Here is a 72,089-nt window from a genome sequence, read left to right on the forward strand (position 1 = left end):
AAATCCTGGCTGTGTTCCTCTGAGCTACTCTTCTATACCTGCATTCATGCACTCTCCTAGTTCAACCTTATGGAATTGCTGATACCACAGGCTTCTCCTCATGCCTGAATCTGATTATTAACAGATTATATTCTAACTTTTACTTTGATATTTCTTTTGATACCAACCACAGATAACTTCTCTGCTAGAAAAAAATATTGCAGGCTACAAGCATCCCATAAATGTTTTTGTTTTGCCTTATTATTTTTCTGTTGTTTTTTGGTTGCCATTCATTTACTCATTTACATTGCACCTTGGGAATCCAATCCCAGGCATGACACTTTCCAAAGATAGTCATTAACCCTGAGTCCTCTTTCAATTCCTGGGAAATTAGCATTTTAAGTTAATAGTACTCAATGTTTCCCTACAGAGATAAGCTGATGATAGACAATTAGATACATACTGAATTTGTTTATTTAACTTAAAGATGAAACAGATTTTGTTAATTCCCACATTAGTAATTAAAGAATTGGCCCAGTGACTAGAGAGGATGAGGCTGGAGAATACGTAGATGGCATGTTTAAAGTGATCCAGGGAAGCAATGCCAGAACCCATCTCAAAATAAAACAAAACAGGGCTGGGGATATGGCTCAAGTGGTAGCATGTTCCCTGGCATGCGTGAGGCCCAGGTTCGATCCTCAGCACCTCATACCAACAAAGATATTGTGTCCGCCGAGAACTAAAAAATAAATATTAAAAAAAGAATTCTCTCTCTCTCTCTCTCTCTCTCTCTCTCTCTCTCTCTCTCTCTCAAAAAAAAAAATAAATAAAACAAAACAGGCAAAGACTGTGAAGAATCATGCATTTATGTCCAATCATAGACATGAAATAAATCATTTCATTCTCTTATTTCTTATGTCTCTCCTTTGTGCTGCTTTTATTTTCTGGAGAAACTCAACTTTTCTCTATTCCTTCTATGACTTTCTATTCCTCTCCTCATGGTCCCGACTATTCACTCAGGGCTGCCTGGTATACCTATACTTGTGTGAACCTACAGCCTCTTCTTCTGGAATCACTGTAACATTGGCTACCACAATTATCCATGTTTATTTTTGGAAGGTCAGAATCATGCACAAAATTTATCTTCGAAGATTTAACTTGTGTCCACTTGAGTACGTTGTGATATTTCTTGTCACATCAAAATATTAAAACCTCCATTAGAAAAAAAAGTTCATATGTTACTAGCATACTGTAAATATTTTTTTGGCCTGACTTTATTTTTGGTTGCTGTTCATTCACTCACACATTTACATTACATTTCTCAGAATCATGTCCTAGGCAACACACATGCCAGGTAATGTTCTAACACTGAACTCCATTCCCAGCCCTGGAGGTGAGCCAAGGAAAGACAGCATGAGGCACACAGAATTTCTCTTGCTTAAAGAGGGAGCCTAGATTCCTTTGCTACCCATGTATTATATAAAATAAACTCTGCTCAGTGACAGGGATGTTAAGGATTAAGAATGGGAGCATGCTATGTGCATTGTGATTTGGGGCAACCTTGTGAACATTTAATGAAAATATTCCAGGAAAAATGGCAACACAAAAAGCTCTACTTTTCCTTCTCTGTTTTTTTTCCATGAATATTCAATCCTCTGTCTATTTTTATCCAAGGCGTCCCTGTTGTGTCCCCCAAGCTAGCCTCCTACACATATACTCTGGAGGTCCTCAGCAATAGCTCCTGCAACCACTAGAATAACATGCTATTATACAATTTAATTTCTATTTGTGAAAGGTCTGCTTTTCTTCTAAATTGTTTTTCTTGACCATAAATGATACTTCTTTTCAAAATTTGATTTCTGTCATCTTAATTTCCTTTTGATATTTATTCTGACACCATTATTTAAATTTTTTAAAAATTTCTATAAGACAGCAGAATGCATTACAATTCTTATTACACATATAGAGCACAATTTTTCATGTGTCTGGTTGTATACAAAGTTTATCCACACCAATTTGTGTCTTCATGCATGTACTTTGGTTAAAAATGGGGCACCAACCATTTTGAAACACTTTACAATGTTTTCACAGGTTAATAGTATCTCAAATCAATTGGTGTTTTAACCTTCTCCCATCCATTCACTTTCCATATTTCTCTATCCTGATGCCTTTCTTCATGCAATAAAAATCAAACCTTAACTCTTATCACTAACCTTAAACCTCTATCCCATGCCATAAACCCTAACTTAACCCTATCCCTAACCATATTGCTAATCCTAACACCAAAGCCAACCATTAACCTTAATCCTCTAACTCTAACGCCTAAGTCTAACCCTAAACCTTAAGTCTAATTCTCACCATAAACCTCTAACCATTTTAGTAACCTAACCCCAACCCTTTTCCCAACAGCAAAGCCCCAATCCAACCCCTAACCCCAACCCCTAACCCCAATCTTAATATAAACTCTAACACTACCTACCTGAATATGGCAGAGTTCCCACTTGAACTTATGGAAGCAGCAAGTGCCCAGGTGGCTTACAACTTCTAACGTGGACACAAATGAGACATTCCATGACCCTCTTCTTTGAATCATTTGATGTAGTGGCTCACAGCAGCCAGAAAACTATTTAGTACTATCAATTCACCATAAAGCATATCTTTCAAACATATTTTAAATAATATATTTGAGCAAGCATATGACCACACACACAGGGAAAGGTAAGTGGTAAAGGGCCTGTAGCTGTTATGCCCTCCCCAGGCAGCATCCTACCAGCACCTTCAACAACAGAGAGTCCTAAAACTCTATTTTTGTATGCTTCGTTAAGTACCCATGATTCATTAAATCATTGATCATTTGTTACCAGTTTAGCCTTCAGTTCCTCTGTTCTCCTTATATATGTGGGAGGGCTCAAGTTCAAACTCTGTAATGATTGTTTTTTTTTTCCCACTGAACATGGTCATCCTGTGTTGCCCAGGAGCCCTAGACCATTAATCACCTCACTGGTATCAGACAGACACATTGCTTCATAGATTGAAGAATGAGGAGCTAAGAGACAGGAAACTGAAGCAGAGACCAAGAATGTATTTCTTGGCACAACAAGCCACAAAGTAGCTTCAAATTGACAAAGAACTTGAATATACACTTTTTACTAGTAAACATGAAAGATGATTAACAGGATATTGTATTAGTGTCATTGTAGACATGCAAGTTAAAACTGCACTGAAATTTACTCACTTTTACTACTACTAATAATAATAATAATAAATAATAAAATAAAAGTATTTAAAAATAACAAGTGATTTTGGGCAACCTTGTGAATATTTCATAAAAATATTGCAAGAAAAAAGGCAATCCAAAAAATAAGCTCTACTTTTCCTTCTCTGTTTCTTCCATGAATTTTCAATCCTCTATTTTTATCCATGGAGTTCTTGTTGTGTCCCCCAAGCTAGCCTCCTACACATATACTCCAGAGGTCCTCAGCACCAGCTCCTGCAACCACTGGGGCAATATGCTATTACACAATTTAATTTCTAATTGTGGAAGGTCTGATTTTTTTCTAAGATGAGCTCTACTTTTCCTACTGATTTTCTTCCAAGATAAGCTCTACATTTGGCTAAGGATGAAGAGAAATCAGCATTCTTTTATATATCTGTAACAATAAATAATGTGAAGCTTGTGTGTGGAATAGTTTGCTATTTCCTCAAAAAGTAAAAATAGAATTATCATACTACTCAACAACTCCATTTCTATGTATTTAACCCCAAAGAAATGAAAGGAGGTATTAAAAGAAAAGTACATGTGTATACTTTCCATCTGTTAAAGTCATGAGAATGAGGGACAGGCTCAAACGGAGTTTTAGGAAAAGAATTTTATGTATGAGTAAAAAAGGAGTGCTTTTTTTCCCCAGTTGGGCAGGTAGTGAAAGTGAGGATTGATTGCCATGGAGAAGCTTGCTGATGTCCTGATTTGGAGGTTATGTGATGGTCACCTGAGAGTATCCATTCCTACATTGAGTAAAATACATTGCAGTGTTTTACATGGAGATACAAACCTGGCATAGCAATGACTAGTGGGGAATGTGAGTGAAAGGATACAGAGCATTTTGCACCACCAATGCAGGGTTCCTGTAAGTTTAGCACTATGAGAAAGTCAACTGCTTATTAAAAACCACCATGTCAATAGTACGCCAGAAAAACAGACATCAGACTTTATTAGGGAAGTTGACCCTTATAAATCCAGCTCAGCCAAATCTCAGAAATACCATTGCAAGAAAATTTTTCATTACAAGCCACTGTGTGTGTGTGTGTGTGTGTGTGTTACATTAATATTAGAGGCTAAATGTTGGATGTTATATTAGTATAAGAAGATCACTTAGTGATTATTATAGTGATATAAAACCAAAGTGTTCATAGTAGATTAGCATTAAAGACCACAGTCGTCTGGATATCACTGTGAAGGCAGTAAGGGTCCATGGTAAGTAAATATATTACTATTAGAGGCCATCTATTTACACTGTAAGCATACTTTGGGAAACAATGTGAATATCACATTAGTATTAAACAGCACAATGTGTATACTGTAATAATATCAATGACAAAAGGTCATGTATGCTTGTAATACCATAAGCTCATAAGGCTGAGGCAGGAGGATGGCAAGTTCAACGCCAGCCTCAGCAACTAAGTGAGGCCTTAAGCAACTAAGAGACACCCTGTCTCAAAAATAAATAAATAAATAAAAAGGGCCGGCATGTAGCTTAATGGTTAAGTGCCCCTGGATTCAATATCTAGTACAAAAAAAAAAAATCGATCAACTATTATATTAGGACTAGATGCCTCTGTGAGGACATTGTATGTGTCATGAATGGCAGAGGATTCAATGAGGATATTATCTGCATTACAGGCCTTAGTGAGAATATTATATAGGTCAGAGGTTGAGAATATTATATGAGTGTCAGAGGTCTGAGTGAGTATATTATATATGTATGTCATTATATACATATATATATGTGTGTCATAAGCTGCAGTGAGAATATATATACACCTTTATATAAATTATATATTTATATAATGTATGCAAATATATATTTATGCAAATATATTATATATATGCGTATATGTGTGTGTGTGTTTGTTTGTGTGTGTGTGTATATGTGTTTGTGTGTGTTCTGGAGATTGAACCAAGGAGTACTTTACCACTGAGATACATCCTCAGCTCTTTTAATATTTTCATTTTGAGACATTGCTTCACCAAATTTTTGAGGCTGGATTCAAACTTGCAATCTTCCTGATTCATGCTCCCGATTCATTGTGATTACAAGTCTATGCCAGTGTATTCAAGTTATTGAGAATATTATTGAGTGTCAAAGTCTTCAATAGGTCATTATGAGTTTGATGGCTCAATGAGTATATTATATCACTCAGAGGACTCAATTAAGGTATTATTTTTGCCAGAGGCCTCAGTGAGATTGTTATATGAAGATCCAGCGAACTCAATGAGGATAATATATGATATGTCAAGATCATTGTATTGCCATGAGAAACTAATAAAAAAATATATGTGTTATAGTCTTAACTGATGACATTATATGAGTATCAGAGATTTCAGTGAGAATATTATGAGTGTCAAGAGAACTTGGTGATGTGGATGTGTAACTGATGTGATTCTGCAATCTGTATACGGGGTAAAAATCAAATGTATGAAATATGATATGTCAAGAGCTTTGTAATGTTTTGAACAACCAATAATAAAAAATAAATAAATAAATAAAAAAGAGAACTTGGTGAGGTTATTATATATTTCAGAGGCCTAAAACATGAAGGCCTATCACATGAATGTCAAAGGGTTTTTGTGGATATATATATGTCTCATCCACCTCATTAAAAATATTACATTTGGGGCTGGGGTTGTGGTTAAGCAGTAGAGCATTGCCTAGTACATGTGAAGCCCTGGATTCAATCCTTAGCACCACATAAAAATACACAAAAAATAATGGTACAATACCTTTGTGTCCAACTACAACTAAAAAATAAAAAATTAAAGAATATTACATAAGTGTCAGATAACTCAGTGAGCACATTATATGTATTAGACTCATCACTGATCATATTATGTTTGTCAGAATCTCAGTGGTGATATTATATGAGTGTCAGAGGCCTCAATGAAGTCAATATATATTTTAGTCTATTTAGTTAACATATTATATCTGTAAGAGGACTCACTGAGGATATTATATGTCCCCTTATATGTGTCAGAGGACTAAGTGATGATATCAATTTTAAAGATATCAGCATGGATATCAAATGTGTCAGATAACTCAGTGTGAAAATGTCAGAGGCATCAGTAACAATATTATATGTGTAAAAAAAAAGAATATTATGTGTGCCACAGGTCTTTTCAGAGCCTCAGTGAGTATACTGTATCTGGTAAAGGCTACAATGAAGATACTATATTAGTGTGACAGGACTCGATGTGGATATTACATGAGATATAAAACTGAGAGAGGATGTTATATGTGTTAGAGGACTCAGTGAGCACATTATATGTGTCAGAAACCTCAGTGAGAAGATTGTATTCTTTAGAGGTTGTAGTGTGGATAGTGCATTAAACAGAGGCCTCAGTGAGATCATTATATGGGTTAGAGGCCTCATGTGAACATGATATTTGTTATAAACCTCAGTGAAGTTATCATATTAGTGCCACAGGCATCAGAGAGGACATTATAGGTAAGGGCCTTAAATTGCATATTATATGTCAGAGCACTGAGTGAGGACATTATAGATGACATAGGCCTCATTACATGAGTGTCAGAGGAATCAATGAAAATGTTATATGAGTGTTACAGACCTCAATGAGTATATTCTGTAAAATGCCTCAGTGAGGCATTACATCTTTTACATAGATGGAGCTTCACTGAGGACATTATATGAATATCAGAGAACTCAATTAGAATTTTATATAAATGTGAAAGCCCTGAGAATATTATGTATATCAGAAGTTTCAGTCCTCACTGAAGCCCTTATTGTTTGTTAGAGACTTCAGTAAGCATAGTAAATGTGTTAGAGTCTACAGGACTCTATGTGTCAGAATTCAGAGCAAAGCTATTACCTGAGTGTGAGTAGTATATGTATTATAGCCCTCAATCACACTGTTATATGACTATGAACAACCTTATATGAGAAAAATATCTGAGTGGAAGAGGCCTTGTTGAAGGCATTGCTTGTGTTTGAGATCTCAGTATGTTCAATCTATGGCTCAAAGGTCTCAGGAAAGAAATCCTATGTGTCAAAGGCCTCACAGAAGATAAAACAGGAATGCCAGACTTATGAGTGAGAACATTAATTGTGTTAGAGTCCTCAGGGAAGAAGGTATACTAATGTCACATACTTCAGTGAGGGTATTACTGTGTTGAAGGACTTGGCATTTGTGCTGCTTGGGTGAAAGTCCCAAGTGGAGCTACAGTCTGTGTCAGAGACCTCAAGGAGACACTTAAAAGTGTCAGAGGATCTCAGGGATTTAGAGGCCTCAGGGAGTATATTATATATGTCAGAGTCTTCAGAAAGATATTACATGAGCCCAAAATCTCATTGAGGCTATTAACTGAGTCAGAGGACTCAACACTGGTACTTCATTGTTGTTAGAAGTCTCAGCAGAGGTTAGATTGCTTTTTAGAGGGGTAAGAGAAAATATGTTTTCCTGAGGCCACTGTGATGATACCATGAGTCAGAGGCTTCAGTGTGGGTAGAACATATAAGAACCTGAGTGAAGATTTCATAAACCTCAGGGGGATTATGATGGAGTATCTCAGAACTCAGTGAATAAAATCTATTAGTGTCAGCAGCCACATGAGGAAATTTTATGCATTGAAATCTTCTATGAGTATATTATATGGGTTTCAGAACTCTCTGAGAAAATATCATGATTCTAAATGCTGTGAGTGTGGATATTTTAGAGCATCTTTAGGAAGTTGCTTACAGGTGTCTGTATAATCAATGAAATAAAATATGAATATCAGAGGCCGAAGTGTGTATAGGATGCAAAGTCAGAGGAGGACCTATTGTGAATATCCTATCAGGGATAAGACCACCAGAAGGGTTCTATTTGAGTAGTCACCATCAGAACAGGGATATTGCATGGGTCATAGTCATTAGTGTGCCAATGGTAAGAGTAAGAGGCCTTTGCAAATACAGTATATGTCTTCGATATTTGATGTGGAAAGTTAATTCCAGAGTGAGGCTATTAGTTGAGTTTCAGCAAGTTTCAGCAAGAATCACATATGTGACCCAGAAATCAATAATAAAATATTATCCAGCTACAGGCCTCATTGAGGATGCGTCAGGGGCTTCATTGAGATTAATCAATGATTGCCACAGGACTCAGCTAGGGTATTGTCTCTGAGTTCTCAGTGAGTTGAATACATATGTCCAAGAACTCAATGTATATAATATGTTTCAGATCCCTCAATCACACTATTACATGACTATGAACATCCTCAGTGAGGAAAATATCTGACTGCAAGTGGCTTAGCTGGAGGCATTGAATGTGTTTGAGATCCTAGGATGTTTAATCTATGCCTCAAAGATCTCAGGGAGGAAATCCTGTATAAGAAGTCTCACATAGGATGTGACAGGAGTGCCAGGCTACTCAGTGAGAACTTTATGAGTGTTAGAGTCCTCAGGGAAGAGGCTACATCAGTGTCACACCCCTCACTGGGGATATAATTGTGTCAAAGGCCTGAGCATTTGTACTGCTTGGGTGAGAGTCCTGCATGGAGAGTGTCTGTGTCATAGACCTCAAGGAGACACTTAAAATGTCAGAGGAGTCTGTGTTGACAGAAAGATACTGTCTGAGCCCTCCATGATTTTTAAATATGACTAGAGAATCAGGATCTCTGCCAGTGAGGCTCTTAGTTGTGTCTGAGCTCTCATTGAGATATTAACTGAGGGACAGACAGAAGGTAGAGGGAGAATATTATCTACATACAGCAAGCCTTTGTGAATATGTGATGTAAGAGTCAGAGGCAACTGGGAGGAGAGGACATGAGTGTCAGAGCCCTGAGTGAGTTTATTATACATGTGACAGAAGAATTTATGGACTCAGTGAGATGATCAAGGAATTTCAGAGCCCTCAATAAGTACACAATATTGAGTGTCAGAGGAGGACTCATTGAGGATATTTCCTGAGTGTTGGGGACCTCCATGAGAATGTTCCATGAGTGCTGAAGGCCTGAATGAGGATATATATGTGCTGTAATAGGAAGAGACCTGTGCTAGCCTATTATATGTGACAGTGCCTTCATATGGACATTTAGTGTCAGAGTCCAGAGGGAGGCTATCACCTGAGTGTCTGAATCCTCATTGAGACTGATACATTTTTCAGAAGATGTCCTGAAAATATTTGGTCAAAGTCAGAGGCCTTAATAAGGATGTGATAGGTATCAAAGTCTTCATTGAGATTATTTTGCTATTACTATTGGTCTCAACCAGGGTATTTTCTCTTAAGAGGCCTCAGAGAGTTGAGTATATGTGTTAGAGACTAGGGGTAGAGAATGTAGGTATCATAGCCTCACTCACTCTGTTATGTGAGTATGAAGGTCCTTAGTGAAGAAAATTTTCTGACTAGGAGAGGTTTATTGAGAATAGTTTCCTCAGTAAGTATACTTTAGAGATGAAATTTCTAGTAAGTTTTTTTTAAATTTTTTTTTAGTTATACAGGACACACTAACTTTATTTTGTTTATTTATTTTTATGTGATGCTAAGGATCGAACCCAGGGTCTCACACGTGTAAGGCGAGCACTCTATCACTGAGCCACAACCCTAGCCCTCCAGTGAAGAACTTCTATGTGTCAGATGTCTCATTGAGAATAAGGGTAGGAGTGCCAAGGTACCCAGTGAGGGACACTGTATGTGATGGAGTTTTCAGGGTTGAAAGAACATCAGTGTGAAAGGCCTCAGTGAGATTATGAAATGAGTATCAGAGGCCTTAATGACTACATATTACATGGAAGAGGCTTTACTGAGAAGACGATTTTTCTCAGACTGGTCAGTGAGGAAAATATGGGCTCAAATGACTCAGTCCCTCATCTACAAAGGTTGGAGCCCTCTGTGGGGATTTCATATGTGTCAGAGACCTCAATGAGACACATGCATGTGTCAGAGGACTCATTGTACATACTATGTAACCTTTGGAGGTCTCAGTTATATTTTGAATATCTATCAGAGCATTAATCTGTGCAGACAACAGGTATCCCAGAGCACTTGGTAAGATAGTACTTCAGTGTTAGAGGTCTCATGGAGGTCATTATCTGAGCTTTAGAAGCCTAAGCGTGGATATTATATTCATTTCATTGTCCTGCATGAGAATGATATCCACTGCAGAGTCCTCAGGCAGTATGTTACCAGTGTGAGTGGACTCAGTGCTATATGATGTGAATGTGAGAGGCCTCATGGAGGAATCATGGGAGTTTCAGAAGAGGATACATTGAGGATATGATATGAGTATCAGATACCTGCTTCAGGCTATTATAAAAGTGTCCCAGGCCACAATCATTATATCTTATGTGTCAGAAACTTCAGTGATAACACTGTATTTGACATAGGTCTCTGTGAGAATATTGTAGGTGGACGAGGCTTCTCATAGATATTAAGTGTCAGAGTCTAGAGCCAGGGTGTTACCAGACTGCCTGAGGCCTCAGTAACAATGTGAACATGACCAAGGTCACAGTTTAGATATATTATTGATGTCAGAGGCCTCTGTGATGATGTGATATGTGTCCAAGGCTTCAGTGAGAATGTGATGTGTTTGTCACAGACCTCACATTGGATATTATACTTCATAGAGGCTGCAGTAAATTTACTATACCTGTCAGAGGCCTCAGGTTTCACTTATGGAAAGACACCTCCATAAGTATATGATGGCTGTCAAAAAGATTCTAAGTGGAAGAGACCTCTGTTATTCAATTACATGTGTCAGATGTCTCCAATACTACATCATTAATACTAGGGGCCTCAGTAAGCCTCTTATAGGTCCTGTAGGTTGCAATGTAGATACTGTATGTGTCAAGTCCTCAGGGAGTTAGAGGCCTAAAGGAGTATATTATATCTGCCAGAGGTTTAAGGTAGGATATTAAATGCTCCTGACTCTTCAGTGAGGCTATTAACTGAGTCAGTGGATTCAGCATTGATACTTCATTGCTGTCAGAGGCCTCAGTGAGGACACTATTAGGGTCACAGACGTCATTGAGTCAGAAGTCTTAGTGACAATGGAGGATATGTCAGAGGTCTGAGAATATCACATGCGTCTGAATCTTCAGAGATAATATTTTGTGTGTCAGAGGCCTCAGCAAGTATATGGGCTACAGGCCTCAGTGTTGATATTACATGAGCATCAAAAGCCTGAGGGAGGAGGCATTGAATGTGCCCTGAGGGAGGACATTTAAAATGTATGTGAGGCCTAGCTGAGGATAGTTTGCTTGTTGAAGGGCTAAGGGAAAATATTGTTTGTCAGAGGCCCCAGGGCAGATACCAGGTGTTAGAGGCCTTAGTGTGGGTAGGTGTGAGAACCCTGAATGAAGATTTCAAATATTTCAGAAGCCTCAGTGAGACTACAATGTTATTATCACAGGACTCAGTGAATATACTAGGTTAGTGTCAGAGGACAAGAAAGGACTTTCTATACATCAGAATCCTCTAGGAGTTTATTATATGGATTTCAAAGACCTCAGGAAAGATATCATATAATTCTTGGAGCTCACGTCTCTATAAATAAGTTGTGTAACTGTCAGAGGAACAAGGGAGGAGAGGATATGAGTGATAGAGATCAGAGTGAAGATATTGTACACTTAAGAATCCTCAATAAATAGAATAGGAGTGTTTATGGACTCAGTGAGATAATCAAGAAATGCCAGAGACCTCAGTGAGTATCTGATGTGTCAGAGAAGGACTCACTAAGGATATTACATGAGTGTCAGAGACCTCCATAAGAATGTTTCTTAAGTGCCATAGGCCTGAGTCATGACATATATGTGCTGTAATAAGAAGAGGACTCTGTTAGCATATTATATGTGAAAGTTCTTTGAGGATCAAAAGCCTGAGTGAGAATAACACATTTGTTAGGGGACATACTGAAGATATTCTGTCAAGGTCAGAGGCCCCATTGAGGATGTGATATGTGTCAGACTTCACTGAGTTTATTTTGTTATTACCACATGCCTCAATTAGGATTGTTAAATATTTGTGTCAGAGGCCTCAGGGTAGATAGTATAAGTGTCAGAATCCTCACTTACTATTTTATATGACTGTGAGGTGAAGAAAACTTCTGAATATTAGAGGCCTTCCTGAGGATTTTGTCCTCAGTGAATATATTTTAGGGCTCAGAGTTCTCAGGGAGGAAATTCTATGTGTCAGAGGCCTCCTTGAGAATAATGATGGCAGTGCCAGGGTACCCAGTGAGGACATTGTATGTGATGAAGTTTTCAGGGTAGAGAGAATATCAGTGTGAAAGGCCTCAGTGAGATTATGAAATGAACACCACAGGCCCTCGTGATGATCTAATATGTGTAAGAAGCCTCATTGAGAATAGAATCTCTCTCAGAGGTCAGTGAGGAAAATACAGGCTCAAATGACTCATTCCATACTGTACATAGGATGGAATCCTCAGTGGGGATTTTATATGTGTCAGAGACCTCAATGAGACATATATGTCTCTGAGGACTCATTGTACCTCATGTTACCTACAGAGGCCTCAGTACTTTTGGTTGACTCTCAGAGGGTCTAAATCTGTGTGGACTTCTGGTGCCCCAGAGCACTCAGTGTGATATTCCTTGAGTGTCAGAAGCCTTGATTAGGATATTTCTGAATGACAGAAGCCTCAGGGTGGATATTATATTGATTTCACTGTCCTGTATGAGGATTATATCCATTTCAGAGTCCTCAGTAAGAATACCATTAGTGTTTTGGGGCTCAAATGAGATAGGGTGTGAAAGTCAGAGGCCTCAGGGAGGATTCATGTTGGCTTTAGAGGAAGACTCACTGAGGATGTGATTTGAGTGTTAGAAACCTTTCTGAGGCTATTATAGAGGCTTCATATAGATATTAAGTGTCAGAGTCCAGTGCCAGGGTATTACCAGAGTATCTGAGGCTTCACAAACCCATACCCTTGAATGGGATCAAGGTCACAGTACAGATATCCTGTTCATGGCAGTGGCCTCAATGAGGATATGTGGAAGATTCTTCAGTGACAATATAATGTGTTGGTTACAGGCTTCACTTTTGACATCATATTTTGTAGAGTCGGCAGTAAACTTACTATACTTGTCAGAGGCCTCAGTTTTCTCCTATAGAAAGGGACCTCTGTGAGTACATGATGGCAGTACCAGAGGCATCAAGAAGACATTCCAAGTGCAAGAGACCTCTGTTATCCAATTATACATCTCAGATGTCTCTAATACTTTATTGTTAGTATTAGAGACCTCAGTATGACTCTTATAGATACTGTAGGTGTCAATGTAGATATTAAATATTTCAAAGACCTCAGGAAGTTAGAGGCCTCGGGGAGTATATTATGCCTCTCAGATGGTTCAGGGAGTATTTTAAATGCACCAGCCACCTCAGCAAGGCTATTCCTGAGTCAGATGTCTCAGTACCAGTACTTCATTATTGTCAACAGCCTCAGTGAGGATACCATTAGGGTCACATGCCTCAGTAAGAATACTAAATGCATTTGAATCCTTAGTGACAATGGGACTTGTTTCAAAGGACTTATGATATCATATGTTTTAGAGTCTTCTCTGAGAATATTATAGTTGTCAAAAGAGTCAGTAAGTAATATATTATATGTCAGAGCCCTCAGTGAAGACAGTGTCTTTTTAAATAGTTTCATGTGTTTAGTGAGAGCTCTGAATAAAAATATTATTGTGTTTCAGAGGCCTCAATGTGGTTTTTCTTATTTGTCACAGGCTCTCATGGATATTTTATGACTGACACAGGCCTCAGTAATGATATTGAGCATGTTAGAAACCTCTGTGAGGACATGATATGTCAAAGCCCTCATTGATTATATGTGTATAGAGGACTCAATGAAAATATTATAGGTGTCAAAGAGTTTAGTTTTTATGTGAGTTTTAGAGATCTTATTGAGAATATTTTTTTGTATGACATAGACTTCCACAAGGATTTCATATACATGTCAAATGCCTCAATGAAGATATTATATTTTTCCTAGTTCTCTGTGAGGATATCTTATGAGTTTGAAGGTTTGACATGTTATTTTCTAGGGGTCTCCATGTGTATGTGATATCAACCAGTGGTATCATTAATGATATTTATTGATAACAAACTCATATTATTTCAGTGCATACTATATATGTTAGAGTCTTCATAAGGATATTATATTGTATTTAAAGCCTCAGTGAAATGTTTTATAAGTGTAAAAGGCCTAATTGAGGGTATTATACTATTCTTTCCTGTTAAAACAAAACGGGAAACGAATGGTCAAAGCTATTCCCAAATGCTTCAAGCAGGAATGAAGTAAGCAGCAAAGTACTATAGAGTTGGATAACAAACAAAATCTTGGAGTAAATATCCAGATGCTCATTTATTTACAAATAAATGACTAAGCAGATAAACAAAAGAGGCTAAATACAAACCTCTTATCCGGAATTTCAAGTAATTGAGGTGGACATTTGGCCCTCAAGGAGTTAGGCCTAACTTCCCACTCCTTAAGAGGGGGCTCTGGATAGTGACTTAGTCCAAAACAATATATATAATGTGTACATGTAGAGAAACATAACTTCACAGTGAGAAATCTGGTAAACATTACATCAGTCCGGTGAGCACCTTGAGGATATGAAATGAAGAACAGCACTTCATCTGTAATCTGCTTTCCCCATTCCATAACCTGTCTACATATGAGAAAAACATCAACTGAAAATCTAAAAAGTACCTGACAGGTACTCCTCAACTGTCAGGTCCTCCTCAACCATCAAGGGCATCAAGAAATTAAGGTCAGAGAAACTGTCGCCACGAAGAAAAGCCTATGGAGACAGGATGACTGTCTTGCGGGATCTTAGATGGGATCCTGGAACTGAAAGAGGCTGTACTGAGAATCCAAAGGAAACACAGACATTAGTTAATAAGAGCATATCAGTATCTGTTTATCATGAAAAATCATGTGTGAAGTTAACACATCTGAGATAGCTCACGTAAGTCATAAGAGAAAAAAACTGGGTAGAAGTCACATAGTAGATCTCTGCATTTTTTTGCAATTTCTGTGTAAACATAAAACTTCTCTAAACTAAAATCTTAAGATATGGCTATATTTTTCAAATACCTGCTCATTTAATTACTCAGAATGTCAATTACTAATAATTGACATTCTTAACTAGTTCTGCATTTTGTTAAGAGCATTTATAACAAAAATGTGTCAAACTAACATAATGTAAGATAAATACTTATTTTATATGTTTTATGTTAAAGTAATAATATGTTTAAACTTATCATTATTTATTTTGCTATTGCTAGGTTATGGATTTTCTCTCTAAAAATTTCAAAACTTTAGAGAAAAAATCTACATTTTAGAGACACTATTTCAAGTCATGGTTGAACTTTTTCAAAAGAGTCATGATAAAAAATATGTTACAAGAGCAGATTGATTCATTGTGAATGAATCATTGATCCCAAGGAATTCTTATCTTTCGTTTGTTTCTATGTATACCCTTCAACAGTAATAGCATCAAATATTTGCCACTAGGAAAAATATTTAAACGAAAAATGTAAACAGAATTTGTGACAATAACTTATGATGCTTTCTAAAAAAAGAAAAATTGAAAAGAATATCAGAGTCAGTTTCCTCCATGATGTTCTTCAGAAGTGGTAAAACTAGAGAAACTTCAATGGAAGCATGGTTTATGAGTGATCTTAGATATTCTCGTGTTTTACGGGGAAATTATATTTTAGAAATCATAAAAAATATTGGCTGCCCAAACTCTTGAATGTTTTCAAATGTAGTTGAATTTCTATGTAAGTTTCTCATTGATATAGCTAGTCATAAAGCTAATAAAAACAAAGAATCTATGGGGCCGGGATGTAGCTCAGTGGTGGCATACCTTATCCAGAATTCAGGAGGCCCTGGGTTTGATCCCTAGCACCACAGTTTTTTTGTAAATCAGTGCCTTATTTGTGTAATCAGATAGAAAGTGAACAATCACCACTCTTAGGAAAATGTTAAGTCTGAAAAACAGTTAAGAATCAAAATACTCTTACAATAGAAATAGCCTATTGTGACCAGAGGTGTCACATCATAAAGTATATTCACATTAAATATCCTCTCAGAACAATAAAAAAAACTTTGATGACCATTTAGAAGGAGAAAATGGCTATAATATAGATTAGAAAATTATTAAGAAATTAGAAACATGAGGTGAGGGGCTGTGGGCATGGAGAGCCGCTGGCCTAGGCTTGGCGGGTGGAAGGGTCCCTCCTGCAGGGTTTGTGGAGTGAGCCGGGCGCACAGGGGTGGTTGTGTTGTGTCCCCTCTGGCTGTCCGTCTTGAGGAAGAGCTGAGTGGGCGGGAAGGATGGAGGACCAAGGGTAGTTGTTGTGGAGGTGATCTGGGTGCTCCGAGGCCCTCATAGGAGGAGTGACCCAGGAATCCCCAAGTTCAGGAAGCTTGGGGGTGTGGAGAGGAGAAGCCCATCCTCAACCAACGCCAAGTGCTGGGCGGATCTGATGTTGGGCTGCAGAAATGCTCTGTGTGGTGGGTGGGGTGCTGGTGGTCTTTTTCCTCGGCCCATCTTGCACTTCATGCACTCGAGGAAGTGAAAGGGGTGCAGCCTCCAGGCACCTCTTCAGCTCCCTTGTGACCTGCCCTGTAGGGGGTACCCTGCAATCATGTAGGAATAGGAGATGCTGGCAGAGCCTTACACTCAGGACAGCAATGATGACACTGAAGATGTTTCATTGTTTGATGCAGAAGAAGAGACAACCAATAGGCTAAGAAAATCTAAAATCCGACATCCAGTGGCATCATTTTTCCATTTGTTCTTCTGAGTCTGTGCCATTATAGTCTATCTTCTCTGTGAATTGCTCAGCAGTAGCATTATTGCTTGTATGGTGACAATTATCTTGTTGTTGTCACGTGACTTTGGGGCAGTGAAGAATGTCACAGGTAGAGATTGATGGTAGGCCTTGGGTGGTGGAATCATATTGATGAGGATGGAAAGAGTCATTGGGTGTTTGAGTCCAGGAAGGCATCTCCTCAGGAGAATAAAACTGTTTCAGAAGCTGAATCAAGAATCTTTTGCTTAGGACTAATTGCCTGTCCAGTGCTGTGGGTGATATTTGCCTTTAGTGCTCTCTTCTCCCTCAGAGTAAAATGGTTGGCATGGTTACCATGGGTGTGGTGCTACAGGGTGCCAACCTGTATGGTTACATTAGGTGCAAGTGGGCAGCCAGAAGAATTTAACCAGCATGGCTACCTGGTATCTTGGAATGCAGTTTTTAAGACAAAACACCAGAAATGAACAGACTTCTTGAATAGAGAGAAAATTATGTTTTCTGTGATATTGGGGAATGGCTGAAGAGATTCTTGATTATGAATTGTTTAGAGCTCAGTCCAGTGTAAAAAGGAGCATTGATTTTTGTTTGTTTGTTTTGTTTTCACTTGCAAAGTTACTATAAAAACTGTTTTCTTTTTTTAAACAAAGTTTTAATTTTCTTTTTCTAGTATTTGAGGCTGGGAAGTATGATGTCATTAAGAACATTTTCAGAATTTATTTTATGGTGTACATATGTATGCATATAGTAATGTATCCGTATATCCCAAATTAATGTGTTAGTTTACATATGTTACAGAGATATTTGCATTTTGATCCATAGAATATAGGATGTTCTTAATCTATCTCAAAGGTATGTGTGTTTACATATTACTTCTATAGGTTATTTTCAGAAATAAGTTGATTTCATGATTAAGAGTAAACACTTGGTTTCTGTATGAGTTAAAAAAATTGTTAATATTAAATATATACTTCATGTTGAAATTGTTTACCTTAGACATGCACAAGTGAAACTAGTTTCTAAAATTTTCTTTTATTTTTATACTTAAGGTCTAAATAATAAATGGAATCTTTTTAGTTTATGTTTAAGGGATACCCAGGGATTGCTGCTGTTCTATTTATTTCATAGAAAGGATAGTCATATTTTATTTTGGAACTTCCTGGAAACTCTTCAGTGGTCTCTGGACTAATAAAATCTTTTAGTACTAAATGAATATTATTCTTATGTCATAGTAAAAATAATCATTTAAATACTTGGCATAATAAATACCTAAAGACATTTTATGAATCTATTTTTTCTTGCTATAATGGGGATATTGTAAATCATACATTTGTATTAATAATTTTTCTTAAACAAGGCAATATATTTAACTGTAAACTAAACCAATCTACAAATTATTGTCGGCAGTTTTAGATTCTGTTGAGATACTTCAAACTTTGTTGCAGTCTTTTAATCAGCAGATTATGTTGTAAATGTATTTGTACATTGTTAAAATATGTTTAAAGATGTTTTGTTTTAGTTGAATAAATGTGTATTGGAGTGAAAAAAAGAAATTAGAAACATGATAATGACATAAAGTTCTCTAGGCCATACTAAGCACTTTGAACTGTAATCACAGCTATTTTGTAGACTGAAGCAGGAGGATCACAAAGTTTGAAGCCAGCCTCAATACCTCAGGAACTTAGCAAAATCCTGTCTCAACATAATATTTTAAAAGGGCTGAAATTCATTGCTTGCCTAACATAGTCAAGGTTATCAGCTTAATTCTCATCACCATAAATAAATTTAAAAGAATACTCCAAACCAAGCATATAATATGAGACAACTGGGGCATTTATAGAAAAAGGTGGAAACCATTATGTTGAATACCCCAAAATAATTCAACTATATTTAATTATTTTTCAGCTCATGATATTAACATGTCTAGTCTCCACTTATATTACTTCATTAAAATATGGTTAAAAGTGTATGTAGGTTTTAAATGATTTCAAAATATGAGTTATACTCAACTCATATTTTGAAATCATTAATATATAATATAGAGCACCAGCATTTATATAAAATGAAATCACGTGATTTCCTACACAGAGTAATATTTAGTAAGTACTAATGTATACACACATTATTTCAAAAGAAATTAAGATTGATGAAATCAAAAGGTCACTGATATGCTTTTAAGTGATGTTTTGAATATATAAGAAACACTTAATAGAGTTCTCCAAAAAGAACTTCTGACAATATATAAAGCATGCTTATTAGAAGGTCAATTCCCTTGCTTGCAAGGAGTAAGAGAAACTTGATGAATGTAAGACTTTAATAAGATATTCAAATATGCTGTCTAAATTTGAAAAAGTAGAAAATGTCTGTTTAAAAAAGTCTATTTTTGGTAAATGTATCTGTTTTTTTAAAAGAATCTATTGACTTTTCTCTTACACACTGTAATTATTTCAGTGGTTTTAAGCTGAAATATCATGTAATATCAATAGGTGGAATTTTAAAATATCACCATCCTCTTTCTTTCTATAAAATTGATTAGCAAATTTTGCTTAGAATACTTTCAACCCAATTTGGAAAAGATCTGTGTGTGTGTGTGTGTGTGTGTGTGTGTGTGTGTGTGTGTGTAAATACATAATATTTTGAACAATTCCCCTGACACTTGGGTCCTGTCAAAGAAATATTGTCTGGTGCTGAAATGGAACCCAGGGACTCTCACATGTTAATCAAGTTATCTGCCACCAAGTTACACAAACTGTCCCAAAGACCTTAATAAGAAAATGATAATGAAAACTTTTTGAAATAATGAGAACTGTCAAACAAGATAATTCAATCAAAACAAGGTAAACTAAAAAGTATATTTAAAAATATTGTTGATAAACGTAGCAGAAGTTCAAAGTTAGAGAAGAAATTAAAAATCAAACTGCAGAAACCTACTACATAAAATTGGAAACCTACAGGGAATGGGTAATTTCCTAGTAAAAAAAACACTTTAATAAAAGATTAAAATAAGAAAACTATGAATGATCAATCAACTTTAAAAGTTTAAAATGATGCTTACAGATCTCCCATTGAGACAAAAACCAGGAACATAGGGGTCCACGGTTGAGTGTTAACTGACTTTTTAACAAATTCTGGATTTACTTAAAATGTTCATGATCTAGGAGGAAAGAATGAAATCATTACTTAAAATAAATACTTCAATTAATTAAAATTAATTTCCTCAATTAACTTTGTGGTATAATACCAAAGCATTATATAGTCAAGATATTTCAGCAGATGTAGAATGTCAACACAGTATTTAGCATACCATTACAAATGCACTGCCAAATAAACTGACTTGCTCAACCAAAGACAAAATGTATTCTCAATCAAAATTTTGATTAATTTAGTTCCATAAAATCCATGAATTATTTTTTCACAAATTCTGGCTTATTAGAAATAACATATTTAACTTAAATAACCTTGTGGGTTTCATACATCTACTTTTCCATTTTTTAATATTTTTCCTGCTTTAATACAGTAAAAATAAGCAGTTAGAACAATTCCTCCTCCCTCTGTGCCAGAAATCATCCAAGTAGCCATGTTTTGATGACAAGTAATCAGAGCCTCTTGAAGGGATGTTTCCCCAAAGTAAACCTTGCTGAAATAACGAAGGAGAGCAAGGCTCCATCCTCAGCTCTCAAATGGGCGCAGGGTGTGAATCTGCTTTCTCTTCCCACTTCCCACCTTTTTCTCACCTGCCGCCTATTTATCCAGAAGTTTCTGGAAAATCTCTCTGAGGCTGCTCTGGGAATGCCTATAGACATGACCCACAGAATCCTCAAACCAGGATATCTCTAAGGCTAGTCTGAGAAGAGCATCCCTGTAGATATGACTCAGTGTCCCCAAGCGAGGCATCCCTCTGAGTTGCTCTGAGGAGAAGGGAGTTCTGGATGACCCTACACACATGACCCACAGTGTCTCCAAGACAGGCATCTGCCTGAGGATGGTCTGAAAAGAATGGAGCTCTAGGTGTCCCTATAGCCTTGACCCACAGCTGGTCTTAGAACAGAGTAATAGCCTTGAACCACAGTGTCCCCAAGCTGTGAGTCTCACTGAGGCTAAAGAGAAGGGACCCTAAAGTCCCTGTAGACACAACACAAAGTGTCCCCAAGCTGGGAGTATTCCTGAATCTGCTCTAAGAGGAAGCTCCAAGTCCCCATACACATGAACCACATTGTCCCCAAGGTGGGAGTATGCTTGAGTCTGCTGAGAAGAAGGCAACTCTCCGTCCCATACATGTGACCCACCACGGTACCCAAGTTAGGAGTTACCTTCTCAGACCAGAGGTGCTCAGAGAACCTAGGGTGCCGAGCTGGTGGAGTATTGCTTCAGACAGGAGGCACATGGAGGACCCAGGGTTCCCGAGCTGGGAGACCCAAGGTACATGGCATACCCAGGTTCCCTGAGCTGGGATTATCTCCTCAGATCCCAGGCACACTGAGGACCTAGCGTATCCAAGCTGGGAATATCTCCTCAGATCCAAAGCACACAGAGGACCCAGGGTCCCTGAACTGGGAGGATTCTCAGACACCAGGCACACCACCGACCCAGGGTCCCCGAGCTGGGAGTACCTCCTCAGACCCGAGGCACACCACCGACCCAGGGTCCCCGAGCTGGGAGTACCTCCTCAGACCCAAGGCACACAGAGGATCCTGGGTCCCCGAGCTGGGAGGAACTCCTCAGACCCGAGGCACACACAGAAGACTCAGCGTCTCCGAGCAGGGAAGACCTCCTCAGACCCCATGCACATGAAGAACCCAGGGTCCCTGAGCTGGGAGGACCTCCTCAGACCTAATGCAGTTGGAGGACCCAGGGTCCCTGAGCTGGGGGATCTCCTCAGACCCGACGCACACAGAGGACCCAGGGTCCCTGAGCTAGGAGGGCCTCCTCAGACATGAGGCACACGGAGGTCCCAGGGTCCCCGAGCTGGGAGGGCCTCCTCAGACATGAGGCACATGGAGGTCCCAGGGTCCCCGAGCTGGGGGATCTCCTCAGACCCGACGCACACCCAGGACCCAGGGTCCCAGAGCTGGGAGGGCCTCCTCAGACATGAGGCACACGGAGGACCCAGCATCCCGGAGCTGGGGGGCCCTCCTCAGACCCGAGGCACACACGGAGGACCCAGGGTCCCCGAACTGGGAGGGCCTCCTCAGACATGAGGCACACGGAGGACCCAGGGTCCCCGAGCTGGGAGTATCTCCTCAGACCCCAGGCACACAAAGGACCCAGGGTCCCCGAGCTGGGGGATCTCCTCAGACCTGACGCACACCCAGGACCCAGGGTCCCCAAGCTGGGAGTACCTCCTCAGACCCAAGGCACACAGAGGACCCTGGGTCCCCAAGCTGGAAGGAACTCCTCAGACCCGAGGCACACACAGAGGACTCAGCGTCTCCGAGCTGGGAAGACCTCCTCAGACCCCATGCACACGAAGAACCCAGGGCCCTGAGCTGGGAGGACCTTCTCAGACCCGAGACACACGAAGGACCCAGGGTCCCCGAGCTGGGGGATCTCCTCAGACCCGACGCACACCCAGGACCCAGGGTCCCAGAGGAGCTGGGAGGGCCTCCTCAGACATGAGGCACATGGATGTTCCAGGGTCCCTGAGGTGGGGGATCTCCTCAGACCCCAAGCACTCAGAGGACCCAGGGTCCCGGAGCTGGGAGGGCCTCCTCAGACCCGAGGAACACACGGAGGACCCAGCGTCCCCGAACTGGGAGGGCCTCCTCAGACATGAGGACCACCGAGGACCCAGGGTCCCCAAGCTGTGACGACCTCCTCAGACATGAGGCACACAGAGGACCCAGCGTCCTTGAGCTGGGAGTATCTCCTCAGACCCCACGCGCACTGAGGACCCAGCGTCCCGACCTGGGAGTATCTCCTCAGACCCGAGGCACACACGGAGGACCTAGCGTCCCGACCTGGGAGAACCTCCTCAGACCTGACACACACAGAGGACCCAGCGTCCTGACCTGGGAGTATCTCCTCAGCCCTGACACACACGGAGGACCCAGCTGCCTCGAGCTAGGAGGACCTCCTCAGAGCCAAAGCAGGTCTGAGAAGGAGCTCCACATCCCCACACACGTGACCCATAGTACCCTCAAGCTGTGTGTATCCCCGAGGCCCGTCTGCCGCTCCCTGGTGGTTGACCCAGCACGCTGGCAGTTTTTCCTGAGACAAGAGCTCTAGTCCTCACCCTGAAGAAGGGAAGACAAAGATGGAACCATGAGCCACTGTCCCCTGCTGACCCCGCCCAGTGCGAGACTCTGCTCATACACTGGACATCACTCCCTGATGGCCACGCCCAGTGCCAGACTCTGCTCATGTGCACAGACACCACTCCCTGATGGCCACGCCTAGTGCAGGCTTCTGCTAACCTGCAGTGGTAGTAGGGTGGCTAGTCTTTCTTATTTCTCTCAGCGCCTTTCTGTAGCCTCAGCTATTATTGAAATGGATCTATTCCCACTTCTTTAACTAAGTCTGGCTGTGTTTATTTGTGCCATCACCAGAAGTGGAATCTCAGGAGAAGAGAAAAGGGAGGCCAAGAGACTGATACCCGGGTCCCTGGACTCAACCAAGGCACGCACTGCTGTAGCCAGGGGCCAGGCAGGCAGAGGAACAGACATGAGCACCTGCAGGGAGACCCTGGACACTTCACTCTTGTGCCCAAGGGCAGAAGGCCAAAAGCAGGTCAACACAGAGGCCTCTGCGAAGTGTAGACAAGTGACTGAGTGATGTAGCCAAGGACTGCCAAATTTTAACGTCATGGGTCTTAAGAAAAGCAGTTAAATCCCAGCCCATGTTGACTGCTTTCAAGGTTGTGAGACCCTGAGCTCACACGACCCCCCAGCAGCCTCCGGGAGCTGCAAGGTGCACCCCTTGCCCTGGGGCATTCTAGATTGAATTATCTTTCCTTGTTTCCCAGCTCTCACCATGAATGCCTCTGGGAGTTGCAGTTATTCCCAGAGATTCTTGACAGTCTAATTTGGTGTTCTGCCCACACAGCCCTCACCAGGCAGGATCATCAAAGCTGTGTGCCACATGCTCTCTCAAGTGCCCTGGAGGACCCTGGCAGTGGAGACTGAGCTGCGTGTATCTCCGGGATACACGCAGCTTGAGGGTACTATGGGTCACGTGTGTGGGGATGTGGAGCTCCTCCTCATGTTGCCCTCACTCCAGAAGCCTATAGGGAACTTCAAGTAGCAGAATTACCCTCGTATCCCATGCAGCCTTCACTACAGAGGCATCTGGGAGCTTCAGAACCCCCAGGATCATGGACATTGTAGCCTGGTGCTGGGTTGGTGCATCCCACACTATAGTTGCTTTTCAGAGCTCTGAGGCCCCAGGAATTCTGTGTATTGTAGTCCACTTTGCTCAAGCATTCCTGACCTCAGAGGTCTAGAGCTGCAGGCTATTGATTATTCTGGGCAGTGCAGACCATCCTACCTAAGTGGACCTCACCATCAAGGCTCCCAGTATCAGCACACCACAACCCTGCCTGGACACCCTTGAGGAGTCTGGGTGGTGCAATACAAATCTTGCCCATGCAGTCCTCAAGAGGTAGGTGTCTGGGAGCTGCAGGCCCTGGGGGATTCTGGTAGTGTATTCTTGCCTTCAGCCTGCACAGCTCTCACTGTGGAGGCCTCCGAGTGTCAGGCCACACAGGCACCTGGGCATCTCCAAGAATTCTGAGTAGTGTAGTTCAGTTCTCTACCCCGCAGCCCTCACCACAGAATATTTTGGGGGCTGCAGTTTCCTGAGGATTCTGGGTAATGTAAGTCAGTGTTTTGCTTGTGTGCCTCCTGTGAGGGCCAGGATAAATGCAAGCCACATGCTTGCCTTGGTAATGCAGACCTCACTGTGGAGGGTTCTTGGACTCTAGGCTTCACAGTAATCAGGGTATCCCCAGGAATTATGGGTAGTGTAATCTGACCTTTAGCATGAACAGCCTTTGCTGTGGAGGCCTCTAGGAGTTGCAGGCCACATGCTCACCCAGGCAACATGTCCCTTAAATGATTCTGGGTAGTATAGTTAAGTTCTGTTTCCTACAATTCTCATGACAGAGGATCCTGGGAGATGCTGGAACTAAGATTTGTGGGTAACATAGTCCTGTATTTTGCCCATTCACCACAGAGGGTTCTGGGAGCTATAGCCCCTGAGGATTGCAAGTAATGTAGGCTAATGATTTGATCACCACAGAGGAAGGCACAGCTCATGAGGATTCTGGATAATGTAGATTAGTGTTTGCCTGCACAGCCCTACTGGGAGGACCACAAGAACTGCAGACCCATGCTTTCCCTGGTACCCTGGAGAGTGTAGGTACTAAAGCTCTCATCAAAGAAACTTTTGTGAGTTATATGCAGTGAAGACATACCCTGCATTGAGCCTGGTGTTCTATCTTTGCAGCCCTCAACACAGATGCTCCTGGGAACAGCAGGCACCCAAGGGATATGAGAAGCACAGTTTGTCATTCTGCCCACATAGACCTCACTGTAGAGTTCTCTGCAAGCTGCAGGTCCCTTAGGGCTCTGGTCATGCAGTCTGTCATTTGGTCCATGCTGCCCTCAATGCAGAGGGCTGTAGGAACTGCAGGTCCTGAAGGATTCTGGGTAGCACAGGCCATCATAACCTTTGCAGCTCTTGCCCCAGAGCCTCCTGAGAGCTGCTGGCCACATTCTCACTAGCCACTCCTGAGGACTCTGGGCAATGTAGTAACAAATAAGTGTTTTCTTTCCTACATTGTATCTGACATAAAAGGGCCACACTGCCATTTAAAAACCTGGCTTATATCTGTTTTAACTATGTCTGTTTCTGATTATTAACAGTGTTTCCTAAATTTTTAAGAGATTGAAAGCTATCCTTTCACTTTTGCTAGTCCTGATAACATGCAAACCCGTGATTATAATTTTTATACACTATGGATTCTAAATTTTACTTTAAAGTTAAACAGTTAATTGTGACACTAACCATTACTAGCTTTTTCATATTTTGGATATATTCATGTTCTTACAGAATACAAGCCTTTTAAAATGTAAGACTTGGTAGAGCCCTTTACCAAGATGATGTTCTCTAAACTAAAACTGTGTGTAGCAATTGTCTGTTTCAGGTTTATATAAAAATAACAAATTTGATTGATATTTATTTAGGATATTTAATGTTTTATTACTGGATAAGGGTAACCTGCTATCAATAAGATATACATAAAATTTTGTGTTACTCTTTATACTGGGACGGGAATTTAAATGTATTTTTGGAAAGTAAAGCAGAGCCTGGTTTGTTTAAAGGCTGAAAATGTGGAATATGATTTTGCCATTTTTTCCACAAAAAAAGAAGTTAAGAGCTCTCATAGCCTTTATATTTTATTCATGTTTCAGATGAAACGTTGTTTTTTTTTTTTTAATTATAAAGGAAAGAAGTTTATTTGGCTCAAGGTTCTGGTCCAAGATTAAAGGGCTGAATCTAGTGATGGCCTTTTTGCTGGCAGAATACTGAGGTGGCTCAGTACATCATATAGTGAGGGAAGGGACTGGGATTCTCCAGATAGCTGGTTTCTATGGCATCCTCACTCTCAAGATAGCCCATAAGTCCATTAATCTGCTCGTGGTATAGATGGATCAACCCTTCTCAAGTTAACCAATAAACTCATTAATCTGTTCAGGATATGAATGGATCAAGCGTGCACAAGGACAAAGCTCTAAATAGATCAACCCTGCACAATGACAAAGCTCTCATATGGATCAACCCTACACAAGGATGAAGCTTTGATTGCTTTGGTCACCTCTTAAAGACCCCACCTATTTTTCTTTCTTTTTTTTTAAACTGGGGATTTTACCCAGGGATATTTTCCACAGAGCTACATCCTCAGTTCTCTTTAATTTTTTTTTTATTTTAAGAAAGATCTTGCTACATTGATGAGGTTGGCCTCAAACTTGAGCTCTTCTCCCTCAGCCTGTAGAGTCATTGGGATTTCAGGTGTGTACTAACCTGCCTTGTGGTTCTACCTCATCTATTTATTTATTTTATTTGTTCAAATTAGTTATATGTGGCATATTGACATATTGTACACAAATGGAGCACACTTTCTCTTTCTTCTGGTTGTACATGGTGCAGAGTCACTCCAGTTGTATAATCATAGATGTACATAGGGTAATTATGTATGACTCATTTTACTGTCCTTTCCATCCCTGAAGTCATAACCTTCCTTCACAGTCCTCTACACAAACCAAAGTTTCTTCATTCTTCCCTACCTCCCCACCCCACTATGAATCAGTATACGCTTATCAGAGATAATGTTCAGCTTTTGTTTGGAGGAATTGGCTCATTTCCCTTAGCATGATATTCTCTATTTCCACCACTTATCTGCAAATGCCATAATTTCATTCTTCTTTATGGCTGAATAATTTTCCATTGTGTATATGTATCAATTATCTTTATCCATTCATTGGTTGAAGGGCATCTAAGTTGGTTTCATTGTTTAGCTATTGTGAATTGAGCTGCAATAAACACTGATGTGGCTGCATCACTGTGGTATGCTGATTTTAAGTCCTTAAGGTATAAAATGAGGAATGGGATAGCTGGGTCAAATGGTGTTTCAATTCTGAGTTTTCTGAGGAATCTCCATACTGCTTTCCATAGTGGTTGTCCCAATTTGCAGTTCCACCAGCAATGTATGAGTGTGTCCTTTCCCCCACATCTCTGCCAACACTTATTATTGCTTGTATTCTTGATAATTGCCATCTGATTTAGATGAAATCTTATAGTAGTTTTGATTTACATTTCTTTTTCATTTGTTTGTTAATGGATTATATTTCTTCTTCTGTGAAGTGTCTTTTCAGTTCCTTAGCCAATTTATTGATTGGATTATTTGTTTTTAGGGTGTTAATTTTTTTGAGTTCTTTATATATGTCCTGGAGATTAGTGCTCTATCTGAGGTACATGTGGTAAAGACTTTCTTCAATTCTGTAGGCTCTCTCATTACATTTTGATTGTTTCCTTTACTGAGAAGAAGTGTTTTAGTTTGAATCCATGCCATTTATTGATTCTTGATTTTACTGCTTGCACTTTGGGAGTCTTCTTAAGGAAGTCAGATCCTAAGCCACCATCATGAAAATTTGGGCCTACTTTTTCTTCTATTAGGTGCAAGGTATCTATTCTAGTGTGTAAGTCTTTGATCCGCTTTGAGTTGATTTTTGTGCAGGGTGAAAGATAGAGGCTTAATTTCATTTAGCTATGTATGGATTTCCAGTTTTCCCAGCACCATTTATTGAAGAGTCTATCTTTTCTCCAATGTATGTTTTTGTCTAGTATGAAATAACCATATTTATGTGGTTTTTGTCTCTGTGTCTTCTATTTTGTACCATTGGTCTACATGTCTATTTTTGTACCAATACCATGCCATTTTTGTGACTGTTGCTCTGTAGTATAGTTTAAGGTCTGATATTGTGATGCCTTCTGCTTCACTCTTCTTGCTAAGGATTGCTTTGGCTATTCTGGGTCTCTTATGTTTCCAAATGAATTTTATGATTGCTTTTTATAGTCCTATGAAGAATGCCATTGGGATTTTAATATGAATTGCATTGAATCTGTATAACAGTTTTGGTAGTTTGGCCATTTGGACTATATTAATTCTGCCTATCCAAAATCATGGGAGATCTTTTCAACTTCTGAGGTTTTCTTCAATTTCTTTCTTTAGTATTCTGTAGTTTTCTTTACACAGGTCCTTCACCTCTTTTGTTAGGTCGATTCCCATGTACTTTATTTATTTATTTGTTTATTTATTGAGGCTATTGTGAGTGGAGTGTTTTTACTAATTTCTCTTGCAGTGTGTTCATAACTTAGTATGGAAATGCACTTGATTTATGGGTATTGATTTTTATATCCTGCTATTTTTCTGAATTCATTTATTAGGTATAAAAGTTTATCTGGTGGAATTTTTGGATCTTCTAAATATAGAATTATGTCATTGGCAAGTACTGATAGTTTGTGTTCTCTTTTTCCTATGAATACTTCTTTAATTTCTTTTGTCTGCCTGATTACTCTAGCTAGAGTTTCAAGGGCTATGTTGAATAGAAGGGATGAACGAAGGCATCTCTGGCTTGTTCCACTTTTTGGAGGAAATGCTTTCAATTTTTCTCCATTTAGAATGATGTTGGCCTTGGGCTTACCATAGATAGCTTTTACAATGTTGTTTTTCTAGTGTTTTGAGAATGATCTTCATGTTGCTGTATTTTGCCAAATGCTTTCTTTGTACCTATTGTGACAATCATATGATTATGCTTCCCCACAGTCAGAACCCTTACAAGAAGGGCTCTTGAAAGGCTGGGGTTGTGGCTCAGAGGTAGAGCGCTTGCCTGGCATGCGAGAGGCCCTGGGTTCGATCCTCAACACCACATAAAAATAAATAAACAAATAAAGATACTGTGTACAACTAAAAAAGGGGGGGGCTCTTGATTTATAACAACAAGCTTCAATATCTGGCCACACAGTGACCAAGCAACAGCAGCAGCCACCTCACTAAGTCAGAGTCCACAAAGGTACTGAGCTGCAAATCTCAATATCAGTTTAAAAGGCAACTTAAAGAACATGTGCCCTCCATGGTTACCTAGTCCTGGATCTTCTCCAGTTCAAAGTCAGACCTTTCCCTTACTCAAGATTGAGCCTTGCTCCTCTCTCTGACCACCACGCCTTGCCAGGACAGTTTAACGACACCATGCTGTGCTCCTGGAGGGATGGCAAAGATGACAGAGGCTGCCTTTTGTCCACATGTGACTCTCCAGCCTGCTCCCTGCAGAAGTCAAATAGATGGTGTCCTAACTCAAGCAAGGTTCTACCCAGCAACTTCCCACTTCCTGGAGGTTGAGCATGGCATTCTTGAGAAAGATGCTCATACACCAAGTATGTGGAAGTCCAGCTTCATGGGCACCCCTAAGTAGGACACAGATCTGCAGCAAGTCCAGGCTGTTCCAGCAAGCAGTCCACCCATCCCAATTTGACAGACTCTGGGCTGGAGATGTCTATGGTAGGAAAACATGCTGTATGTGTGGCTCATGTCACCTTCAACAGCATAGGCCCTTAGGGTTTAGGCACATAGACAAGCTGTTGGCACAAAGAAAAGACATCATTTTAGAAGCTGCTCGGGCAGTCTACTGGGCTGTGGTAGAGAGGTCACCCCCAACTTCAGGCATCAGCCTAGTAGCCATGTCCATGATGGGCTGCAGCTTTGTAACATTCAGGTTCACAAGAGGGATGAACCTGCTGGCATTCTCTTGTAAGCTGCAAGTGGTCCACTGGCAGCTGGGCATAAGATGGAACAAGACACATGTAGGCTGCTTGAGGGCACAGATAGCCAAGGTGCCCTCTGCCACTCCATTAGCTCATCTTCCAGTCACCCCTATGGCCACTCAGGGAACAGGAATAACCTTTTATTTCCCACTGGTAGAAGAGAATGAAAGATGACCTTGGGTCCTGGATAATGTAGTAGATTGGGTATGGCCTCATGTGTGTGTTCGTGTGTGTGTGTGTGTATGTGTGTGTGTGTGTGTGTGTGTGTGTGTGTGTTGTACCAGAAGCATTTGAATGTGGCTTAATTTGGAAATGGGTCTTTGTAGAGACAATGAAGTTAAGGATCTCAAGATGAGCTCATCTTGGATGCCCCTGGTAGGGCTATGTCCAAGTGCCAGGCTCTGCAGGCTGAGCAATATCCTGTAGCTGTGTAGCTTCCAGGTGAGGAGGCCAAGCCCTCCATGTGCACACTTGGTTCATAAGCAGAGGCAACTCTCTGATCAATGAGCTTACTGCCAGTGCAAGTTGTTATTCTTCATTCATTAATGAAAATTGCAGGCTTATATTCATTTCATAGGGATGCTGTAAAAACATTACACAAACCAGATGGTTTGAGCAACAGAAATGCATTGTCTCAAGTTCTTGGAGTTCAGAGATCAGGTTGTTGGTGGGACCTGCTCCTCTGAGGATCATGACAAATTTCCTCCTGTCTCCAATGGTATGCTGGCCATCTTTGGAGCCTCTGGGCAGTGGAAGAATCACCCAAGCATGACCTCAGTGCAATGTGCTCTCCATGCATGCACAAACTCCCTTTTCTAATGAGGTTACTGGCATATTGGATCAGGACTGCCCTATTGCACTTTGACTTTGTCTTAATGAATTGCACCAGCAAGAGCCTATTTCCAGATGGAATCAATAAGCCGCATTCTAAGAGGGGCTAATACTTAAACATGCAGGTTTGGGGGAGGGGAAAATTCCACCCTAAATGGGGCACAGGAGCAGAAAAGTGCCAGCACAATTTCCCACTGATTGTGAGCAGTGTTTGCAGGTGGCCCCACTTTGTGTTGTAGACATTCAAGAAATGCTTAGACTCCTGCCTTTCAGCTTATCACCACTGAAAGCCAGTCTGGAGGATCTGGGACCTGGATAAAATCACGTGCACAGCACGCTGTGTGCACATTGTGTGCTCAAAGGGATAAATGTGATTGACATGTTGTAATCATTTCTACTTTATTGCTGTTTGTTCTGGCCAACAGTGTCACCTAAATTGTCTACTCTTTAAATAATATTTCATTATGCAAAGTCAGAGATCCAGATGGATCTTTCACTGGGCCCTTGTGGCTTTTCCTCATCTTCCTTTTGGGTCAGCTCTCCTGTCCATCTGCCTGTCCCTAAGCAGCCATTCTGCTGTGTTTGCTGTATTGTTGGATTTTTACCTGCTCATATGTATTCAGTTTACTAAGAATAAATTTGTTTGATACCCTTTTAAAACCCTCTTAAGAAGTGACTCTCTAGCTCATTAGCCTAAGATGGCTTTTAGTTCCCTACCAATTCAGAAATTCTGGATTTTAGTGGCTCCACTTCAGTTTTTGTAGGAGACAAGAAGGACCTGCTCAGTGTCCGTGAGGGCAGAGCCAGACTGGGAGCAAGTGTCTCTGTCACCCTCCACCAGGACTCCTTGTATGCCCTCAATACCATTGTATCTTTGGACTTCACTATGATTATACAACTGGAGTGACTCTGCACCATGTACAACCAGAAGAAAGAGAAAGTGTGCTCCATTTGTGTACAATATGTCAATATGCCACATATAACTAATTTGAACAAATAAAATAAATAAATAGATGAGGTAGAACCACAAGGCAGGTTAGTACACACCTGAAATCCCAATGACTCTACAGGCTGAGGGAGAAGAGCTCAAGTTTGAGGCCAACCTCATCAATGTAGCAAGATCTTTTCTTTAAATAAAAAAAAAAATTAAAGAGAACTGAGGATGTAGCTCTGTGGAAAATATCCCTGGGTAAAATCCCCAGTTTAAAAAAAAAGAAAGAAAAATAGGTGGGGTCTTTAAGAGGTGACCAAAGCAATCAAAGCTTCATCCTTGTGTAGGGTTGATCCATATGAGAGCTTTGTCATTGTGCAGGGTTGATCTATTTAGAGCTTTGTCCTTGTGCACGCTTGATCCATTCATATCCTGAACAGATTAATGAGTTTATTGGTTAACTTGAGAAGGGTTGATCCATCTATACCACGAGCAGATTAATGGACTTATGGGCTATCTTGAGAGTGAGGATGCCATAGAAACCAGCTATCTGGAGAATCCCAGTCCCTTCCCTCACTATATGATGTACTGAGCCACCTCAGTATTCTGCCAGCAAAAAGGCCATCACTAGATTCAGCCCTTTAATCTTGGACCAGAACCTTGAGCCAAATAAACTTCTTTCCTTTATAATTAAAAAAAAAAAAAACAACGTTTCATCTGAAACATGAATAAAATATAAAGGCTATGAGAGCTCTTAACTTCTTTTTTTGTGGAAAAAATGGCAAAATCATATTCCACATTTTCAGCCTTTAAACAAACCAGGCTCTGCTTTACTTTCCAAAAATACATTTAAATTCCCGTCCCAGTATAAAGAGTAACACAAAATTTTATGTATATCTTATTGATAGCAGGTTACCCTTATCCAGTAATAAAACATTAAATATCCTAAATAAATATCAATCAAATTTGTTATTTTTATATAAACCTGAAACAGACAATTGCTACACACAGTTTTAGTTTAGAGAACATCATCTTGGTAAAGGGCTCTACCAAGTCTTACATTTTAAAAGGCTTGTATTCTGTAAGAACATGAATATATCCAAAATATGAAAAAGCTAGTAATGGTTAGTGTCACAATTAACTGTTTAACTTTAAAGTAAAATTTAGAATCCATAGTGTATAAAAATTATAATCACGGGTTTGCATGTTATCAGGACTAGCAAAAGTGAAAGGATAGCTTTCAATCTCTTAAAAATTTAGGAAACACTGTTAATAATCAGAAACAGACATAGTTAAAACAGATATAAGCCAGGTTTTTAAATGGCAGTGTGGCCCTTTTATGTCAGATACAATGTAGGAAAGAAAACACTTATTTGTTACTACATTGCCCAGAGTCCTCAGGAGTGGCTAGTGAGAATGTGGCCAGCAGCTCTCAGGAGGCTCTGGGGCAAGAGCTGCAAAGGTTATGATGGCCTGTGCTACCCAGAATCCTTCAGGACCTGCAGTTCCTACAGCCCTCTGCATTGAGGGCAGCATGGACCAAATGACAGACTGCATGACCAGAGCCCTAAGGGACCTGCAGCTTGCAGAGAACTCTACAGTGAGGTCTATGTGGGCAGAATGACAAACTGTGCTTCTCATATCCCTTGGGTGCCTGCTGTTCCCAGGAGCATCTGTGTTGAGGGCTGCAAAGGTAGAACACCAGGCTCAATGCAGGGTATGTCTTCACTGCATATAACTCACAAAAGTTTCTTTGATGAGAGCTTTAGTACCTACACTCTCCAGGGTACCAGGGAAAGCATGGGTCTGCAGTTCTTGTGGTCCTCCCAGTAGGGCTGTGCAGGCAAACACTAATCTACATTATCCAGAATCCTCATGAGCTGTGCCTTCCTCTGTGGTGATCAAATCATTAGCCTACATTACTTGCAATCCTCAGGGGCTATAGCTCCCAGAACCCTCTGTGGTGAATGGGCAAAATACAGGACTATGTTACCCACAAATCTTAGTTCCAGCATCTCCCAGGATCCTCTGTCATGAGAATTGTAGGAAACAGAACTTAACTATACTACCCAGAATCATTTAAGGGACATGTTGCCTGGGTGAGCATGTGGCCTGCAACTCCTAGAGGCCTCCACAGCAAAGGCTGTTCATGCTAAAGGTCAGATTACACTACCCATAATTCCTGGGGATACCCTGATTACTGTGAAGCCTAGAGTCCAAGAACCCTCCACAGTGAGGTCTGCATTACCAAGGCAAGCATGTGGCTTGCATTTATCCTGGCCCTCACAGGAGGCACACAAGCAAAACACTGACTTACATTACCCAGAATCCTCAGGAAACTGCAGCCCCCAAAATATTCTGTGGTGAGGGCTGCGGGGTAGAGAACTGAACTACACTACTCAGAATTCTTGGAGATGCCCAGGTGCCTGTGTGGCCTGACACTCGGAGGCCTCCACAGTGAGAGCTGTGCAGGCTGAAGGCAAGAATACACTACCAGAATCCCCCAGGGCCTGCAGCTCCCAGACACCTACCTCTTGAGGACTGCATGGGCAAGATTTGTATTGCACCACCCAGACTCCTCAAGGGTGTCCAGGCAGGGTTGTGGTGTGCTGATACTGGGAGCCTTGATGGTGAGGTCCACTTAGGTAGGATGGTCTGCACTGCCCAGAATAATCAATAGCCTGCAGCTCTAGACCTCTGAGGTCAGGAATGCTTGAGCAAAGTGGACTACAATACACAGAATTCCTGGGGCCTCAGAGCTCTGAAAAGCAACTATAGTGTGGGATGCACCAACCCAGCACCAGGCTACAATGTCCATGATCCTGGGGGTTCTGAAGCTCCCAGATGCCTCTGTAGTGAAGGCTGCATGGGATACGAGGGTAATTCTGCTACTTGAAGTTCCCTATAGGCTTCTGGAGTGAGGGCAACATGAGGAGGAGCTCCACATCCCCACACACGTGACCCATAGTACCCTCAAGCTGCGTGTATCCCGGAGATACACGCAGCTCAGTCTCCACTGCCAGGGTCCTCCAGGGCACTTGAGAGAGCATGTGGCACACAGCTTTGATGATCCTGCCTGGTGAGGGCTGTGTGGGCAGAACACCAAATTAGACTGTCAAGAATCTCTGGGAATAACTGCAACTCCCAGAGGCATTCATGGTGAGAGCTGGGAAACAAGGAAAGATAATTCAATCTAGAATGCCCCAGGGCAAGGGGTGCACCTTGCAGCTCCCGGAGGCTGCTGGGGGGTCGTGTGAGCTCAGGGTCTCACAACCTTGAAAGCAGTCAACATGGGCTGGGATTTAACTGCTTTTCTTAAGACCCATGACGTTAAAATTTGGCAGTCCTTGGCTACATCACTCAGTCACTTGTCTACACTTCGCAGAGGCCTCTGTGTTGACCTGCTTTTGGCCTTCTGCCCTTGGGCACAAGAGTGAAGTGTCCAGGGTCTCCCTGCAGGTGCTCATGTCTGTTCCTCTGCCTGCCTGGCCCCTGGCTACAGCAGTGCGTGCCTTGGTTGAGTCCAGGGACCCGGGTATCAGTCTCTTGGCCTCCCTTTTCTCTTCTCCTGAGATTCCACTTCTGGTGATGGCACAAATAAACACAGCCAGACTTAGTTAAAGAAGTGGGAATAGATCCATTTCAATAATAGCTGAGGCTACAGAAAGGCGCTGAGAGAAATAAGAAAGACTAGCCACCCTACTACCACTGCAGGTTAGCAGAAGCCTGCACTAGGCGTGGCCATCAGGGAGTGGTGTCTGTGCACATGAGCAGAGTCTGGCACTGGGCGTGGCCATCAGGGAGTGATGTCCAGTGTATGAGCAGAGTCTCGCACTGGGCGGGGTCAGCAGGGGACAGTGGCTCATGGTTCCATCTTTGTCTTCCCTTCTTCAGGGTGAGGACTAGAGCTCTTGTCTCAGGAAAAACTGCCAGCGTGCTGGGTCAACCACCAGGGAGCGGCAGACGGGCCTCGGGGATACACACAGCTTGAGGGTACTATGGGTCACGTGTGTGGGGATGTGGAGCTCCTTCTCAGACCTGCTTTGGCTCTGAGGAGGTCCTCCTAGCTCGAGGCAGCTGGGTCCTCCGTGTGTGTCAGGGCTGAGGAGATACTCCCAGGTCAGGACGCTGGGTCCTCTGTGTGTGTCAGGTCTGAGGAGGTTCTCCCAGGTCGGGACGCTAGGTCCTCCGTGTGTGCCTCGGGTCTGAGGAGATACTCCCAGGTCGGGACGCTGGGTCCTCAGTGCGCGTGGGGTCTGAGGAGATACTCCCAGCTCAAGGACGCTGGGTCCTCTGTGTGCCTCATGTCTGAGGAGGTCGTCACAGCTTGGGGACCCTGGGTCCTCGGTGGTCCTCATGTCTGAGGAGGCCCTCCCAGTTCGGGGACGCTGGGTCCTCCGTGTGTTCCTCGGGTCTGAGGAGGCCCTCCCAGCTCCGGGACCCTGGGTCCTCTGAGTGCTTGGGGTCTGAGGAGATCCCCCACCTCAGGGACCCTGGAACATCCATGTGCCTCATGTCTGAGGAGGCCCTCCCAGCTCCTCTGGGACCCTGGGTCCTGGGTGTGCGTCGGGTCTGAGGAGATCCCCCAGCTCGGGGACCCTGGGTCCTTCGTGTGTCTCAGGTCTGAGAAGGTCCTCCCAGCTCAGGGGCCCTGGGTTCTTCGTGTGCATGGGGTCTGAGGAGGTCTTCCCAGCTCGGAGACGCTGAGTCCTCTGTGTGTGCCTCGGGTCTGAGGAGTTCCTTCCAGCTTGGGGACCCAGGGTCCTCTGTGTGCCTTGGGTCTGAGGAGGTACTCCCAGCTTGGGGACCCTGGGTCCTGGGTGTGCGTCAGGTCTGAGGAGATCCCCCAGCTCGGGGACCCTGGGTCCTTTGTGTGCCTGGGGTCTGAGGAGATACTCCCAGCTCGGGGACCCTGGGTCCTCCGTGTGCCTCATGTCTGAGGAGGCCCTCCCAGTTCGGGGACCCTGGGTCCTCCGTGTGTGCCTCGGGTCTGAGGAGGGCCCCCCAGCTCCGGGACGCTGGGTCCTCCGTGTGCCTCATGTCTGAGGAGGCCCTCCCAGCTCTGGGACCCTGGGTCCTGGGTGTGCGTCGGGTCTGAGGAGATCCCCCAGCTCGGGGACCCTGGGACCTCCATGTGCCTCATGTCTGAGGAGGCCCTCCCAGCTCGGGGACCCTGGGACCTCCGTGTGCCTCATGTCTGAGGAGGCCCTCCTAGCTCAGGGACCCTGGGTCCTCTGTGTGCGTTGGGTCTGAGGAGATCCCCCAGCTCAGGGACCCTGGGTCCTCCAACTGCATTAGGTCTGAGGAGGTCCTCCCAGCTCAGGGACCCTGGGTTCTTCATGTGCATGGGGTCTGAGGAGGTCTTCCCTGCTCGGAGACGCTGAGTCTTCTGTGTGTGCCTCGGGTCTGAGGAGTTCCTCCCAGCTCGGGGACCCAGGATCCTCTGTGTGCCTTGGGTCTGAGGAGGTACTCCCAGCTCGGGGACCCTGGGTCGGTGGTGTGCCTCGGGTCTGAGGAGGTACTCCCAGCTCGGGGACCCTGGGTCGGTGGTGTGCCTGGTGTCTGAGAATCCTCCCAGTTCAGGGACCCTGGGTCCTCTGTGTGCTTTGGATCTGAGGAGATATTCCCAGCTTGGATACGCTAGGTCCTCAGTGTGCCTGGGATCTGAGGAGATAATCCCAGCTCAGGGAACCTGGGTATGCCATGTACCTTGGGTCTCCCAGCTCGGGAACCCTGGGTCCTCCATGTGCCTCCTGTCTGAAGCAATACTCCACCAGCTCGGCACCCTAGGTTCTCTGAGCACCTCTGGTCTGAGAAGGTAACTCCTAACTTGGGTACCGTGGTGGGTCACATGTATGGGACGGAGAGTTGCCTTCTTCTCAGCAGACTCAAGCATACTCCCACCTTGGGGACAATGTGGTTCATGTGTATGGGGACTTGGAGCTTCCTCTTAGAGCAGATTCAGGAATACTCCCAGCTTGGGGACACTTTGTGTTGTGTCTACAGGGACTTTAGGGTCCCTTCTCTTTAGCCTCAGTGAGACTCACAGCTTGGGGACACTGTGGTTCAAGGCTATTACTCTGTTCTAAGACCAGCTGTGGGTCAAGGCTATAGGGACACCTAGAGCTCCATTCTTTTCAGACCATCCTCAGGCAGATGCCTGTCTTGGAGACACTGTGGGTCATGTGTGTAGGGTCATCCAGAACTCCCTTCTCCTCAGAGCAACTCAGAGGGATGCCTCGCTTGGGGACACTGAGTCATATCTACAGGGATGCTCTTCTCAGACTAGCCTTAGAGATATCCTGGTTTGAGGATTCTGTGGGTCATGTCTATAGGCATTCCCAGAGCAGCCTCAGAGAGATTTTCCAGAAACTTCTGGATAAATAGGCGGCAGGTGAGAAAAAGGTGGGAAGTGGGAAGAGAAAGCAGATTCACACCCTGCGCCCATTTGAGAGCTGAGGATGGAGCCTTGCTCTCCTTCGTTATTTCAGCAAGGTTTACTTTGGGGAAACATCCCTTCAAGAGGCTCTGATTACTTGTCATCAAAACATGGCTACTTGGATGATTTCTGGCACAGAGGGAGGAGGAATTGTTCTAACTGCTTATTTTTACTGTATTAAAGCAGGAAAAATATTAAAAAATGGAAAAGTAGATGTATGAAACCCACAAGGTTATTTAAGTTAAATATGTTATTTCTAATAAGCCAGAATTTGTGAAAAAATAATTCATGGATTTTATGGAACTAAATTAATCAAAATTTTGATTGAGAATACATTTTGTCTTTGGTTGAGCAAGTCAGTTTATTTGGCAGTGCATTTGTAATGGTATGCTAAATACTGTGTTGACATTCTACATCTGCTGAAATATCTTGACTATATAATGCTTTGGTATTATACCACAAAGTTAATTGAGGAAATTAATTTTAATTAATTGAAGTATTTATTTTAAGTAATGATTTCATTCTTTCCTCCTAGATCATGAACATTTTAAGTAAATCCAGAATTTGTTAAAAAGTCAGTTAACACTCAACCGTGGACCCCTATGTTCCTGGTTTTTGTCTCAATGGGAGATCTGTAAGCATCATTTTAAACTTTTAAAGTTGATTGATCATTCATAGTTTTCTTATTTTAATCTTTTATTAAAGTGTTTTTTTTACTAGGAAATTACCCATTCCCTGTAGGTTTCCAATTTTATGTAGTAGGTTTCTGCAGTTTGATTTTTAATTTCTTCTCTAACTTTGAACTTCTGCTACGTTTATCAACAATATTTTTAAATATACTTTTTAGTTTACCTTGTTTTGATTGAATTATCTTGTTTGACAGTTCTCATTATTTCAAAAAGTTTTCATTATCATTTTCTTATTAAGGTCTTTGGGACAGTTTGTGTAACTTGGTGGCAGATAACTTGATTAACATGTGAGAGTCCCTGGGTTCCATTTCAGCACCAGACAATATTTCTTTGACAGGACCCAAGTGTCAGGGGAATTGTTCAAAATATTATGTATTTACACACACACACACACACACACACACACACACACACACAGATCTTTTCCAAATTGGGTTGAAAGTATTCTAAGCAAAATTTGCTAATCAATTTTATAGAAAGAAAGAGGATGGTGATATTTTAAAATTCCACCTATTGATATTACATGATATTTCAGCTTAAAACCACTGAAATAATTACAGTGTGTAAGAGAAAAGTCAATAGATTCTTTTAAAAAAACAGATACATTTACCAAAAATAGACTTTTTTAAACAGACATTTTCTACTTTTTCAAATTTAGACAGCATATTTGAATATCTTATTAAAGTCTTACATTCATCAAGTTTCTCTTACTCCTTGCAAGCAAGGGAATTGACCTTCTAATAAGCATGCTTTATATATTGTCAGAAGTTCTTTTTGGAGAACTCTATTAAGTGTTTCTTATATATTCAAAACATCACTTAAAAGCATATCAGTGACCTTTTGATTTCATCAATCTTAATTTCTTTTGAAATAATGTGTGTATACATTAGTACTTACTAAATATTACTCTGTGTAGGAAATCACGTGATTTCATTTTATATAAATGCTGGTGCTCTATATTATATATTAATGATTTCAAAATATGAGTTGAGTATAACTCATATTTTGAAATCATTTAAAACCTACATACACTTTTAACCATATTTTAATGAAGTAATATAAGTGGAGACTAGACATGTTAATATCATGAGCTGAAAAATAATTAAATATAGTTGAATTATTTTGGGGTATTCAACATAATGGTTTCCACCTTTTTCTATAAATGCCCCAGTTGTCTCATATTATATGCTTGGTTTGGAGTATTCTTTTAAATTTATTTATGGTGATGAGAATTAAGCTGATAACCTTGACTATGTTAGGCAAGCAATGAATTTCAGCCCTTTTAAAATATTATGTTGAGACAGGATTTTGCTAAGTTCCTGAGGTATTGAGGCTGGCTTCAAACTTTGTGATCCTCCTGCTTCAGTCTACAAAATAGCTGTGATTACAGTTCAAAGTGCTTAGTATGGCCTAGAGAACTTTATGTCATTATCATGTTTCTAATTTCTTTTTTTCACTCCAATACACATTTATTCAACTAAAACAAAACATCTTTAAACATATTTTAACAATGTACAAATACATTTACAACATAATCTGCTGATTAAAAGACTGCAACAAAGTTTGAAGTATCTCAACAGAATCTAAAACTGCCGACAATAATTTGTAGATTGGTTTAGTTTACAGTTAAATATATTGCCTTGTTTAAGAAAAATTATTAATACAAATGTATGATTTACAATATCCCCATTATAGCAAGAAAAAATAGATTCATAAAATGTCTTTAGGTATTTATTATGCCAAGTATTTAAATGATTATTTTTACTATGACATAAGAATAATATTCATTTAGTACTAAAAGATTTTATTAGTCCAGAGACCACTGAAGAGTTTCCAGGAAGTTCCAAAATAAAATATGACTATCCTTTCTATGAAATAAATAGAACAGCAGCAATCCCTGGGTATCCCTTAAACATAAACTAAAAAGATTCCATTTATTATTTAGACCTTAAGTATAAAAATAAAAGAAAATTTTAGAAACTAGTTTCACTTGTGCATGTCTAAGGTAAACAATTTCAACATGAAGTATATATTTAATATTAACAATTTTTTTAACTCATACAGAAACCAAGTGTTTACTCTTAATCATGAAATCAACTTATTTCTGAAAATAACCTATAGAAGTAATATGTAAACACACATACCTTTGAGATAGATTAAGAACATCCTATATTCTATGGATCAAAATGCAAATATCTCTGTAACATATGTAAACTAACACATTAATTTGGGATATACGGATACATTACTATATGCATACATATGTACACCATAAAATAAATTCTGAAAATGTTCTTAATGACATCATACTTCCCAGCCTCAAATACTAGAAAAAGAAAATTAAAACTTTGTTTAAAAAAAGAAAACAGTTTTTATAGTAACTTTGCAAGTGAAAACAAAACAAACAAACAAAAATCAATGCTCCTTTTTACACTGGACTGAGCTCTAAACAATTCATAATCAAGAATCTCTTCAGCCATTCCCCAATATCACAGAAAACATAATTTTCTCTCTATTCAAGAAGTCTGTTCATTTCTGGTGTTTTGTCTTAAAAACTGCATTCCAAGATACCAGGTAGCCATGCTGGTTAAATTCTTCTGGCTGCCCACTTGCACCTAATGTAACCATACAGGTTGGCACCCTGTAGCACCACACCCATGGTAACCATGCCAACCATTTTACTCTGAGGGAGAAGAGAGCACTAAAGGCAAATATCACCCACAGCACTGGACAGGCAATTAGTCCTAAGCAAAAGATTCTTGATTCAGCTTCTGAAACAGTTTTATTCTCCTGAGGAGATGCCTTCCTGGACTCAAACACCCAATGACTCTTTCCATCCTCATCAATATGATTCCACCACCCAAGGCCTACCATCAATCTCTACCTGTGACATTCTTCACTGCCCCAAAGTCACGTGACAACAACAAGATAATTGTCACCATACAAGCAATAATGCTACTGCTGAGCAATTCACAGAGAAGATAGACTATAATGGCACAGACTCAGAAGAACAAATGGAAAAATGATGCCACTGGATGTCGGATTTTAGATTTTCTTAGCCTATTGGTTGTCTCTTCTTCTGCATCAAACAATGAAACATCTTCAGTGTCATCATTGCTGTCCTGAGTGTAAGGCTCTGCCAGCATCTCCTATTCCTACATGATTGCAGGGTACCCCCTACAGGGCAGGTCACAAGGGAGCTGAAGAGGTGCCTGGAGGCTGCACCCCTTTCACTTCCTCGAGTGCATGAAGTGCAAGATGGGCCGAGGAAAAAGACCACCAGCACCCCACCCACCACACAGAGCATTTCTGCAGCCCAACATCAGATCCGCCCAGCACTTGGCGTTGGTTGAGGATGGGCTTCTCCTCTCCACACCCCCAAGCTTCCTGAACTTGGGGATTCCTGGGTCACTCCTCCTATGAGGGCCTCGGAGCACCCAGATCACCTCCACAACAACTACCCTTGGTCCTCCATCCTTCCCGCCCACTCAGCTCTTCCTCAAGACGGACAGCCAGAGGGGACACAACACAACCACCCCTGTGCGCCCGGCTCACTCCACAAACCCTGCAGGAGGGACCCTTCCACCCGCCAAGCCTAGGCCAGCGGCTCTCCATGCCCACAGCCCCTCACCTCATGTTTCTAATTTCTTAATAATTTTCTAATCTATATTATAGCCATTTTCTCCTTCTAAATGGTCATCAAAGTTTTTTTTATTGTTCTGAGAGGATATTTAATGTGAATATACTTTATGATGTGACACCTCTGGTCACAATAGGCTATTTCTATTGTAAGAGTATTTTGATTCTTAACTGTTTTTCAGACTTAACATTTTCCTAAGAGTGGTGATTGTTCACTTTCTATCTGATTACACAAATAAGGCACTGATTTACAAAAAAACTGTGGTGCTAGGGATCAAACCCAGGGCCTCCTGAATTCTGGATAAGGTATGCCACCACTGAGCTACATCCCGGCCCCATAGATTCTTTGTTTTTATTAGCTTTATGACTAGCTATATCAATGAGAAACTTACATAGAAATTCAACTACATTTGAAAACATTCAAGAGTTTGGGCAGCCAATATTTTTTATGATTTCTAAAATATAATTTCCCCGTAAAACACGAGAATATCTAAGATCACTCATAAACCATGCTTCCATTGAAGTTTCTCTAGTTTTACCACTTCTGAAGAACATCATGGAGGAAACTGACTCTGATATTCTTTTCAATTTTTCTTTTTTTAGAAAGCATCATAAGTTATTGTCACAAATTCTGTTTACATTTTTCGTTTAAATATTTTTCCTAGTGGCAAATATTTGATGCTATTACTGTTGAAGGGTATACATAGAAACAAACGAAAGATAAGAATTCCTTGGGATCAATGATTCATTCACAATGAATCAATCTGCTCTTGTAACATATTTTTTATCATGACTCTTTTGAAAAAGTTCAACCATGACTTGAAATAGTGTCTCTAAAATGTAGATTTTTTCTCTAAAGTTTTGAAATTTTTAGAGAGAAAATCCATAACCTAGCAATAGCAAAATAAATAATGATAAGTTTAAACATATTATTACTTTAACATAAAACATATAAAATAAGTATTTATCTTACATTATGTTAGTTTGACACATTTTTGTTATAAATGCTCTTAACAAAATGCAGAACTAGTTAAGAATGTCAATTATTAGTAATTGACATTCTGAGTAATTAAATGAGCAGGTATTTGAAAAATATAGCCATATCTTAAGATTTTAGTTTAGAGAAGTTTTATGTTTACACAGAAATTGCAAAAAAATGCAGAGATCTACTATGTGACTTCTACCCAGTTTTTTTCTCTTATGACTTACGTGAGCTATCTCAGATGTGTTAACTTCACACATGATTTTTCATGATAAACAGATACTGATATGCTCTTATTAACTAATGTCTGTGTTTCCTTTGGATTCTCAGTACAGCCTCTTTCAGTTCCAGGATCCCATCTAAGATCCCGCAAGACAGTCATCCTGTCTCCATAGGCTTTTCTTCGTGGCGACAGTTTCTCTGACCTTAATTTCTTGATGCCCTTGATGGTTGAGGAGGACCTGACAGTTGAGGAGTACCTGTCAGGTACTTTTTAGATTTTCAGTTGATGTTTTTCTCATATGTAGACAGGTTATGGAATGGGGAAAGCAGATTACAGATGAAGTGCTGTTCTTCATTTCATATCCTCAAGGTGCTCACCGGACTGATGTAATGTTTACCAGATTTCTCACTGTGAAGTTATGTTTCTCTACATGTACACATTATATATATTGTTTTGGACTAAGTCACTATCCAGAGCCCCCTCTTAAGGAGTGGGAAGTTAGGCCTAACTCCTTGAGGGCCAAATGTCCACCTCAATTACTTGAAATTCCGGATAAGAGGTTTTTATTTAGCCTCTTTTGTTTATCTGCTTAGTCATTTATTTGTAAATAAATGAGCATCTGGATATTTACTCCAAGATTTTGTTTGTTATCCAACTCTATAGTACTTTGCTGCTTACTTCATTCCTGCTTGAAGCATTTGGGAATAGCTTTGACCATTCGTTTCCCGTTTTGTTTTAACAGGAAAGAATAGTATAATACCCTCAATTAGGCCTTTTACACTTATAAAACATTTCACTGAGGCTTTAAATACAATATAATATCCTTATGGAGACTCTAACATATATAGTATGCACTGAAATAATATGAGTTTGTTATCAATAAATATCATTAATGATACCACTGGTTGATATCACATACACATGGAGACCCCTAGAAAATAACATGTCAAACCTTCAAACTCATAAGATATCCTCACAGAGAACTAGGAAAAATATAATATCTTCATTGAGGCATTTGACATGTATATGAAATCCTTGTGGAAGTCTATGTCATACAAAAAAATATTCTCAATAAGATCTCTAAAACTCACATAAAAACTAAACTCTTTGACACCTATAATATTTTCATTGAGTCCTCTATACACATATAATCAATGAGGGCTTTGACATATCATGTCCTCACAGAGGTTTCTAACATGCTCAATATCATTACTGAGGCCTGTGTCAGTCATAAAATATCCATGAGAGCCTGTGACAAATAAGAAAAACCACATTGAGGCCTCTGAAACACAATAATATTTTTATTCAGAGCTCTCACTAAACACATGAAACTATTTAAAAAGACACTGTCTTCACTGAGGGCTCTGACATATAATATATTACTTACTGACTCTTTTGACAACTATAATATTCTCAGAGAAGACTCTAAAACATATGATATCATAAGTCCTTTGAAACAAGTCCCATTGTCACTAAGGATTCAAATGCATTTAGTATTCTTACTGAGGCATGTGACCCTAATGGTATCCTCACTGAGGCTGTTGACAATAATGAAGTACTGGTACTGAGACATCTGACTCAGGAATAGCCTTGCTGAGGTGGCTGGTGCATTTAAAATACTCCCTGAACCATCTGAGAGGCATAATATACTCCCCGAGGCCTCTAACTTCCTGAGGTCTTTGAAATATTTAATATCTACATTGACACCTACAGTATCTATAAGAGTCATACTGAGGTCTCTAATACTAACAATAAAGTATTAGAGACATCTGAGATGTATAATTGGATAACAGAGGTCTCTTGCACTTGGAATGTCTTCTTGATGCCTCTGGTACTGCCATCATGTACTCACAGAGGTCCCTTTCTATAGGAGAAAACTGAGGCCTCTGACAAGTATAGTAAGTTTACTGCCGACTCTACAAAATATGATGTCAAAAGTGAAGCCTGTAACCAACACATTATATTGTCACTGAAGAATCTTCCACATATCCTCATTGAGGCCACTGCCATGAACAGGATATCTGTACTGTGACCTTGATCCCATTCAAGGGTATGGGTTTGTGAAGCCTCAGATACTCTGGTAATACCCTGGCACTGGACTCTGACACTTAATATCTATATGAAGCCTCTATAATAGCCTCAGAAAGGTTTCTAACACTCAAATCACATCCTCAGTGAGTCTTCCTCTAAAGCCAACATGAATCCTCCCTGAGGCCTCTGACTTTCACACCCTATCTCATTTGAGCCCCAAAACACTAATGGTATTCTTACTGAGGACTCTGAAATGGATATAATCCTCATACAGGACAGTGAAATCAATATAATATCCACCCTGAGGCTTCTGTCATTCAGAAATATCCTAATCAAGGCTTCTGACACTCAAGGAATATCACACTGAGTGCTCTGGGGCACCAGAAGTCCACACAGATTTAGACCCTCTGAGAGTCAACCAAAAGTACTGAGGCCTCTGTAGGTAACATGAGGTACAATGAGTCCTCAGAGACATATATGTCTCATTGAGGTCTCTGACACATATAAAATCCCCACTGAGGATTCCATCCTATGTACAGTATGGAATGAGTCATTTGAGCCTGTATTTTCCTCACTGACCTCTGAGAGAGATTCTATTCTCAATGAGGCTTCTTACACATATTAGATCATCACGAGGGCCTGTGGTGTTCATTTCATAATCTCACTGAGGCCTTTCACACTGATATTCTCTCTACCCTGAAAACTTCATCACATACAATGTCCTCACTGGGTACCCTGGCACTGCCATCATTATTCTCAAGGAGGCCTCTGACACATAGAATTTCCTCCCTGAGAACTCTGAGCCCTAAAATATATTCACTGAGGACAAAATCCTCAGGAAGGCCTCTAATATTCAGAAGTTTTCTTCACCTCACAGTCATATAAAATAGTAAGTGAGGATTCTGACACTTATACTATCTACCCTGAGGCCTCTGACACAAATATTTAACAATCCTAATTGAGGCATGTGGTAATAACAAAATAAACTCAGTGAAGTCTGACACATATCACATCCTCAATGGGGCCTCTGACCTTGACAGAATATCTTCAGTATGTCCCCTAACAAATGTGTTATTCTCACTCAGGCTTTTGATCCTCAAAGAACTTTCACATATAATATGCTAACAGAGTCCTCTTCTTATTACAGCACATATATGTCATGACTCAGGCCTATGGCACTTAAGAAACATTCTTATGGAGGTCTCTGACACTCATGTAATATCCTTAGTGAGTCCTTCTCTGACACATCAGATACTCACTGAGGTCTCTGGCATTTCTTGATTATCTCACTGAGTCCATAAACACTCCTATTCTATTTATTGAGGATTCTTAAGTGTACAATATCTTCACTCTGATCTCTATCACTCATATCCTCTCCTCCCTTGTTCCTCTGACAGTTACACAACTTATTTATAGAGACGTGAGCTCCAAGAATTATATGATATCTTTCCTGAGGTCTTTGAAATCCATATAATAAACTCCTAGAGGATTCTGATGTATAGAAAGTCCTTTCTTGTCCTCTGACACTAACCTAGTATATTCACTGAGTCCTGTGATAATAACATTGTAGTCTCACTGAGGCTTCTGAAATATTTGAAATCTTCATTCAGGGTTCTCACACCTACCCACACTAAGGCCTCTAACACCTGGTATCTGCCCCGGGGCCTCTGACAAACAATATTTTCCCTTAGCCCTTCAACAAGCAAACTATCCTCAGCTAGGCCTCACATACATTTTAAATGTCCTCCCTCAGGGCACATTCAATGCCTCCTCCCTCAGGCTTTTGATGCTCATGTAATATCAACACTGAGGCCTGTAGCCCATATACTTGCTGAGGCCTCTGACACACAAAATATTATCTCTGAAGATTCAGACGCATGTGATATTCTCAGACCTCTGACATATCCTCCATTGTCACTAAGACTTCTGACTCAATGACGTCTGTGACCCTAATAGTGTCCTCACTGAGGCCTCTGACAGCAATGAAGTATCAATGCTGAATCCACTGACTCAGTTAATAGCCTCACTGAAGAGTCAGGAGCATTTAATATCCTACCTTAAACCTCTGGCAGATATAATATACTCCTTTAGGCCTCTAACTCCCTGAGGACTTGACACATACAGTATCTACATTGCAACCTACAGGACCTATAAGAGGCTTACTGAGGCCCCTAGTATTAATGATGTAGTATTGGAGACATCTGACACATGTAATTGAATAACAGAGGTCTCTTCCACTTAGAATCTTTTTGACAGCCATCATATACTTATGGAGGTGTCTTTCCATAAGTGAAACCTGAGGCCTCTGACAGGTATAGTAAATTTACTGCAGCCTCTATGAAGTATAATATCCAATGTGAGGTCTGTGACAAACACATCACATTCTCACTGAAGCCTTGGACACATATCACATCATCACAGAGGCCTCTGACATCAATAATATATCTAAACTGTGACCTTGGTCATGTTCACATTGTTACTGAGGCCTCAGGCAGTCTGGTAACACCCTGGCTCTAGACTCTGACACTTAATATCTATGAGAAGCCTCGTCCACCTACAATATTCTCACAGAGACCTATGTCAAATACAGTGTTATCACTGAAGTTTCTGACACATAAGATATAATGATTGTGGCCTGGGACACTTTTATAATAGCCTGAAGCAGGTATCTGATACTCATATCATATCCTCAATGTATCCTCTTCTGAAACTCCCATGATTCCTCCATGAGGCCTCTCACATTCACATCATATAGCACTGAGTCCACTCACACTGGTAACATACTGCCTGAGGACTCTGCAGTGGATATCATTCTCATGCAGGACAATGAAATGAATATAATATCCACCCTTAGGCTTCTAAAGCTCAGATAATGACCTCCATGAGACCTCTAACACTGAAGTACTATCTTACCAAGTGCTCTGGGATACCTGTTGTCTGCACAGATTAATGCTCTGATAGATATTCAAAATATAACTGAGACCTCCAAAGGTTACATAGTATGTACAATGAGTCCTCTGACACATGCATGTGTCTCATTGAGGTCTCTGACACATATGAAATCCCCACAGAGGGCTCCAACCTTTGTAGATGAGGGACTGAGTCATTTGAGCCCATATTTTCCTCACTGACCAGTCTGAGAAAAATTGTCTTCTCAGTAAAGCCTCTTCCATGTAATATGTAGTCATTAAGGCCTCTGATACTCATTTCATAATCTCACTGAGGCCTTTCACACTGATGTTCTTTCAACCCTGAAAACTCCATCACATACAGTGTCCCTCACTGGGTACCTTGGCACTCCTACCCTTATTCTCAATGAGACATCTGACACATAGAAGTTCTTCACTGGAGGGCTAGGGTTGTGGCTCAGTGATAGAGTGCTCGCCTTACACGTGTGAGACCCTGGGTTCGATCCTTAGCATCACATAAAAATAAATAAACAAAATAAAGTTAGTGTGTCCTGTATAACTAAAAAAAATTTAAAAAAAACTTACTAGAAATTTCATCTCTAAAGTATACTTACTGAGGAAACTATTCTCAATAAACCTCTCCTAGTCAGAAAATTTTCTTCACTAAGGACCTTCATACTCACATAACAGAGTGAGTGAGGCTATGATACCTACATTCTCTACCCCTAGTCTCTAACACATATACTCAACTCTCTGAGGCCTCTTAAGAGAAAATACCCTGGTTGAGACCAATAGTAATAGCAAAATAATCTCAATGAAGACTTTGATACCTATCACATCCTTATTAAGGCCTCTGACTTTGACCAAATATTTTCAGGACATCTTCTGAAAAATGTATCAGTCTCAATGAGGATTCAGACACTCAGGTGATAGCCTCCCTCTGGACTCTGACACTAAATGTCCATATGAAGGCACTGTCACATATAATAGGCTAGCACAGGTCTCTTCCTATTACAGCACATATATATCCTCATTCAGGCCTTCAGCACTCATGGAACATTCTCATGGAGGTCCCCAACACTCAGGAAATATCCTCAATGAGTCCTCCTCTGACACTCAATATTGTGTACTTATTGAGGGCTCTGAAATTCCTTGATCATCTCACTGAGTCCATAAATTCTTCTGTCACATGTATAATAAACTCACTCAGGGCTCTGACACTCATGTCCTCTCCTCCCAGTTGCCTCTGACTCTTACATCACATATTCACAAAGGCTTGCTGTATGTAGATAATATTCTCCCTCTACCTTCTGTCTGTCCCTCAGTTAATATCTCAATGAGAGCTCAGACACAACTAAGAGCCTCACTGGCAGAGATCCTGATTCTCTAGTCATATTTAAAAATCATGGAGGGCTCAGACAGTATCTTTCTGTCAACACAGACTCCTCTGACATTTTAAGTGTCTCCTTGAGGTCTATGACACAGACACTCTCCATGCAGGACTCTCACCCAAGCAGTACAAATGCTCAGGCCTTTGACACAATTATATCCCCAGTGAGGGGTGTGACACTGATGTAGCCTCTTCCCTGAGGACTCTAACACTCATAAAGTTCTCACTGAGTAGCCTGGCACTCCTGTCACATCCTATGTGAGACTTCTTATACAGGATTTCCTCCCTGAGATCTTTGAGGCATAGATTAAACATCCTAGGATCTCAAACACATTCAATGCCTCCAGCTAAGCCACTTGCAGTCAGATATTTTCCTCACTGAGGATGTTCATAGTCATGTAATAGTGTGATTGAGGGATCTGAAACATATTATATACATTGAGTTCTTGGACATATGTATTCAACTCACTGAGAACTCAGAGACAATACCCTAGCTGAGTCCTGTGGCAATCATTGATTAATCTCAATGAAGCCCCTGACGCATCCTCAATGAGGCCTGTAGCTGGATAATATTTTATTATTGATTTCTGGGTCACATATGTGATTCTTGCTGAAACTTGCTGAAACTCAACTAATAGCCTCACTCTGGAATTAACTTTCCACATCAAATATCGAAGACATATACTGTATTTGCAAAGGCCTCTTACTCTTACCATTGGCACACTAATGACTATGACCCATGCAATATCCCTGTTCTGATGGTGACTACTCAAATAGAACCCTTCTGGTGGTCTTATCCCTGATAGGATATTCACAATAGGTCCTCCTCTGACTTTGCATCCTATACACACTTCGGCCTCTGATATTCATATTTTATTTCATTGATTATACAGACACCTGTAAGCAACTTCCTAAAGATGCTCTAAAATATCCACACTCACAGCATTTAGAATCATGATATTTTCTCAGAGAGTTCTGAAACCCATATAATATACTCATAGAAGATTTCAATGCATAAAATTTCCTCATGTGGCTGCTGACACTAATAGATTTTATTCACTGAGTTCTGAGATACTCCATCATAATCCCCCTGAGGTTTATGAAATCTTCACTCAGGTTCTTATATGTTCTACCCACACTGAAGCCTCTGACTCATGGTATCATCACAGTGGCCTCAGGAAAACATATTTTCTCTTACCCCTCTAAAAAGCAATCTAACCTCTGCTGAGACTTCTAACAACAATGAAGTACCAGTGTTGAGTCCTCTGACTCAGTTAATAGCCTCAATGAGATTTTGGGCTCATGTAATATCTTTCTGAAGACTCTGACATATATAATATACTCCCTGAGGCCTCTAAATCCCTGAGATCCTCTGACACTTTTAAGTGTCTCCTTGAGGTCTCTGACACAGACTGTAGCTCCACTTGGGACTTTCACCCAAGCAGCACAAATGCCAAGTCCTTCAACACAGTAATACCCTCACTGAAGTATGTGACATTAGTATACCTTCTTCCCTGAGGACTCTAACACAATTAATGTTCTCACTCATAAGTCTGGCATTCCTGTTTTATCTTCTGTGAGGCCTTTGACACATAGGATTTCTTTCCTGAGACCTTTGAGCCATAGATTGAACATACTGAGATCTCAAACACAAGCAATGCCTTCAACAAGGCCTCTTCCACTCAGATATTTTTCTCATATAAGGTTGTTCATAGTCATATAACAGTGTGATTGAGGGCTATAATACATATACTACTCACACTCAGGTAATAGCTTTGCTCTGAATTCTGACACATAGAGTCCTGTAGACTCTAACACATTTACTATGCTTACTGAAGTCTCTAACAAACAATAAGGGCTTCAGTGAGGACTGAAACTTCTGATATACATAATATTCTCAGGGCTTTCACATTTATATAAAATTCTAATTGAGTTCTCTGATATTCATATAATGTCCTCAGTGAAGCTCCATCTATGTAAAAGATGTAATGCCTCACTGAGGCATTTTACAGAATATACTCATTGAGGTCTGTAACACTCATATAACATTTTCATTGATTCCTCTGACACTCATGTAATGAGGCCTATGTCATCTATAATGTCCTCACTCAGTGCTCTGACATATAATATGCAATTTAAGGCCCTTACCTATAATGTCCTCTCTGATGCCTGTGGCACTAATATGATAACTTCACTGAGGTTTATAACAAATATCATGTTCACATGAGGCCTCTAACCCATATAATGATCTCACTGAGGCCTCTGTTTAATGCACTATCCACACTACAACCTCTAAAGAATACAATCTTCTCACTGAGGTTTCTGACACATATAATGTGCTCACTGAGTCCTCTAACACATATAACATCCTCTCTCAGTTTTATATCTCATGTAATATCCACATCGAGTCCTGTCACACTAATATAGTATCTTCATTGTAGCCTTTACCAGATACAGTATACTCACTGAGGCTCTGAAAAGACCTGTGGCACACATAATATTCTTTTTTTTTACACATATAATATTGTTACTGATGCCTCTGACATTTTCACACTGAGTTATCTGACACATTTGATATCCATGCTGATATCTTTAAAATTGATATCATCACTTAGTCCTCTGACACATATAAGGGGACATATAATATCCTCAGTGAGTCCTCTTACAGATATAATATGTTAACTAAATAGACTAAAATATATATTGACTTCATTGAGGCCTCTGACACTCATATAATATCACCACTGAGATTCTGACAAACATAATATGATCAGTGATGAGTCTAATACATATAATGTGCTCACTGAGTTATCTGACACTTATGTAATATTCTTTAATTTTTTATTTTTTAGTTGTAGTTGGACACAAAGGTATTGTACCATTATTTTTTGTGTATTTTTATGTGGTGCTAAGGATTGAATCCAGGGCTTCACATGTACTAGGCAATGCTCTACTGCTTAACCACAACCCCAGCCCCAAATGTAATATTTTTAATGAGGTGGATGAGACATATATATATCCACAAAAACCCTTTGACATTCATGTGATAGGCCTTCATGTTTTAGGCCTCTGAAATATATAATAACCTCACCAAGTTCTCTTTTTTATTTATTTATTTATTTTTTATTATTGGTTGTTCAAAACATTACAAAGCTCTTGACATATCATATTTCATACATTTGATTTTTACCCCGTATACAGATTGCAGAATCACATCAGTTACACATCCACATCACCAAGTTCTCTTGACACTCATAATATTCTCACTGAAATCTCTGATACTCATATAATGTCATCAGTTAAGACTATAACACATATATTTTTTTATTAGTTTCTCATGGCAATACAATGATCTTGACATATCATATATTATCCTCATTGAGTTCGCTGGATCTTCATATAACAATCTCACTGAGGCCTCTGGCAAAAATAATACCTTAATTGAGTCCTCTGAGTGATATAATATACTCATTGAGCCATCAAACTCATAATGACCTATTGAAGACTTTGACACTCAATAATATTCTCAATAACTTGAATACACTGGCATAGACTTGTAATCACAATGAATCGGGAGCATGAATCAGGAAGATTGCAAGTTTGAATCCAGCCTCAAAAATTTGGTGAAGCAATGTCTCAAAATGAAAATATTAAAAGAGCTGAGGATGTATCTCAGTGGTAAAGTACTCCTTGGTTCAATCTCCAGAACACACACAAACACATATACACACACACACAAACAAACACACACACACATATACGCATATATATAATATATTTGCATAAATATATATTTGCATACATTATATAAATATATAATTTATATAAAGGTGTATATATATTCTCACTGCAGCTTATGACACACATATATATATGTATATAATGACATACATATATAATATACTCACTCAGACCTCTGACACTCATATAATATTCTCAACCTCTGACCTATATAATATTCTCACTAAGGCCTGTAATGCAGATAATATCCTCATTGAATCCTCTGCCATTCATGACACATACAATGTCCTCACAGAGGCATCTAGTCCTAATATAATAGTTGATCGATTTTTTTTTTTTGTACTAGATATTGAATCCAGGGGCACTTAACCATTAAGCTACATGCCGGCCCTTTTTATTTATTTATTTATTTATTTTTGAGACAGGGTGTCTCTTAGTTGCTTAAGGCCTCACTTAGTTGCTGAGGCTGGCGTTGAACTTGCCATCCTCCTGCCTCAGCCTTATGAGCTTATGGTATTACAAGCATACATGACCTTTTGTCATTGATATTATTACAGTATACACATTGTGCTGTTTAATACTAATGTGATATTCACATTGTTTCCCAAAGTATGCTTACAGTGTAAATAGATGGCCTCTAATAGTAATATATTTACTTACCATGGACCCTTACTGCCTTCACAGTGATATCCAGACGACTGTGGTCTTTAATGCTAATCTACTATGAACACTTTGGTTTTATATCACTATAATAATCACTAAGTGATCTTCTTATACTAATATAACATCCAACATTTAGCCTCTAATATTAATGTAACACACACACACACACACACACACAGTGGCTTGTAATGAAAAATTTTCTTGCAATGGTATTTCTGAGATTTGGCTGAGCTGGATTTATAAGGGTCAACTTCCCTAATAAAGTCTGATGTCTGTTTTTCTGGCGTACTATTGACATGGTGGTTTTTAATAAGCAGTTGACTTTCTCATAGTGCTAAACTTACAGGAACCCTGCATTGGTGGTGCAAAATGCTCTGTATCCTTTCACTCACATTCCCCACTAGTCATTGCTATGCCAGGTTTGTATCTCCATGTAAAACACTGCAATGTATTTTACTCAATGTAGGAATGGATACTCTCAGGTGACCATCACATAACCTCCAAATCAGGACATCAGCAAGCTTCTCCATGGCAATCAATCCTCACTTTCACTACCTGCCCAACTGGGGAAAAAAAGCACTCCTTTTTTACTCATACATAAAATTCTTTTCCTAAAACTCCGTTTGAGCCTGTCCCTCATTCTCATGACTTTAACAGATGGAAAGTATACACATGTACTTTTCTTTTAATACCTCCTTTCATTTCTTTGGGGTTAAATACATAGAAATGGAGTTGTTGAGTAGTATAATAATTCTATTTTTACTTTTTGAGGAAATAGCAAACTATTCCACACACAAGCTTCACATTATTTATTGTTACAGATATATAAAAGAATGCTGATTTCTCTTCATCCTTAGCCAAATGTAGAGCTTATCTTGGAAGAAAATCAGTAGGAAAAGTAGAGCTCATCTTAGAAAAAAATCAGACCTTCCACAATTAGAAATTAAATTGTGTAATAGCATATTGCCCCAGTGGTTGCAGGAGCTGGTGCTGAGGACCTCTGGAGTACATGTGTAGGAGGCTAGCTTGGGGGACACAACAAGAACTCCATGGATAAAAATAGAGGATTGAAAATTCATGGAAGAAACAGAGAAGGAAAAGTAGAGCTTATTTTTTGGATTGCCTTTTTTCTTGCAATATTTTTATGAAATATTCACAAGGTTGCCCAAAATCACTTGTTATTTTTAAATACTTTTATTTTATTATTTATTATTATTATTAGTAGTAGTAGTAAAAGTGAGTAAATTTCAGTGCAGTTTTAACTTGCATGTCTATAATGACACTAATACAATATCCTGTTAATCATCTTTCATGTTTACTAGTAAAAAGTGTATATTCAAGTTCTTTGTCAATTTGAAGCTACTTTGTGGCTTGTTGTGCCAAGAAATACATTCTTGGTCTCTGCTTCAGTTTCCTGTCTCTTAGCTCCTCATTCTTCAATCTATGAAGCAATGTGTCTGTCTGATACCAGTGAGGTGATTAATGGTCTAGGGCTCCTGGGCAACACAGGATGACCATGTTCAGTGGGAAAAAAAAAAACAATCATTACAGAGTTTGAACTTGAGCCCTCCCACATATATAAGGAGAACAGAGGAACTGAAGGCTAAACTGGTAACAAATGATCAATGATTTAATGAATCATGGGTACTTAACGAAGCATACAAAAATAGAGTTTTAGGACTCTCTGTTGTTGAAGGTGCTGGTAGGATGCTGCCTGGGGAGGGCATAACAGCTACAGGCCCTTTACCACTTACCTTTCCCTGTGTGTGTGGTCATATGCTTGCTCAAATATATTATTTAAAATATGTTTGAAAGATATGCTTTATGGTGAATTGATAGTACTAAATAGTTTTCTGGCTGCTGTGAGCCACTACATCAAATGATTCAAAGAAGAGGGTCATGGAATGTCTCATTTGTGTCCACGTTAGAAGTTGTAAGCCACCTGGGCACTTGCTGCTTCCATAAGTTCAAGTGGGAACTCTGCCATATTCAGGTAGGTAGTGTTAGAGTTTATATTAAGATTGGGGTTAGGGGTTGGGGTTAGGGGTTGGATTGGGGCTTTGCTGTTGGGAAAAGGGTTGGGGTTAGGTTACTAAAATGGTTAGAGGTTTATGGTGAGAATTAGACTTAAGGTTTAGGGTTAGACTTAGGCGTTAGAGTTAGAGGATTAAGGTTAATGGTTGGCTTTGGTGTTAGGATTAGCAATATGGTTAGGGATAGGGTTAAGTTAGGGTTTATGGCATGGGATAGAGGTTTAAGGTTAGTGATAAGAGTTAAGGTTTGATTTTTATTGCATGAAGAAAGGCATCAGGATAGAGAAATATGGAAAGTGAATGGATGGGAGAAGGTTAAAACACCAATTGATTTGAGATACTATTAACCTGTGAAAACATTGTAAAGTGTTTCAAAATGGTTGGTGCCCCATTTTTAACCAAAGTACATGCATGAAGACACAAATTGGTGTGGATAAACTTTGTATACAACCAGACACATGAAAAATTGTGCTCTATATGTGTAATAAGAATTGTAATGCATTCTGCTGTCTTATAGAAATTTTTAAAAAATTTAAATAATGGTGTCAGAATAAATATCAAAAGGAAATTAATATGACAGAAATCAAATTTTGAAAAGAAGTATCATTTATGGTCAAGAAAAACAATTTAGAAGAAAAGCAGACCTTTCACAAATAGAAATTAAATTGTATAATAGCATGTTATTCTAGTGGTTGCAGGAGCTATTGCTGAGGACCTCCAGAGTATATGTGTAGGAGGCTAGCTTGGGGGACACAACAGGGACGCCTTGGATAAAAATAGACAGAGGATTGAATATTCATGGAAAAAAAACAGAGAAGGAAAAGTAGAGCTTTTTGTGTTGCCATTTTTCCTGGAATATTTTCATTAAATGTTCACAAGGTTGCCCCAAATCACAATGCACATAGCATGCTCCCATTCTTAATCCTTAACATCCCTGTCACTGAGCAGAGTTTATTTTATATAATACATGGGTAGCAAAGGAATCTAGGCTCCCTCTTTAAGCAAGAGAAATTCTGTGTGCCTCATGCTGTCTTTCCTTGGCTCACCTCCAGGGCTGGGAATGGAGTTCAGTGTTAGAACATTACCTGGCATGTGTGTTGCCTAGGACATGATTCTGAGAAATGTAATGTAAATGTGTGAGTGAATGAACAGCAACCAAAAATAAAGTCAGGCCAAAAAAATATTTACAGTATGCTAGTAACATATGAACTTTTTTTTCTAATGGAGGTTTTAATATTTTGATGTGACAAGAAATATCACAACGTACTCAAGTGGACACAAGTTAAATCTTCGAAGATAAATTTTGTGCATGATTCTGACCTTCCAAAAATAAACATGGATAATTGTGGTAGCCAATGTTACAGTGATTCCAGAAGAAGAGGCTGTAGGTTCACACAAGTATAGGTATACCAGGCAGCCCTGAGTGAATAGTCGGGACCATGAGGAGAGGAATAGAAAGTCATAGAAGGAATAGAGAAAAGTTGAGTTTCTCCAGAAAATAAAAGCAGCACAAAGGAGAGACATAAGAAATAAGAGAATGAAATGATTTATTTCATGTCTATGATTGGACATAAATGCATGATTCTTCACAGTCTTTGCCTGTTTTGTTTTATTTATTTTTTTTTTTTGAGAGAGAGAGAGAGAGAGAGAGAGAGAGAGAGAGAATTCTTTTTTTAATATTTATTTTTTAGTTCTCGGCGGACACAATATCTTTGTTGGTATGAGGTGCTGAGGATCGAACCTGGGCCTCACGCATGCCAGGGAACATGCTACCACTTGAGCCATATCCCCAGCCCTGTTTTGTTTTATTTTGAGATGGGTTCTGGCATTGCTTCCCTGGATCACTTTAAACATGCCATCTACGTATTCTCCAGCCTCATCCTCTCTAGTCACTGGGCCAATTCTTTAATTACTAATGTGGGAATTAACAAAATCTGTTTCATCTTTAAGTTAAATAAACAAATTCAGTATGTATCTAATTGTCTATCATCAGCTTATCTCTGTAGGGAAACATTGAGTACTATTAACTTAAAATGCTAATTTCCCAGGAATTGAAAGAGGACTCAGGGTTAATGACTATCTTTGGAAAGTGTCATGCCTGGGATTGGATTCCCAAGGTGCAATGTAAATGAGTAAATGAATGGCAACCAAAAAACAACAGAAAAATAATAAGGCAAAACAAAAACATTTATGGGATGCTTGTAGCCTGCAATATTTTTTTCTAGCAGAGAAGTTATCTGTGGTTGGTATCAAAAGAAATATCAAAGTAAAAGTTAGAATATAATCTGTTAATAATCAGATTCAGGCATGAGGAGAAGCCTGTGGTATCAGCAATTCCATAAGGTTGAACTAGGAGAGTGCATGAATGCAGGTATAGAAGAGTAGCTCAGAGGAACACAGCCAGGATTTTGAGGAGAAAAGGAAAAGCTGAGAAGAATGGAAAGTCATGGAAGATATCATGAAGGAAAAGTTGAGGATCTCTCATGCTGATTTTCACCCTGGAAGATTTACATTGTTGGGGAACATGGAGTCTCTTCTACCTTGAGGTGCAAAACTCCAATGGCTGAGGATGGAGCTCAGTGATAGAGCCATTCCCTGGGATTTGTTATGCCTAGGAATAGATTTTCAGGACAGCAGTATAAATTAGTAGATGTATGAATAACAACCAGAAAACAATATAAGGAAAAAAAATTTGGGATGGGATTAACCTACAAAATTTTTTGATAGTGGAGAATTTAAGGGAAGTTGGTTCCAGAAGAAATGTCTGTGTGGTAGCCTATGGTGCCAGCAATTTTAGCCTGTGCACCAGCTTTTCCAGAAAGTGAGGTTGGGGTCATGTGAGTGCAGAAGCATAAGCCTATGATCATCCAACACAGTAGAAAACTGAGGAGAAAAAGGAGAGAAAGGAACAAAAAATCATGGACAGAGAAGAAAGTTGTTTCTCTTTCTTTTGGAATAAATACAGCATTAAACAGGGAAATAAAAGAGAGAGAAAAAGCACAAAATAATTTTATTTTTTATGAAGCTAAGAAGTGAACCCAAGTAAACAGTACCTGCAGCCCCAGCCTCTTTAATGTTTAATTTTGAGACAGGGTTTTATTAGGCTGCCCACGATAATATTCTCCCATCTCAGCCACCCTATTCACAGGAAAATTTCATAAAAAATGAACATGGATATCAAAGAATTCTATTATTCCTGTTTAAAGAAGAAAAACAAAATTTTTGTTCCTCAGCCTGTATTTTCTAGGGTTAGAGTTGTTGGGAAACCCAAAACCTTCTGTACCTTGAACTGCGTACTCTCCAGGGCTGGAGACTTTCCCTGGAGTGTGTGATGCCTGAGGTTGAATTCCCAGAACTGTGAAATAAATAAGTGAATGAATGAAGGAGTAAATGGCAAGCATAGAAACAAAATCAGTCAAAACAAAAACATGTATGGGATGCTAGTAACAAAAAATATTGTTTTCTAACTGAGATATTTACTATGGTTGGTGTCAAAAGAAACATCAAAATGCTTTCAAAAAGACAGTCAAATCTTTAACTAGAAAGTTCTTCTGGGTTCAGGAGGAACAACTTCCAAATCAGAAACAAGTAGGTATGGCAGCCTGTGATACCCACGAATCCAGAAGCCTAGGCTGGAGTTTGACCTGAGTACAGATGTTATGGCCCATCCTTGGGGAACACAGCTGGGACACTGGAGAAAAGAAGGCCTGAGAGGAATTGAGAGTTATGGAAGAAACAGAGAAGAAAAAGTCAGGTTTCTCTCTTTAAGAAAGGCAGCACAGTATTGATAACTAAGAAAAAGATATGAGGATGGAAACCAGGGGCATGCCACTTCACAGTCCCAGACTCTTTTTGCTTTTTTGTAAGTTGAATACTTTGTTTCTTATCTTGCTGCAAAGCTGTTCCTTTAGTATATTAAAAAACACCAACAAATACAGAATATTATACAATTAGGACAATATAGTTCTGCTGTAGTCTTTAATATTAGTATAATATCCATACTACAGCATTTACATTAATATAATACCTGATATGTGGCTTTAATATTGAAGTAATATCTATACTATAGTAAGTACAACTAATATAATAACTGTTCTGAGGTTTAATACTATTACTAATATAATAACTTCCCTGTAACCTCTAATGTTAATAATATATCCAAACTATAGAATCCAAAACTAAAATAATAGCTGGCCTGTAGTTTTCTAATACAAAATTAATATCCATGCTATAGCATCTCAAACTAATATAATATCTACCCTGTGGCAACTAATGTAGTTCTCATACGATTGTCTCTAAAACTGATATAATAGCTGCCCTGTATCCTTTAATACCAATATGACACCTTATTATAGCATCTTAAATTGATATAATAGCTACTCTGTGGCCTTCAATATGATATCCATATAATATGATATCTATAATATATAGCATTTAAAATGGATATAATATCAGCCCTATGGCCTTTAGCCTTAAATTTAATAAAATCTCTATACTATGTCATCTAAAAGTAATATAATAGCTGCCTTGTGGACTTTAATACTATTATGGTATCCATACTATAGCATCTAAAGTTAAAATAATTTAACAAAATGCCTATAGTTCTTGCACTTAATAGTAATATGATATCCAAACTATAGTATCTAAAATGAGTATAATAGCTTAATACTAATAAGATATACATATATATATATATATATACACATAAATACATATATAATATAGAACTAATATAATTACTGAAGTTTTGGCTTTAATACCTTTTTTTTTGGTAATAAGAATTGAAACTAGAGGCATTTAACCCCATCCCCAGCCCTTTTTATTTATTTATTTTTTTTTTATTTTGACACAGTGTCTTGATAAATTACTTGGGGACTCACTAAGTGGCTGAGGCTGGACTTGAACTTGTAATTCTCCTGCCTCAGCTTCCTAACTCACTAGAATTACAGGCATGTGCCACTGCCTGACTGGGCTTTAATTATGTTGTGCATACTACAGCACCTATACTAAGTACTCTAGGAGCTGCCTGTGACACTATTATTAATATTATAACTATACTGTGGCCTCTAAGGGTAATATTATAGCTCTTCTGTGGCCTTTTATATTAATACAATATCCACATATCACATCTAATATACTAGCTGCCCTATGGCCTTTAATAATATCAACACTGTATCTCCTAAAATTGAAGTGATAGTTTCCCTGTGGCCTTTTAATACTATATAAAATCCATACTAGAGCATCTAAAATGAATAAAATACCTGCTCTGTGACCTTCAATTTTTTGTGATATCCACATTATAGCATTTAAAACTAATAAAATAGCAGTCCTGTGGCCTATAGTTCTGATGTAGTATCCATACTTTATCCTTGTAAATAATATAACAGTTGCACTATTTTCTTTAATACCAACATCATATCCATAGTATAAACTCTAAAACTAATACTGAGCTTCCCTGTGATCTTTAATGCTAATATAATATCTATACTATAACATATGAAAAAATATGATACATTCTCTGTGGATTTTAATATTGATGTAATATCCATCTTATTAGATCTTAAGCTAATATAATAACTGCCCTGTGGTTTTCATATTATTATGGTATCCATAGAACAGTGCATGTAAAATTAATATACTAGCTTTCCTTTAGCCTTTAATGTGAATATAATATTCGTGCTCTAGCTTCCCAAACTATTGAAATAGCTGCACTGTAGCCTTTTATAATAAAATGATATCCATTAATTAATAAAATAAAATAATGGCATTTCAAGTTAATATAATAATATAATACTAATGAATATTCATACTCTTACATCTAAAAGTGATATAATTCCTGCCCCATGGTCTTCAATACTGATATGATATCCATACAAGGGCATCAAAAACTGATAAAGTGGCTGCCATGTGTCCTTTAAGACTAATATAGCATTTAAAATTGATATGACAGCTGCTCCGAGGCCTCTGATTTTAGTTTGATATCCATAATATAGCATCTAAAACTGATATAGGGCTAGGTGTAGTGACACACACCTGTAATCCCAGTGGTTCAGGAGGCTGAGACAGGAGGATCATGAGTTTAAAGCCAGTCTCAGCAAAACTGAGGTGCTGAGCAACTCAGTGAGCCCCTGTCTCTAACTAAAATATAAAATAGGGCTGGGGATGTAGCTCAGTGGTCAAGTTCTCCTGAGTTCAATCTCTGATACCAAAAAATAAAATAAAAATAAAACTGATATAGTATTTGCCCTGTGGCCTTCATAGCTAATATGATATCTATATTGCAGCATGTAAAAGTAACATAATAGCTGCCTTGTTGTCTTTAACACTATTATCATGTCCATCCTATAGTATCAAAATCTTATATGGCTGCTCTATGGCCTTTTGTATTATATGTTAAACATAATATTGTATTGAAAACTGATATAATAGCTGCTTTGTGGCTTTTGGTTCTAATGTGATATCCATATATAGCATCCATATATAGCATCTAAAACTGGCCTTAGAGCTATTCTGCGGCGTTTAATACTTATATAGTATCCATACCATAGCATCTGAAAATAATAAAATAACTACATGATGGTGTTTAATGCTAGTATGATATTCATAGTATAGAATATATCACTAATACAATAACTGCCCAGTAATCTTTAATACCATTATGATACCCAACTATAGCTTCAAAAATTGATATAATAGCTGCCCAGTCATTTTTTGTTTTTGGTATTGGCAATTTAAACCAAAGCAATTCTGAGCTACATCCCCAGCCAACACCACCACCCTCATTTTAAAAAATTGTTTAGTTGTATGTAGACTCAGTGCCTTTATTTGTTTTTATGTGGTGCTAGGATCTATCTCAGTGCCTCACACTTGCAAGGCAAGTCTCTGCCACTGAGCAGCCCCACCCCACCCCTTTTTTAAAAACAAAAATTGAGACAGGGTCTCACTGAGTTGCTTAGGGCCTCCTCAGTTGTTGATGCTGGTCTTGAACTTGTGATCAGTATTATATTTGAAACTAATATAATAGCTACCCTCTGGTGATTATATTAATATATTATTGATAATATATATATTCTAAAACTAATAAAATAAAACTACTAAACTATGGCTTTTCATACCAATGTAATATCCATATTATAAAATCTAAAACTAATATAGTAGCTTCTATGTGGCCTTTTATATTAATATAATATTCATAATCTATAATATTTATACTATAGTATCTGATAATAATATAATAGCTTTCTTCTAAAATTTATAATTTATATGATATAGATATTATAGATTTTAAAATTAATGCAATGGGTGCCCTGTGACTTTTAATTTTAATACAATATCCATACTGTGACACCTAAACTAATATAAGAACTGCCCCATGATCTTTAATTCTAACATGATATCCACACAATAGCATTGAAAATTAATATTATTAGTGCCCTGTGGCTTCTAACATTAATATAACACCTTTAGTAGAGCATCTAATATTGATATAATAGCTGTTCTGTGAATTTTAATGTTAAAAATGATGTAGATACTACTGCAAATAAAACTGATTAAATCACTGACCTGTTTCCTTTATTATTAACGTATTATCCAAAGTGTGATCTGGAAAACTAATAAAAAAAAAAATTCTGTGGCCTTTAACATTAATATGATATCCACAGTGTGGCTTCCAGAACCAATGTAATTGCTTCAATGTCACTTTCATGCTAATATGATGCCCATAAGATGGCATCTACAACTTTTGCAATAGCTGCGCTGAGGCCTTTACCTGAATGTGATATTAATGCCATAGCATCTGAAATGAATATCATACTTGGCCTGTGACATGTAACACTAACACAATAGCTGAACTTTGCATTCAACTATATCCATACTGTGAGATCTAAAGCAAATATAATCTGTCCTGTGGCCTTAAATATGAATGTAATATCCATACAATAGCATCTAAAACTAATATAATATCTGCCTTGTGGACTTTAATACTAATATAATGGTCATAATATAGTATTCAAAGCCTAATATAACATGTAAATTTGATATAATAGCTATGCTATGGCCTTTATATTAATATAACATCCATACTATAGTATCAAAAACTGATAAAACAGGTGTTCTGTGTCCTATACTTATTCCTATAATATACCATGTAAAACTAATTCTGCCTTGTGAATATTATGTTAACGTACATACTGTAGTATCTAAAATTAATATAATATAATAAATTTATAATTATATGATAGCCACATTATAATATTTTAATAGTAACATGATATCCATATTATAGTATCCAAAATCAATATAATACCTGTCCAGTGGCTTTTAACATTGATGTAATATCCATACTGTAGCATCTTATATTAATATATTAGCTGCCCTGTGGCATTTTATACATATATAATATCTAAATGTAACAGCTAAAACTAATATAATATCTACTTTTTGGTTTTCTAATTATTATAATATTAATACTATTGTATCTAAAATTGGTATAACATCTGCCCTGTGGCCTTTAATATTAATATAATTTTTGTAGTGTAGCATCCAACAGTAATATAAGAGCTGCAAAGAGCTGCACTATGGGCTTTATTACTAGTATATATTTCCATTGTATAACATCTAAAACTAACATAAGAGCTCCCCAGTGGCCTTTGAATTAAGGTAATAATATAACATAACATCTTAAACTATTATAATAGCGGAACTTTGGCTTCAAGACTAATATAACTTGTTAATGTAATAGCTCCCTATGGCCTTTGATACTAATACAGTATCCAGGCTATTTGTTCTAAAACTGATACAATAGCTTCTATGTGTCTTTGAATATTAATGGAATATACATGCTATTGCATCTAAAAATAATAAAATAGCTGAACTGTGGTCTTTAATACTTTGATATTCTTATTATATCATCTAAAATTGCTATAATAGTTTTCCTGTGGCCTTCAATATAAATATGATATCCATATTTGAGCATTTCAAACTAATACTAATGTGATACCAATATGTATCACCTAAAATTGATATAGTAGCTGCCCTGTGGCTTTTAATACTAATATGATAATCATACTATAGCTGCCGTGTGGCATTTAAGTTTATGTTCTATTTATTGTGTGGGCTCTAAAATTAATATAATAGCTGCCTTATTGTCTTTAATCCTAATACAATGACCACACTAGAGAATCTAAAAGTGACACAGTAGTTTCCCTGACCTCCAATACTAATATGATATCCATACTAGAGCATTGAATATAATATGATAGTTGCCATGTGGCAATTAATATGAATATGTTATTCATACTATGGCATCTTATATTAATATAATATCTGTAGTGTGGCCTTTAGCACTCATAATAGGCATACTGTTATCTAAAACTGATGTATTATCTGCCCTGTGACCTTTAATACTGATGTAGTCTCCATCATAACATCTATGCTGCCCTATTATCTTTAATATGATATCCATTACTACAGCATCTAATAGTAGTAGTTAAACTTTGGCATTTCATACCTGTTATGAAATTCCCAAAAATCCTTGTGTAAGACAATGGAAAAAAAGTTGAGATGTCAAAAGATTTGGTTATGAGAGCCTTAACCTAATTAGTGCATTAACTCACACATTGGGATTAAGTGGTTTTTAACCAGAGGCTATTAATTTAGGATGGGTGTAAATTTAGGGTGTGGCTGGAGAGATGGGTCACTGGGGACATGCCTTTGGGGTTTATGTTTTGTTCTTGGTGAGCAGGGATCTCTTTCTTCTTCTTTGCCATGCCCTGAGCAGCTTCTTTCATACCCTTTGGCCATGATCATGTTTGCCTTACCTTAGGCCAAGAACAATGCAGTTGGTCATATTTGGACTGAGGCCTCTGAAACTATGAACACCTAATAAACTTTTCCTCCTCTAAAGTTTTTCTTATCAAGTTTTTTCATCATAGTGGCAGAAAAAGCTAACTAAAATACAAGGTGGTACCTAGAGTGGATTAATTGCTCTGAATAACAGCACATGGTCACATTGGGTTCAGAAGCCCGGATGCTGTTTTTTGGGGGGAAGAAATTTTGAAAAGTTTAGAGATGCAAGCTGAATCTTTAGAATGTTGTAGGTGGATTTTAATGGGGGGTTCTGGTGGGAGCCCAGAAGTCTGTAATGCTAATTGGAGTACAGATAGTAAAGACTGGACTTGTGAGGTTTCAGAAGAGAACTCTATTGGAAATAGAATGAGAGGCCATTCTTGTTAAATTTTGGCTAAGAAGTTGTGTATATTTTGGTTTGTACTGAGACTTTCTGGGAGGCTGAATTTAAAGGTGATAGTGTAAGTAATCTGGTGGGTGGTAATTTCAAGGCAGCAAAGCATTTAGGCAATGACAAAAATATTGCTGGAAACTTTTGTCCAAATTTACTGTGATAATCAGGATCATAAATCAGTGGAGATTTGAATAACTTGCAGTTTTGCCAGAAAAGTGTGAGGCAAACTGAGGCTAACAAAGGAAGTTGTGGTTGTTAAAGAAATTAGAACCACAAAAGATATGCTAAATATTTTACTCAGGGACAATAGGAAAGTTGGCCTGAAGGCATCTCAGGAATCTGCAAGACCATCCTCATCTTGTTTGCAGAAGGAGCCCAGGAAGTTGTTTCACCATGCTTAGAGGCTCAGGCACCTCCAGGCTGCTGAAACCATGGTCTCAGGAGGCTTGACTACTGCTTGACAGGGTGGGAACTTGGCATCAACCATGTGGTGCTAGTTCTGTAGGGTTGAAAGACGCTGGACTAAGGGGGTCATAGAGGCATCCATGGAGATGTCAAAGGAAAACCTGGGAGACCAGGCAAAGTGTAACAGGGTTGGAGACTCTGCAGGTAGCCCCTGAGAGGTTGATGAATGAATTAATGAGAAGGAAGCTGAAACTGCATTGGAGATCTCTGAGATTAAGGGATACAAGTATCATGGAACATCTGCCAAGGAAACTCAAGGAATTGAGCAGAGACAGGCCAAGAAGAGGCCACATAGACTGCTACTAACAAAACCATAGGAGTGGAGTTACCCAGGCACTTAGGATAGAATATCACAATGCCATATGCCTTAGATGCTAGATGTGAAAATACAGGTTTTGTTTGCCCAGCTGGATTTTGGTCTTGCTTTTGTTCCGTGCCTCTCTCTATGCCCCTATTTCTCCCTTGTAGGATGGAAATGTTTACTCTGTGCCATTATATATTGAATGTGTGTGTGTGTGTCTGTGTGTGTGTGTGTGTGTGTGTGTGTGTGTGTGTTGATTTTTACAGGGGTTTTCACACTGTGATTTTGTTTTGAATCTCAGAAGAGACTTTGGAATTGGACTTTTGGGGAATTCTGAAACTGAAGAACATCTAGACTCTTGGCAATGGACTCAATGTATTTTGCATTGTGAGATGAGCATGAACTTTTGAGGGCTGGGAGCAGAATATCATGGTTTAGATATGAGATGTCACTCAAAATGTCATGTGTAAAAAAATGCAAGAAAGTTTAGACATGAAATGATTGGGTTATGAGAGCCTTAACCCAATCAGTCCATTAATCCACTGAGGGTTTAAGTGGGTGGAAACTGTAGTAAGGGAGTGTGTGGCTGGAGGAGGTGGTTCACTGGGGGTATTCTTTTGAGGTGTATTTGTTCCTGATGAGCAGATTTCTGTATCTGCTTCCTGTTTGCCACATTCTGAGTGGCTTTCCTCCTCCACAACGATGGAGTTGGCCTTTTATGGGCTGAAACCTTGGAAACTGTGAGTGCCAAATAAAATTTTCATTCTCTAAAAATGTTCTTGTCAGAAATTTGAGATACAAAGGTAAAAAACCTAACTAAAATAATACTATACTATCCAGAAATAATATAATAGTGGCGTTTTGGCTCTTTGTACTAATATAATATCCATAGTATAGTATCCAAAATTAGTTTAATACTATTATGATATCAATACTATAGCATCCAAAACTAATATAATACCTGCACTATGTCCTTTAATACTATGATGATATTCATAGTATAGTAACTACAACTAATATAATAGCTGTCCTATGGCCTTTAATATGAATATAATATCAATCATGTGGCCTCTAAAAGTGAAATAACAGCTGCCTTGTGGTCTTTTAATACTAATATATTATCATCTGTACTATGGAACCAAAACTGATATAATAACTCCCCTGTGAACTTTAATATAATATCCATATTGTGGCATCTAAAGCTGATATAATAACTAAAATGGTATATTTCATATTAGTATTATACCCATACTGTGGCTCCAAAGCTATTATAATAGCTCCATATGGTCTTTAATATTAATATAATATCCATACCATAGCATCTAAAACTAATATAATAGCTGTCCTGTGGCTTTGAATACTACTATGATATTTGTATTATAACATCCAACATTAATATAATATTTTTCATTAGTACCATTAGTACTAAAATGATATCCATAAAATTTTACCTGAAATTCCTATAATATCTGCTTTATGGCCTTTAACACTAATATGGTATTCATATGCTCTTACATTTTAATATAACATCGATACTAGGACATATAAAATGAATATAATAGCTACCTTGTGACATGTAATATTGATATAACATCTATATAATACCTATAAGACTAATATAGTAGCTTCCATGTGGCTTTTAATATTAAAATAATATCTTTACTTTCACATCTAAAATTGATAGAAAAGCATCCCGTGACCTTTAATACTCACAAAATATACACACAGTAGTAATTAAAATTGGCATAATAATTGCCTTGTGGCCTTCAATACTACTATCATATCTATTCTAGAGCATCCAGAACTGATGTAAGAGCTGTCCTGTGTGGCCTTTAATGCTAATATGATATTCGTACTATAATATTTAAAACTGATATAATATTTGCCCTGTATCCTTTAATACTAATATCTTATCCACATTATTAGGTAATACTGATACAGTAACTTCATTGTGGCCTTTAACACTAATATCATATCTATCTTATAGCATGTAAAACTGTTATATTAGCCACCCCATGACCTTGAATGCTAATATTATAAGATAGCATTGAAAATTGTTATATTAGCTACCTATAGATTTAGTATTATTATTTTATCCTCACTATAACATCTCAAATTATTGTAATAAGTTCCCTGAGGACATTAGTACTAATAAAATAACCAGATTATAACATAAAAATAGAATATAATAACTGCCTTGTGGCCTTTAATTCTAACATGATATACATATTATGGGCTCAAAAATTAACCTAATAAATGCCAAAAAGCTTTTAATAATAATGATCATATTATATAGCATCTGAAATGAATATAATAGCTGTCCTGTCTTCTTTAATACTAATATAATATCCAACCTAAAACATCTAAAACTGACATAATCATTGCTCTTTAGGCTTTAATACTAATATGGTATCCATAAAACAGCATCTAAAAGTAATGTAATAGCTGCAATTTGGTCTTTATCATTAATGTAAAATCCATAGTATCACACACCTAAACTAACTTTTTGTAGATGTTAGTATTAATAAAATAAATATACTGTGGCCCATAGTACTAGTACAATGACTGTCATGTGACCTTTAATATTAATATATATCCACAGTATAACACCAAATGCTAATATATAATGGTTGATCTGTGGCCTTTAGTACTAGTATGATATCTTTATAGCATCTAAAATTAACAATATCTGCTTAATTGCCTTAAGTTATATGATGCCCAAACTATACCATCTGAAGCTGATATAATAGTTGCCCTATAACATTTAATATTAATATGAAATACACACTAGAGATCATCTAAATCTAATATCTGCCATCTGATCCTTAATACTAATTTCTGTACTATAGCATCTAAAATTAATAAAATAGCTTCCTGTGGTTATTAATAAAATATCAATATTGTGGCCTCTAAATCTGAAATACTACCTGCCCTGTGGCCTTTTGACACTAGTATTCATAATGTAGCATCTAAAACTAATAAAATAACTGACCTATGCAGTTTAATATTAATATTATAGCTATAATATCATTTTTAAAACTAATATAATTCCTCTACAGTAGCCTTTAATCGTAATACAATATCCATCCTATAACATCTAAAACTAACATAAAAGCTGTCCTGCGGCATTTAGTATTCACATGTTATTCATAATATAAAACATAAAGCTAATGGGTCGGGGATGTGGCTCAAGCAGTAACGTGCTTGCCTGGCATGCGCGGGGCACTGGGTTCAATCCTCAGCACCACATAAAATAAAATAAAGATGTTGTGTCTGCTGAGAACTAAACAATAAATATTGAAAAATTCTATCTGTCTCTCTATCTTAAAATAAAATAAAGCAACTATAATTGCTCACTATGGCCTTTAGGGCTTATATGGTACCCACACATAGCATCTAAAATAATACGATAAATCCCTTGTGAAATCTAATACTAGAATGTTATCCATATTGTGTCATATAAAAACAATGCAAGTAGTACTGGGGTATTTAATATTAATGTAATACCATACTCTTATCATCTTAGAGTGATAAAATAGCTGCCCTGAGCCCTTTAGTTCTAATATAGTATTCATATTATAGCATTTAAAACTAATATTATAGTTTCTCTATGGCTTTTGATCCTAATATGATACCCATACTCATATTTAGATGCCCTTAAAATAATATAATATTTATATAATAGCATCTAAAATAAATATAATAGCTGCTCTGTGGCCTTTAAATTCGATGTAATATCAATTCTATAGCATGTAAAACTAATTTAATAGCTGTTCTATGTCTTTAATACTCAATAATATCCATACTATAGCATGCAAAATTAATAGCTGCCCTGTGGCCTTTAATGTTAATATAAATCCTTGTCATAACTTTGAAAACTAATGTAATAGTCCATGTAGTTTTTTTTTGTGTGTGGTAAATGATATTCATTATTGAGCTCAAGCTATAATATAGTTACCCTGAGTTTTCAATACTAAAGTAATATCCTTAATATAGCATCTTAAACTAATATAATAGATGGTCTGTGAACTTTAGTATTAATTGAACATCTTAAACTAAATAGCATCTTATACTAATATATGTCCTGTGGCTTTTAATATTAATATGACATTCTATATTAGTGAATCAAATACTAATATAATAAGTACCCAGTGGCTTCATTATTAATTGATATTTATACTATAGCATATAAAATTAATATAAAACCTGCCTGGTGGCCATTAATATTAATGCAAT

The 72,089-nt window shown here is 38.8% G+C and overlaps 2 pseudogenes; one reads left to right on the plus strand and one right to left on the minus strand.

Moving 5' to 3' along the window:
- Positions 1-17,083: 17,083 nt before the first annotated feature.
- LOC144251593 (Golgi apparatus membrane protein TVP23 homolog B pseudogene) lies at positions 17,084-17,509 on the plus strand (annotated as a pseudogene).
- Positions 17,510-41,752: 24,243 nt separating this feature from the next.
- LOC144251594 (Golgi apparatus membrane protein TVP23 homolog B pseudogene) lies at positions 41,753-42,178 on the minus strand (annotated as a pseudogene).
- Between the last annotated feature and the right edge of the window lie 29,911 nt (positions 42,179-72,089).

This window comes from Urocitellus parryii, unplaced genomic scaffold, assembly GCF_045843805.1.
Source record: "Urocitellus parryii isolate mUroPar1 unplaced genomic scaffold, mUroPar1.hap1 Scaffold_117, whole genome shotgun sequence".
Lineage (NCBI taxonomy): Eukaryota > Metazoa > Chordata > Mammalia > Rodentia > Sciuridae > Urocitellus > Urocitellus parryii.